The sequence below is a fragment of the Panthera uncia genome, chromosome E1, assembly GCF_023721935.1.
Source record: "Panthera uncia isolate 11264 chromosome E1, Puncia_PCG_1.0, whole genome shotgun sequence".
NCBI classification, from domain to species: Eukaryota; Metazoa; Chordata; class Mammalia; order Carnivora; family Felidae; genus Panthera; species Panthera uncia.
In genome coordinates, this window is record NC_064814.1 from 38304947 (window position 1) to 38377035 (window position 72089).

Below are 72089 nucleotides of genomic sequence, written 5' to 3' on the forward strand. Positions count from 1 at the left end.
AGAAGAAGGGCTCCTGGCTGCCTCAGTCAGTGGAGCATTTGACTCCTGATCTCAGGGTTGTGAGTTCGAGCCCCATATTGAGCATAGAGATTGCTTTTAAAAAAGTAGGGGCACCTGGGTAGCTCATCAGTTAAACATCTAACTCTTGATTTCAGCTCAGGTCATGATCTCACAGTTCATGGGTTTGAGCCTCACATCAGGCTCTGTGCTAACAGTGATGAGACTTCTTGGGATTCTCTCTCTCTCTCCCTCTCTCGGCCCCTCCACCACCTCAAAATAAATACATAAAGTAAATGGGCAGAAGACTTGGATAGACACTATACCAAAGAAACAACATGAATATTAATAAGCTCATGAAAAGGTACTGCATGCCATAGCCATTAGGGAAAGGCAAATTGAAACCACAATAAGATACCACTACATACCTGGTAAAATAATTCTAATCAAAAATACCAACAATAGTTGATCTCAGTGACTATGTAAAGAAACTGGAGCCCTCATTCATTGCTGGTGGAAATATAAAGTACAGCCACTTTAAAAAACAATTTGGCAAGGGCACCTGGGTGGCTCAGTCAGTTGAGAGTCTGACTTAGGCTCAGGTCATGATCTCACGGTTTGTGGGTTCGAGCCCCGTGTCTTCGTGCTATCAGCACAGAGCTTGGAGCCTGCTTTGGATTCTGTGTCTCCCTCTCTCTCTGCCCCTCCCTTGTTCGCACCGTGTCTCTCTCTGTCTTTCAAAAATGAATAAATGTCAAAAAAAATTAAAAAAAAACAATTTGGCAATTCTACAAAAGGTTAAAGATACAGTTACCATGTGATCCAGCAATTAGGTATCTACCCAAGAGAAATGAAAACATGAAGACTTGTATCCAAATGTTTAGAGTGGCCTTACTCATCATAGCTAAAATGTGGAAGCAATCCAGTTGTTTATTAACTGTTGAATGGGTCAACAAAATGTGATACACATGCAATAGAGTATTATCCAGCAATAAAACAGAGCAAACTGCTAAGACATGCTGTGTAAAAGAAGAACCTCAAAATCATGATGCTAAGTGAAAGAAGCCATATCCAAGACTGCATCTTATATGATTCTGTTTGTATGGGATTTCCAGAAAAGGCAGATTTATAGAGGCAGAGGTAGATCAGCATTTGCTTAGGGCCGGGAATGGGAATGTGGACTGGCAGTAAAAGGGCACAAAAGAAATCTAAAGCTGGTTCATGATGATGGTTGCACAACTCAAAAGTCATTGACTTGCACTTCTACAAGGCGTGAGTTTTATGGTATGTAAATTATACCTGGAAATATCTAATTAAAAATGAAAGGACTAAAACCCATTAGAATCCAATTGCCCTGCTTTGTATCTTCTTTCCCCAGTTGTGTATAGCCTCATTTCTTGTCTTCAAGAAATGTCTCCAACATTTCTTACCCTTGACTCCCATCCACATGCCCGTGTCTCAAGTTCGTTGTCTTCTTCACTGGAAGGAGCAGTAATGCTTCCTCCACTACTCCTAAGTAGATCCTGAGGCCACCCAGGATCTTGTAACCTCTTGAACCCTCTCATCACTCTGTAGCATTCCCTCCTGAAAATGTTTGAAAACATCCAAAGGACTTAAATTCTCCTGTGCTCCTCTGGCTCTTTATTCTAGACACTTATGGAGCTGAGGAAGAGGGAAGTAATTTATACTAGAGCACTTAAAGCAACTTTACATGGAACATTAGATTTTCTTAACATCCTCTTAAGCCATTTCAGGGAATATTCACAGGTCCTTCACCTTATCTTGTTTCAACTCCCTACCCTCTCTTCTTCTTTCTGTCCTTCTCTCCACTCCTTCTTCAATACCCCCAAATATATATATTCCTCTTTCTCATAAAGATCAGTTTATCTGCCTTCTGTGAGGTCTTATCATCTTTCATGCCAAGTGACTTATCATAGCATTGCCTCAAACCATGTTATCAGCCAGATTTCTAAATTGAAAGTTACAAAAAAAAAAAAAAGATTCCAGATGATTTAAATAGAGAAGACCTTTGTTGAAAGATATTGGGGTGCTCAAAGAATTGCCAGGAAGACTGTAGATTAGAATAATCCTCGGAAAATAAGCAGGAACACAGGTAGACTGTGCAATATAGCCCACACCCTAGAATGAGACCAGTGAAAAACACTGCTTCTGCCACCATGGAACCCAAAACACTGAAGTTCGCACAAATGAGTCAGCCACCCCGTCCGTAGAAACAGGATGCCACTGCACCCCTCACTACTGCTTCCAGAATTCGCTGCCATCATTGTTTCTTGGCCACAAAGTCTGGAGTGAATGTTTGTGATTGGCTGAACTCAAGTCACGTGCCTGCCTCCTAGCCACAGAGGAGACAGGGAAGATGAGTAATTGGCCTTTTCAGCTGTTACAGTGAAAGATAGTCTCTTCTTCTCACTAAAATTCATACCACAGAGAAGTCTCCAAACATAGGAAGGGAACTCAGATGCTCAAGAGCCCCAAAATAGCAAAAACAGCCTTTATGACTAATTTGAACAATTAGAAATGTGCTTAACAAAATGATTCAGAAATCCTGAACGCACTGATTTTCTTAGCAGAGTAGTTCTGTCCTACTGTGTGAAGACCCAAGCTAATGAAGGAGAAAAGTTGGGGGTTTGTCCTGAGTAGGAATGAAGGACATTCCCTAATTCTTTGCATTGTTATATACATCTTGGCCCTCCCAACCATGGGTCCCCTCTGTGTAAAGGCCTTGTTTTGTCACGAGCTGGCACAATTATTGAACAGCCTGTACCTCCCTCCACACTGTTAAGCAATTACGGTTCTGTAAACAAATGCATACCTTGTCCTGCCAGCTGCCATTTAAAGGAATCTTGAAGCCAAACCCATCTTTAAAGGGAAGAATCCTGATTGTGATGGAAATATACATTGTGATGGAAATATCACAATTACCATGAAATTTTGCATATTGGATGTTAAGGTAGAATTCACCTAACAATATTGAGCCACCATTATAAATATACATTTCTCATGACATTTTCTGGAACTGTCCCTGAGAGCTCCTGGTTAGAATAAAGTAAAAAATGTCAAATGCAAGGAGCCCTCTACTTAGAGCCAAGTTTTATTTTATTATTCAGATCATTCTTGGCTGCCTAATAAAAGCCCATAGTAAGTTTACTCTCGTGACTTCTACGTGTTCTCTGGATAATCTCTTTAAATGTCTAAAAGGCAGGGGAATATGAAGTTGGGGATCCATGTTAGAACCAGTACCCAGTGTCCTCCCAGGCAGAATTGGAATAAGGAGGTCTTAGGGACCAAAGGGGTCCAGTAGATATGTTACCTTTGTCCTACATACTTACGTAAATTAAGGGGCACCTGGGTGGTTCAGTGGGTTAAGCTTCCAACTTCCACTCAGGTCATGATCTTGCGGTTTGTGAGTTGGAGTCCCACCTCGGGCTCTGTGCTGACAGCTCAGAGCCTGGAGCCTGCTTCCGAATTTCATGTCTTTCTCTCCCTCTCTGTTCGTCCCCCACTGGCTCTCTGCCTCTCTCTCTCTCAAAAATAAAGAAACGTTTAAAAAATTTTAAAAAACTGATATGTAAATTAAAGCGCAAACCTTTTGGGGGAGCCTGGGTGGCTCAGTCAATTAAGCGTCCACTCTTGGTTTCAGCTCAGGTCATGATCTCACAGTTTCATGGGATCGAGCCCACATCAGGCTCTGCACGGATAGGGCAGAGCCTGCTCGGGGTACTCCGTCTCCCTCTCTCCCTGCACCTCCCCCCACTCCTGCTGTCTCTGTCTCTCTCAAAATAAATAAATACACTTTAAAACAAAACCAAAAAAAAAACCCATCCTTTTTATTTAAAATAAAACTAATACAAAAAAACACACAAAATAAATTTATAGCTTGAAGAAAATATTACAATATTGTGATAAGACCCTCATAACCATCACGCAGGTGAAGAAATAGCACTTCACCAGTGACCCCAGCAGTCCCTTCCACGTGTCTCTTTCCAGTCACCAACCTCTCCCCTGCACCCCAAAGGAATTATACTCTGACTTTTATAGTAAACCATCCTTTATGTTTTCCCTATAGTTTTATCCCCCAAGTGACCAGAGTGACCAGAGTCACTAGTGACCAGAGTCTAGTCTTGCCTGTTTAAGGCACTACAGGTTGCTCTCCAACCCTTCATGGTTCACACAATGTATCCTGTCTAGGGTTTGCCCACTGCTCACTCGTGAGACAGTTCAACCCGCTCCACTGTCCCCTGCATTTCCTGCAAAAGGGTAACTGGGTCCAGAGGCCCAACCACACTCAGGTTTGACCCCTTTGGCCAGACCACAAGTGGTACGTCAGGAGGCAACGGATGTCTTTTTTCCTTTCATGATGCTTCCAGCCACTGGTATTCAATGCTTAAAGTTCATCATTTGTTAGAGTTTACAATGACATTCTAATGTAATCACTTCTTTTCCATTTATTATTTCAAAGACTTCTATAAAGAGACACTTTCCCTATAAGAAAAGCAGAATAAATGCTTGATCCATTCTCTTTCTTTTTTTGTTAATGTTCATTCACTTATTTTTGAAAGAGAAGGGGATGGTAGAGGGCAGAGAGAGAATCCCAAGTAGGCTCCAAGCTGTTGGCACAGACCCCAACACAGGGCTCAAACCCTCAAACCATGAGATCTTGATTTGAGCTGAAACCAAGGGTTGGACACTTAATAGACTGAGCCACCCAGGAGCCCCCGTTCTCTTTCTTCACCCGATTTCAAGATAATGAACTGTTCCCTATTATCTTCCCAAGCTGACCAATTATATATATATATATATATAAACAGCTCCCACTGACAAAATATGAGTCTATCTGAACCTCAGTAAGCATATTGAAATGGATTAAAACCTATCACATATATTTAAATATTTGTGTTCATAATCATGCTTACACATTTATAAATAAAGTGTATATATTTGCATCTGTATCTCCTTTCTGCCAAACTGAGCCTCCTGGTTTCTTGAGGATGCAGGAGATAATAAGGTTAGAATGACTAATTGTGATTCAATGATTAATTGTGATTCATCATTTGCTTTACCTCATATTACCCACTCAACAGTCTCAGAAAAACAATACAAATGCTACTGTCCAAATATGATTACTGAAAACAATTAGAAAAAATATATGCATCGTCCCCCTCCTTGTCTCCTGAACTTGTGTAATTGTATTGTACCTGTATTTTCAAATCATATAGCCTTGCAGACTATGCCCTCTGCCTTTTGGCCCTCCTTCAAACCTACTTTTATACTAGCGTATCATATATATCAATGTCTCTTTGATTGTTTTGCTTATGTGAAGCTTATTATCTAGTAAATCCCTCGGGAAGAGCTCTTAGGAATAAAATTCCTTAGTTCTTACATGCAGATAATAGTTACCTGTGCCCTTTGTACACAAAAGCCAGTTTTTCTGGATATAAAACTCCTGAATTATATTTGCTTTCCTTAGGTACGGTAAAAAGGTCACTTCATTTTCTTCTAACATAAAGCATTATTGTCAGAAAGTCTGATAACCTGATTTTTCTTTCCCTTATAAGCCATTTCCTGGCTTTTGGCTAGATGCCTGAATAATTTTCTTCTGCCTTTTTTTATTTTCTTCTTCACGTGAAGCGATTTTACCAAGACATCTTGCTATCAATCATTTGGCCTCAGTTTTTCAGGTACACTGTGTGCGTGTGTTCTTTCAATGTGTAGGGTCAGATCTTTAATTATTGTTATTATTTTGGGAAAGTTTCCTTAAGTTATCATTTCTAGTATTTGCTCTATCCCCCTTGCTTTGGTTTTCTTTTTCCAGGACCACAGTTGCCACATACAAAATATTCCAGGCATCTTTTAGTATTTTCATTTTCTCTCAAATTCCTTTTATCTTCTCTTTTTTTCTGCCTTCTTTTGAGTCTTATGAATTTCTTCCTATTTACCTTCTGTTATCTATAAGGCATTATTTATTATATCTATTCACTCTCACGTTCCCTCTACTTTGGGTCTTCCTTTCTGAAACAACTTTGTTCTTCCAGTTCCTTTCTGTGATTTGTCAGGTAATCTCTGAGGTTATGATTATTATTATTCTCATTCATGTGGGTGATGATGTCATTTCCTTAATCTCTTTTAGCTCATTTTGAAGAAATAGTTTACAGTTTTGATTTATTTTGTAGGTACCTCTCTCTGGCACACTTTCGCCGTCTATAAAGATGTTATTCTCTTCCTTAGTCTCTTTGTTCTAATAATAATTCTGTGTGGGTTTCACCCTTGACATTTTTATGTTTGCTTTTTATGTAAATGCAATGTTCCTGAACCTTGTGAAGGAGGTCCTCGTTCAGGGTAGCCTTCTAACTCCACAAGGCTCCCTCTTTGGTTGTGTTTGTGTAGTATTTAAAAACATGGCAGCTCGCCTTCTGAGATGTCCTGGCTCTACGGCCCCACCCCATTTTTATATGGACTCTTTCTTTTTATACTATTATCCCTATTCCACTCAATTCTTATCCCATACCCAGCAGTTTCTCATCAGTATGAGCATTGGGGATCCCTGGCCAGTCAGTTTTGAACAGTCATAGAGTCTAGAATGCTCCATCCCTTCAGACCTTGTCACAGACCCCTTGCATTCACCCACTAGTCGACTGGGCAGACCTTCTAGTTTCTTTTCTTTCTTTAACTCATATTTAATGTTAGTTAACTCCTACTTATCATAGAATGTACTCTCCCAACATTTGTACAAAAAAATTTTTAATGTAAATGAAACACATTATCATAGTCCTTTAAAAGCATTTTTTAATGTTTATTTATTTTTAAGAGAGAAAGAGAGAGAGAGAGAGAGAGAGAGAAACAGACAGACAGAATCTGAAGCAGACACCAGACTCTGAGCTGTCAGCACAGAGATTGACACGGGGCTTGAAGTCACTGACCTTGAGATCATGACCTGAGCCGAAGTCGGATGCTCAACCAACTGAGCCACACAGGTGCCCCTATGTAGGCTAATTTTAAATGAAGTTCCTCTTGGTCTGTTTTACAGAATTGGTAATGTTTGGTAATTATCTTATTGATCTTGTCCAGGAATCTCGAAATCTTCCAGAGGAAAACCACTTAAGGCAGTTGGTAAAATGCATTCTGCTATGTCCTGGGCTAATTCGTTCTTTGCTTCCAGAGTCTCCATCAAGCACGTGACTTTGATCCGTCTTCGTGTTGCTCTGCGTTCTTTTTGTAAGCAAGTTTTCGTCGTCTTTCTTAAGCTTGCTATTTCTTTTTCCAGTGTAATTATCCTTTTTTTTTTTTTGCCTTCAAAAGATTTCTAAAAGCATAACTGCGTTCAAGTAGTACTTGCTGATTTCTAATGTTTGATCTTAAACAAGGAGGTCCTGTTGGAGCACAAGTGTTGTTTTCCTTCAAAAGACTCCTTGATTTGAGTTTCACAGACTTTCAGTGGCTACACCAATCAAAAACGGTTGGAACGGCATCCATTTTAAGTGGCCAAGTTTGTCCTGTTAAGTCTAAACAGGAGGCTTCAAAGTGCTTTGAACAAAGAAAGGTGTGTTTTCCTGGCACAAAATTGTTGCGCCTAAGTGGGAGAACCCAATTTTTCCTTCTTTTAGGATCCAGGGGAAACTTGTGGAGGCTGATGTTAAGGTGCCTGTCATGGGGAGTAGCACAGCCGGCTGCTATACAATTGGCTGGCTTTCCCTTCCCCTCTGTTCTGAGGCACTGGCTGCCCCACTTCCTTTTGGCAAAGGCTGGGCAAGCGAGACAGGGCAAGGGCCCACCGAGAGGAGTCGTGGGAGCCGGGTGGTAAGGACGTGAGTGTGTATTAGGGATGGTGGTGCCAACCTTCCCTGTCTCTTTATTAATATGGCAGACTTGAGCCAGCACAGCAGACAGTCCTGGAACTCCGGTGGGACACAAGTCACCTCCTCCCAGACCCTAAAAGGGAGTGGGATTACTGGACCTCTTTGGCAGCCATCCTTGCAGCAATTAAAAATGTGTCTCTCCCCCTTCCTCCCCATCACTATGAAACTCTTCTGCCTCCATAGAACTTTCCAGTGAGTCTCAGTTGGCCATTTGTGTATTGTTCTTTTCTCAGGTCCAGCAAACACCTGACCACTCCTTCTGCTTCCTGCTACATAGATGCTGAGACCTTGCAGGGCTTAGGGTTGTTAATGATTTGTCCCCACCTGCTCGTGTGTTAGGCTTCTTGGGGGTACCTCATCACCTGCTTTGCTGTCAACGTCTGTAGCTTTGGAGGGTTTGGTCTCTAGTGGCCCATCTTTCTGTGGGGGAATTGCTGAAATTCGAAAACCATGCTGCCTTCTTTTCTATGTACAGGTGTTTTTTGTTTGCTTTTATTTGAATTAACGGCCTACTATTTTCCATTAAAATCCATATTTGGGGTTTATCTTGAGAAATTCCTATGCCTAGTTACACTGCACCTGCTTTCCCATGTGGAATGGGGAACAGCGGAACTAAGTAGCAGCATCCCCCATTAGATGGGTGTGGGCTCTCCTGTTTGCTATGCCCCAGCACCCTTCATTGTTTCACTGACCAGGTGACCTATTTACACAATCTTCCTAGCTCTATATCCACAGAACATGCCTACACTCTGACTCCTGTTCTAGGGCCAATGACAGGAAGTAGGAAATACCCAGGACCCCCTTACCTTCTTACCCAGGGTTTTCCTTCCACGTGTGTTTCCTGGAATCCCCTCAGGCATTTGGGTTTCTCCCTTCCCAGGCCTCCCCTGTCCAGCTCCTGGTTCCAGGAAGAACACTTACAAATTCTAAGGCTGCCTATGGACACAGCTCCTAAGAGAAGGCATTGAGTTCCATCTGAGAGTCAGAAAGGTTGATCACATGGAAGCCAATTTCAACAAGATGTAGGCAGGAGACAGGAGGAATGCACAGGCCAGTAGCCAGGGGTTTGGTGTATCAGGCAACAGAGGACAAAGCAGATCAAAGTGCTGGTTCTGCAGGTGGGGCTGAAACAAACATTTGGCCGGGGCAGTGAAGGGGAGGGTCATCCATGGTTGATGAAAAGCAAGAGTAGGATCTGGGAATGTAGCAGGGTGGGGTGATGGGAAATGGTGAATTCTGCCTGCTGGATGCCTTCTATATACAGCCTGGTACTCAGCCTAAAGAAGTGCTGCTTGCCAGCTGCCTTTGGGCTGCCCCCCTAAGCTGTAGGTCCCAGGAAAGCATTTAGACCTGCAAGGAGATGCTTGCAATTCCCTGAAGAGCCTCAAGCTCCTACACCTGTACGTTGTACCTGCCATTCCTCTTGTACTGACTTCCTACCATCTTTACCCAGGCAATAAAACACCTAAGATCTGACCTTGTCCAGAGACTTCTTGGGCCAAGTGAAGTGCCTTCTCTGGGCTTCCACAGGTCCCTGAGAGTGGTACTCATCACATTCTATTATCTCTTCCCTTATTTGTTTCTGCCAAGCTAAGATCTCCTTAAAAAGAAGAAAAGGATCTTACTACATTCTGTATCTCCTACACCTACCATGCTCCAGGTGCTCAAAAAATCTATCAGTACTTCTGAGCATCTTAGGTATCACAGGGATGCAGCTGGTACCAGTGCCCATTCTTAGGAGAATTGCAGGAGAGTAGCCCAGTCACCCCTGGTGTGCAGTGTTGAGATAGCTGGGTGAGCTCACAGCATCTGACTGTCTCATCAGCATCTTTCATCTCCTAGGGCTCCCTTTACAATCATTTTAATTACTTTATTGCAAGTTTCATCAGGCAAGTAACACGAAGGAGAGCAAAGAGACCATCGGGCCCCCTGACTTATTATTCAGAGACGGGAACAATGTCCCGTTAACCATGGAAACTTGAAGATGCACAAAGGTTTTCAGAGTCAGCTGTCATCATTGCTCATAAAGTTTTCAAAGAGCATATTCAGGGGCATGAACAGGGTCTGGGCAGAAAACACAATGGCAGGTGGGAGGAATCAGGAGAGTTGTCCATCACTGGAACACTGAGCATCCTGTACACCTTCATCCTGAAGGTGTAGGACTGCAGAGAGGGTTTATGGGTCAAAGCTGTGGTCTGTAGAAGGTGGATTTATCTGCCTGGTGCTGGACTTCTCTTCTCCCTTCAGCTAAAGCCACTAATTTCCTTTCTATAGGCCTGTATCCTCAGGGAAATTTAGGTATCCTCTGGTCAGAAGCCGTGGACACTAAGGCAACCTGACTGTAAGCGCGCAATGACCCAGGGCTGTAATCCACAAACTGGGCTTTTTCCTTCCCCCAGGATAGAACCCTCAACATAAACTGAGTTCTAGCTCTGGAAATTGAGGCAATACCATGCTTAAGCTTTCTTGGTTGACCTACCCACTACACTCATCAGTGGTTCTCAATCTTGGTTGTACATTAGAGTCATCTGAGGGCTTTTAGACACACCAATGCCTGGAATTTACCCTAGATCAAAAGAATCAGAATCTCTGGGGATGGGGCTTGAGCATCAATATTTTTTAAAGCTCCCTAGGAACACCGATTGCCTAATGCTACACAGCAGATCACTTTATGACTTAAAGCAATAGATAGGCATCCTCTTATACTTTCTGTGTGTCAGGAATCTAGGAGTGGCTTAGTGGTTCTGGCTTAGGGTCCTTCATGAGGTTATAGTCAAGATATTAGATGGGGCTGGAGGGCCTGATTCCAAGATGGCTCTTCTACATGGCTATTGACTGGAGGCCTCAGTAACTTGCCACATGGATCTCTCTATAGGGTTGTTTGGTCATCCTTACCACAGGCAGCTGGCTTTCCCCAGAGCAAGGGATGTAAGAAGGTGGGAGCAAGACAGAAGCCACCATGTCTTTTGTCTTGGCCTGGCCTTGGAATTCACACTCCATTGTCTCCACATACCCTCTTGGGTTACATTGAACAGGATAGTCCTATTTGTTGTGGGAGGGTCTACCTAGGGACATGTATACCAGGAGGGTAAGGCTTTTGGGGGGTGGGGGGTTTGGAAGCTGGCTATCATAGCAGGTGTCTCTAAAGTACAGCCAAGGTTGAGAATCATTGCTTCTGGTCCCACTGGGGCTGAGGCCCTGCCTCTGTCTTTCTTAGCTCAAAGTAAACACAAGAGACTTATTAGTGTTTATTCTCTTCACACAACAGCCAGAGTGGTTTTGGTCTTTTTAACTATAATGAATATTTTTGTACATAATTCTTTGTTCTGCTAGTAGATTATTCCCATGGGGGTAAATGCTATAACATGAAAATACTTGTTCAAATCTCTTTTTTCCCCTGCAGGGAGGTCCAAGTATTTTGTGGTTTTGTTGGTTTTTTTCCATCTCTGATTGTTTATTTTATTTTTAGCATGTGAATCTAATCATCACACTCCTGTTCAGATTTGAGCAGTGACCTCCCAACAATCATGGGGTGAAGTCCACAATCTTTCTCATGGTTGAAGGGCTCCTGTGTGATCAGCCCGTCTCTTGCCCTCCACCCCCAGCCTCATGTCATTCTGCTTTGCCCCTTGCTCACTGCAATTGGGCCACACAGGTTTAACTTCAGCTCCTAAAACATATTACTATGTTCTGCTCCTCAGGGCCTTTGCACAAGCTCTTCCTCCAAGTCTGACTCGGATAACTTGTACTTACCCTTCAGGTATCAGTTCCTAGGCCAACCCAGTGGGTTCTCCCATGGGACCCACACTACCTTTGCCTCAGAGAATTTATTGTGATGCATTATAATGCACTTATTTGTGTGACTACTTGTTTATTTCCACTAAACTGGGAGTGCCATGGGGGCAGAGATCATTTACTTTTCTCTGCTCTCTGCTCCCCAGTACCTAACACTGCACTTCGCATACAGTAGGTGCTCCCAAGGTGCTTGCTGAATGAATGTTTGTAAGTATAAAATCAAGGCCCAGAAACATTTAGAGACATGCCCAAGGCCACCCGGGATACCTGCCTGGGCTTGATGGCAGATATGTTAAATTCAGAATCCCTGCTTCATATCTAGTGTCACTAGAATCCTCCACCCATGTCCCTTGAATCCCATCCCGTGGAGAATTATCTACACCACCTGCTCTAAAGCTGGAATCAAGGGCTCCCCGTCAATGGAAGAGCCAGGCTTCTGTGGCCATCAAGGGATGACTTCTCCACCCAAAAGTGACAGCTGTCTTTGGCTGGGCTCTTGTCTTGTGCTGGGGAGGGCTCTCATCAAGGTAACCCTGAGTCTCTCCGCCTCAGCTTTTCTCATTTTGAGCATCCATGCCTCTTGAAACAGCCCTAGGAGTTTCCATTTGGCCTTTGGGGATGCTGCCAGGCCTGTCCACATAGGTGAAGGGCACTGGCTACCATTATTTAATGATTCCCCCAAATCAATGAACTGTTTGTTCCTGTGACCTGTGTTCCTATCACTCTCAGAGAATGTCTGGCAGAAGAGAGGGACAGCTCAATAATAGCCTTGAGAAGACTTCACTGCCCCTCGGCCCTAGGCCAGCCTGTCTATGCTGGTGGCAGGTTGCAGGATAGTGGGGACAGATGAAGAAAAGTGAAGTCAGAGCCCTTATCCCTGACTAGCTCCCTCCAGCTCCCAAGTCCCTGTGCTAAACCCTCTTACCCCCAAAACCACCATTGTGGTGCCATACCTGACCCTGTCTCCTAGGGGCAGGCTAGGGCCTAAGTCCTCTACCCACCAGAATATGCCCATCCTGGGAGTCATTCCATACCATTTCTGCTGGTTGCAGAACCCAAATTCAGATCTCTGTGAATGCCCAGACAGAGGTTAATGGCAGACCTGTACATGACAGATCCACCAAAGAAACAGACAAATTTCCACTTGCATCTAATGGCACCTAAGCTCAGGCAAAAGTACCAACCACCCCCGTGGCATATACATGCGTATACACATGCACACATGTACTCACAGACTCAGGCTCACTCAGCCTGGGCTGCCTTAGCCCTGGCCACCTCTCCCTCACCCATGGCATTGCCAGATTAGTCCCAGGCACCTCACCAGGACACCATGAAGCTCAGGTTCCAATCCGGTGGTTCCCAGATGCACTGACCATGGGTCCATCTCTTCCTTGATAGGCTACTCATGATTCTTCCTCATCTCTTCTGTCTGATGAGCCTACCTGCCATTCATCTCTCAATGTCCAAATCCCACTCATCCTTCAAGGCACAAATTCAGCCTCCTCCATGAAGTCCCCCATTCCTGTAGCTGGAAGTCATACCTCCCTCTTCCGACTACCCATAGCATTTTAGCTCCACCTCCTCTATGACTCTTGAAACCAACTTTCTGCTTCCTAATCATGTTGTTTTTATGCACCTTTTAGCAACGCCTTTCCCTCAACTGTTTTATACATTTTAACTTGTTTCTACCTGCCTGCCTGTGCTCTCCAGAGACAATGTGTCATGATGGAAAGGTTGTTGGCTCTGGTGAGTGACAGAATGGAGTTGCTACCCTCCTTCCCCCTTCCCTCCCTTCCTTTCCTCCTTTTGTAAATATTTCTCCAGTTCTATCTGTGCCAGGTACCTTTGCAGCAGCACCACAGCAAGACAATACACAAAAGATATTGTCTGCAGCCTAATGGAGTTCTAGTCCCCAGCCCTTTCATTACTGGCTATGTGACCCGGGCAAGTTGTTTAATCTCAACAAGCCTCAGTTTCTTCATCTACAATATCAGTCTTTATAATAGTTATCTTCTGGGTGGAGTAATAATTAAATAGAGTAATATACATAAAATACCTAGCACTTAATGCATACTCCACAAGTATGTATATATTCCTCTTTGTTAGAGAGAACTCTCAAACGTCATAGAGATTCAAGAGTATGTGTTGAAAGAGAGGAAGGAGGGACCAAAAAAAGGGAGGGGAAGAGGGAAGTGATCACGAAAGTTCATCTGAGAACTGTCTCTGAATTGCCAGCACCCACCCTGCCCTCTACTTTCCCACCTGGATTGTAAAAGGGGATACTGATTGCAGCCTGGGAGAGACAGCTCTTCACAAGGACCCCGGTTTGCCCAGTCCTTTTCAGGTTATCCCTTATGCACATGCAGTCACGGAGCCAGGGCTAAGAGCCCTTCCATGGACTAATCACATATTAAAAATAAATAAATCCCTTCAGTGGTTTTCAGGGTGCCTAAAAGCTGTTGCCCCCCAGGGTCCCCACTGAACTTCTGCCTTCGTATTTATAACCCACTAGCTTCTCTCCTTCCTGGCTTCCCAGACAGTGGTGCAGACAAAAGGACCGTTTATAACAGCTTTTCTGACAGCTGGACATTATTTAATTAAAACTTCTGGCACCCACATAGTGTGCTGGAGGCTATTTAAAGTTCTCGGTGGCAGGAGGAGAAATGGGGAAACTTACAACCCTTGGGGGGCGGGGCTGAAGGGATCTCGGGTGGGCAAGAGCCAGAACAGACTCTCAGGTCCCTTACAGCACAGTGGCATCTCTCAGAGCCCTGACTTTGACATTGGAGTCTGTGGGAAAAGGCAGGCATGATATCAGCCCCCAAGGCATCTTGCTTGGGGTGGGGAGGGTGGATGTTTGGAGAACCAGCAGCACCAAACTGAGCGGAGTGTTAAGTTTTCTGGATCAGCTACTCCTATTTTTCAGAGCAAGAAACTGAGACATGGAGAGGAAAAAGGAACTTGTTCAAAGCCACATAGTAACTGGTGCAATTCTGGGGATATCATTTGAGTATCCCTGGGCCTCATTGCTGCCCTTAGGTATGAGTAACACCCGTCTTGCTTACTTTTCCACACAGCAGGCACATGGTCTTGAAGGGCTGAACTGCTGCACGTGTTATTCTAGGCGTAAGCAGAAATGCAACCGTGGATGCCAACGTTTGATCATCTGGTCAACCCCAGCAGAGGCAGTGGGTTTCCACTTAGCTGCTGTAGCTACAGTGTGCTGGACTGCAAATAGCTACAACTGGGATAAGGAGACAGATCTCCCCCATAATAGGGCAAGAGCTAAGAAAGTCTACCCTAAGGTGCTGTACCCTGGAGGAGGAGTATAAGGCCAAGTGTGGACACAAATTGTGATAACAGTGATCATGAGAATAGCCCCACTGATCGAAGGTTACCATCACCATCATTGCAATTACTATTAGCATATTTCCCCATCAACATTTCTATAAAATATATGATTTACAGGATTTTACAGATGAAAAAATGGAAGCTCAGAAAATTAGCTACATGATAAAGTTCCCCAACCACCAGTAAGACCAGGATTCAAACCCTGCTCTGTCTGATATAAGAGTGTATCATCTTTCTACCATATTGGTAGTTCTCAACAAGAGCCACACACTAGAAACTGACTCTTTACAACAGGCAAGGGCTTATGCCTTACTGTAGGTTAACGAAGCCTTGAGAATCTCTCAAATTCTAGACCTGGAATCAGTATTTTTGAAGGGAGTCGAAGGTGTAGCCACGGTTGAGAGCACCCTGTGAGACAGAAGCACCCTGAGAGCTCCTGCCAGTGTGATATCAGAAGTGTGACCCACTCCCACTGCCACATTCTTGGTTCTGCTAAAGTCCCAGACTACCATGGTGGGTCACTGCTTAGGGACCAAGGCTAAGCACCACTCTGATGACCTCTGTTGACCCCAGTCCTTACTGTGGCTCCCCTGGTCGCTCTGATGGAGTCACCATTCTGTTTGTAATATCAGTTCCTGCCCCTGTCCCAAGAGATCATCACCCAGACCTACCAACTCTGACCACTCTGCTAATCTCAACAGCCCCCAGCAGCAGGCTGATACTACCCACTAGGATAAGTTCCTCAGGAAGCACACTCCAGGTTGGAGGTGGGCATGCAAGAAGTTTAATGGGGCATGCTCTGGAGAGCAGCATCCACGGAAGGCGAAGGAAGGTGGGTGGAGTGAATCCCTCAGTGCTGAAAGAGGATCTGGGGACATGCCACAACATCCACTCTGGCTCTTAGCAGTGGCATGGGGTTTCATGGGAGCTGAGGAAGGATCTTCCCCTCCAGAGAGAATGACGTTATTGGAGCCCAGCATGGAGCTGCCTTGAACAAGGCTTTCATTAACCTTGCTCTACAGTATCTTTACAACCCTCTTGCCCACCCCTCTGGGAGCTTCACTTAATTTCCCCTTAGGGGCTAAAAACAATTGGAGGGACTGGGTAGATTAGCACTCCCATCTGGTTTTCAGCAAAAGTCTTTGCATCTGGTTGGCCCACTGGACTCTGTCTCCATTGGTGGCACTCTAGGGCGGGTTACAGGACGAGCTTTATTCCCCTTCTCTCTTCTTGGCTTTATCAGCATTTGGGAGTCAGTCACCAGCTCCAACAGTTGTCATTGTTTCAACCTCAGGAGCCAAGACAGGAGTTCCCTGCCCTCCTGAGCTCACAGTGAAGTAGGAGAGATAAACACAGAAACTTGAATGCAATGCATTAAAATGGCATTCACACAGAATGGATGCCAGACAGGGAAGGGAGTGATTGTCTCTCTCTGGAGGCAGGGCTGCCACGTAAAAAAGAATTAAGGAAGACACTGGAATGCTGGCACAAGATTTCAAAGAAGGAGTAGATGTCTGCCCAGCAAATGTGATGGGGAGAACATTCCAGGAGGGGTTCTGTGCAAAGGCTGAGGACCAAACTGCAGCACATTAGCTAGCAGTAGGTGCTCCTGGAGCACCGCCTGGGCAATTCAGGGGGGTAGACTGGGGGACTCAGGAGAGGAGACTGAAAAGATAAGCAAGGGAATAAAATGGATCTCCCTATACCCATGCAAAGGAATTTGGACCTCACCCTGAAAGTAATGAGTCCCCACTGAAGAGCTTTCAGGACGGGCTGTCCTGTCGTTTTAAAGTATGACATGATCAAGAGGAACCTCCGTCTTGTTTTTCCCTAATATATCTTCTCCTCCCCTGGACCTGCCATAAACTCAAAAACAAACCTCACTTTTGCCTCCTATTGCTTCTGATTTCTGTCTGTCCAGAATGGGTGTAAGTAACTAAACCCAGCAGGCTCTACCAGCTCTTCCCCCCACTTCTTACATTATGGTTGTTGGGACTTCTTCGCTGAGTGACTGATTCACAGGCTCAGAGACTGGCACACTGGAAGGCTCCTGGGAAACCATCTCCTAACCCCCACTTCCTGGCCCCTCTTAAAGGAGGAAGCCTCTGACCCCTGCAGAGGGGAAATAACTTGCCCACATGCACATAGATCCTAAGGCCATGGATGGGACTTGCCCACTTTTTCTTTTCCGTACACCAGGTCAGCATATTACGTTCCTGTCCCAGGAAGAAAATTCAGTCCCGAACAAAACTGTTCCATTGGGGATTTTGTCTTCCAAGCCTTCCCCCCAAAATCTCTTCTGGCTCTGACCCTTCTTCCCAGCAATAGTCTTTGCATATAACCCCCAGCACACAGACCCCTCCTGTTGACCAAAACACATGCCAGAACACTACCCACCTCTGATCTCTAGGAGAAATTTCTCTGCCTTTCGTTATACACTCTTGTTCCCTCAAAACAGCACAGTTCCACGCTCCATCTATTGTATTAGTGATTCCCAAGGAGAAGTAGAAATTTCACTAAACTAAAAGGTAGAAGATAATGTCCCAACTCTGCTACCTCCCCTGACATTGTGCAAACACCTTCATTTTCCCATGTGTGGCTAAGGTTCATTTAAAATTTTTCTCCAGCAATGCCTGCAAACTTATTTAAAAGGGCGGGAAGTGCCCGGGTGGCTCAGTCAGTTAAGGGTCCGACTCTTGATTTTGGCTCAGGTCATAATCGCACCATTTGTGGGTTTGAGCCCCATGTGGGACACTGACAGGATGGAGTCTGCTTGGGATTCCCTCTCTCTCCCTCTCTCTCTCTCTGCCCCTCCACCCCCCTCTCTCAAAATAAATGAATAAACTTAAAAAAAAATTCCTCAGGGGCTCAGGTGGCTCAGTCAGTTAAGCCTCCAACTCTTGATTTTGGCTCAAATCATAATCTCTCCGTTTGTGGGATCAAGCCCCGAGTGGGACTCTGGAGGCTGCTTGGGATTCCCGCTCTCCCTCTCTCTCTGCCCCTCCCCCACTTGTGCACACATGTACACATGCTGTCTCTCTTTCTCTCTCAAAATAAACTTTAAAAAATGTATACATAGATAGATAAATAAATAAATAAATAAAATAATTTCTTCGATGTCCTTTTTAGCTCTGATATACTTTTTGTGAGACAGAGAGAGATCGAGTATGGGTGGGGGAGGGGCAGAGAGAGAGAGAGAGAGAGAATCCAAAGCAGGCCCCGGACTCTGAGCTGTCAGTACAGAGCCCCACACGGGGCTCACACCCACGGACCATGAGATCATGACCCCAGCCGAAGTCAGACGCTTAACAGGCTGAGCCACCCAGGTGGCCCTGATACTGTGGGATCCTAACGTCTCCAGTGACTTGTTGGCTCGAGCTCTGTCAAACTTAAAAAGAATGGATTATGTGTGTCTCTTCCTAACTTCCATATTGTATGGGTAGCTTGAAGGCAGCCATGGTGGGAAGAGTTACACCACGGAAATTGGCGAATGCTACAAATCCAGTCATTTTGGTGGGGAGGGGTAGGAGCTGGTTTATTGGTATTCCCACTAAATCTATTCTCTTATACCTCAATCAAAAGCAAGTGTCTGCATTCTCACAAAGACTCCTGAAAACAAATAATACCATAACCCCAAAGAAAGGATGTCTGATGGTAAAGCAAACAGACAAGCAGGCACAACATGGTCGTCCATTTCCTGTTCTGTATCTTTTGCTCCTGCTGCTCTCTCGGCCGTGTCCCGTTCGTCCATCTTCAGGTCTCAAAATTTTACTACCAATACCTTACACACCAGCTCTACACAATCTTCTCCAGCTCCCTGGAGAAGATTAAATTTTCCCTCTGACTTGTACCATAAGTACGTCAACACATTTTGCTTCCCACCTGGACAGTACGTTCTCCGAAAGCATCGTTTCCACTTCCTCCCTGAATTGGGCTAGCGCAGTGTGCTGCAAACAATGTGTGTTCAATAAATATCTGGGGCAATGAGAGGCTCAGCATTTGGCAGATGTGCAGAAGGCATATGCTTCCTTTTTATTATACACTCTTTTTGTTGAGAATAGAGTACAAGCTTATGATAATGAATTTAAATGAATGCAAAATTGTATACAAAGAAAACCAAGCCTCCTTCCTTCTCCATTCTTTATTCCCTCACCACAATTCCCAACCCAAAGTAAAGCAGTATTACCATTCTTTTTTTTTTTTACAATTCTTTTTTTTTAATGTTTGTTTTTGAGAGAGTGAGAGAGAGAAAGAGCATGAGTGGGAGAGGGGAAGAAAGAGAGAGGGAGACACAGAATCTGAAGCAGCCTCCAGGCTGTGAGCTGTCAGCACAGAGCCCGACCCAGGGCTCGAACTCACAAACCATGAGATCGTGATCTGAGCCAAAGTCAGATGCTTAACCGACTGAGCCACCCAGGTGCCCCTCAGTATTACCATTCTTATATATACCCTTCCAGAAATAGTTTAAACATATACAAGCATATATGTCTGTGAATAGACCTTTGTAGTTTGCACAAATGGAAGCACACTGTTCTGTAAGGTTTCTTTCTTAATATGTCCCAAAGATAGTTTCATATCACCACAATTAGATCAGCTTCATTCTTTTTCAAGGTTCTGTGATAGTCTTTCATAAAGACAGATTATGTTGTGTAACTAGTCCCCCATTGATGGATAGGTAAGTTCCTTCTTTTCTTGCATATTGCCAAGAATTAATGTCCATGTTCATGTATCTTTACCTACCTGTACCAGTATATCTGTAGGAAAAAAACCTAAAAATGGAATTTATGGATCAAAGAGTAGACATGTCTTTAATTTTGATAGATGTTGCTACATTTTCTTCCAATAAAGAATGTAGAGACTTGGATGCCATTATTTCTCTAGTGGTCTTTATCTGCTTTTTCATTCTTACTCATTGCTCACTTCCACCTTTTCTGGCATTAGAAACTGCTGTCATTATTTTAACGATCGTTCCACCAAGCACCCGAAGGAGACCGAGCCAACCACCTTTTGTGGTGCCATAGCATGAGGTTGGACAAATCATTCGTCCCTCAGATGAACAAAACCCCAGCCTCAGTGGGCGTACTTCTTGACATTACTTCTTTTGAGCACACCCAGTTCAATCTCTCTGAGCTGCTTTTCATCTTTACCCATAGACCAAGAGCCAAGATAGGGAGGAGACCCAGTACACATTTATCACCCATCTTTGCCCTTCCCCTGCAGGGCAAGGAGGAGAGAGACCGACAGATACAGCAATGCTACCCCATCCCCCTCTGGCAGGCAAGGCATAAGTGCCTCATGGCCATCTTTTTTACATTTTTATTTTCTAAGGTAGATATTCAGTTTAGGTCTGGATGTCACAGACCTTTCTGTATAAGAAAACCAAAGATTAACCTGAAGTTTGGTACTATCCATATGGTGTGAAGCCAGAGGCTTGGGAATTCCTGAGTTGTACCCTCCTGAGAGTCCCTCAACTAGGGAGTTACTGCAAAACAAGAATAACAAGATAAGCAAGGAAGCTGAGCAAGTCTGTAATTCCCTTGGCATAGGAGGGAATCCCTTGACATAGGATTTCTCTTGTTAGTCAAATGGTCCCCACAATACACACACACACACACACACACACACAGACATGCCAGTAACTTCTGATTCTAAGAGGGTGGAGTAGGCCTGACAAAGTAGGCCTGACCTGGTTGTAAGCACAGAAGAGGCAGAACAAAGTATGGTTGAGTCTATCCTGAGTAGTCCAGCCCTGCCTGGCCTCCTTACTTCCTGGGGACCAGGCTGCAAAGGGGAGATGACACTTGCATTTATGGTATGAACTTTTCACCCACAGTGGCCTTACCCACAAGTCAAACAGGGCCCAATGAGCATCCTGAATCCTGAACTGCCAACCCTCTCTTCTTGGGGGTGAGTTAGGAAGGAAATGAGCAGAGGGGTGGAAATGTTGGAATAACCAGCCATGCGCGGGCTCCCTCCTCAAATGCCAGCATGGTAAAGGGATTTGAAAGTGTGTCCTTTGAGGTACCTGTCCTCAGTCTCACTAGACTTATTTCTCTGTGTATCCCCAGCACCCAGCATGAAAGAGCCCTCTGAGGAGACAGCCTGGAGGAAAGAAGTCTCAAAGAGAATGTGGTTACTTTCTTTCTGCTGAAGGCTGTTAAAAAAATTCAACCAGTAAATCTGAAGATCTAATTGACTTTGTTAAGTGATTCATGAATCAGATAGCATCCTACCTAGGAAGCAAAGGAGCGCTTCAGAGCTTCACAAAATGGAAGGTTTTTATAAGAAGGGGGATGGGCAAGGAGCTATTAACAAAAGAAAAGAAAAGGTTGTTTAGGGCAAGGTCACCTTCCCTTACTGGGAAAGGCAGTGGGGGTCTTACCTTGCTGATTACCTCATCTTCCTTTGGGTGGGGGGAAATGGAGAAAGCCCGTGTCTGATTACCTCATTCATACTGATGAGAAAATTCAGATTGGCTGGCTGAAAACTCCCCTCCTAGAGTAGTTACAACTGCAGTTAAGTCTTGGTTTGCTGTCCTGGGGGCAAGTGACTCCACCTTGACCTGTGGTTTTCTTTTTACCAGAGCCATTAAGGAGAGGGAGTGGATGTGGTCTGTGTGCTTCCTAAACTAATCTTGATCCAGTGGGTAGAACTTGCAGAGAGAGACAGATGTCAATTCAGCATTTAAAAAAAAAAAATGCTTTCAACAGACAGATTATTCCAAACAGGGCATCATCTGCTTTGAGAAGTCGTGATTTCGCCATAGCCGTTAAGCATTCCAATATAAGGAGAAATGTTCTAGCGGGGATTCAAGGATTAGAGGTTTGGACTGGGTTTAGGATTTCACAACTCCTGGGAATTCAAGATTCCATGAAGTGTCCCTCCTGCCTAAGAAAATGGTGCTTTATTTCCCTCAAACACCCTGTTCCTTTGGCTCCCTGCTCTAGCCCAAGTGTGTTGTAGGACTATCTGAGGCAGCCACAGGAAATGCATACCTCCATAGAGAGCTATCTCCATCCAATGAATACCCAGTCTCCAGAGGACTGGAATCTTCTTGTTTTCCATTCGTTCCTCCCTTTGGCAAAGCGAGGACCCGGGTTGAGCCATTAAGCTGCCTCCCCGGGTTGAGCCATTAAGCTGCCTCCTCGTTTCGGAGCTCGTTTGCTGTCTAGCACAGGCAGGGAGGCCGCTGTGGCATATTGGTTAGCTCCCAAATAAATATTTTATCTCTGGCCTCAGCAGCAGTGGAGAAATGGGCCTTTCAGAGATGAGCGGGCGATGGGGCTTCCTATTGGCCACACCATCTATTTAGAAGAGAAGGGGGACCTGTCATTCACTCGGGTCATCAATCTTGAAGCCCGAAACCACTCCAAACCCAGGTCCCCTAGAGTCAGAATTTGACAAATGGCAAAATAAACTCAGCATGTGCAGATGAATGAGGGGGGCCCCCAGCTATTAAAAAGCCATCGCCATCTTCCTGCAACTGCACAGCTGCGCCGTCTTCAGCTGCCTGTGTGGGCAGGGCACCCAAGGGGGGCGCACAGACGGGCACCTGCAGTAATGAGCAGCTCGTCCCAGGCACCGAAGGCTGGCTGGCTTCCCAGCCCCCATCACCCCTGTGGGAGGCTGTCCTCCAGGAGTCACGAGACCCTCAAAATTAAAACAGAATAATCACACAGCAAAGATGAAGGCCCCTGGGAGAAGACAGAGATTGGTGATGCCAAGATCTAGTTATTCACTGGCAAGGACCCCGGAGTGCAAATGGAAAACAGAGTAAGTGAGAATGTCGACTGGTATGACGAATGGTCCAAGCTTGGTCCATTTGTGCAGTGAGGGGAGGACAATGAAGAAATTAATGAATTGTGCGTCTGTTAAGACTTCCAAGTCCTGCCTTGATTTTGGCCTCAGAAAATGGGTTTGTTGAGTCACCTCCAGAGCAATGACATCTCAAAACGCATGCGTGAGTCAGAGCAGGAGGCTGTGTTCTGCGGACTCTCAGCTGCTAGCAGCAAGTGCAAAGCAGAAGGCGTCGTGTCCAGGGACAAACGGTGTTGCTCCCTGCCATACGCACTAAGTAGAGGCGGACTCACGTCACTATGGAAATGATTTTCCTTATGGAATTGATATGCCCCGACTCGAGAGACCCCCCAAAAACAAACCACCAGAGTCCAGAGTCAAAGCCAAGTGGCAAGGGTCGTTTATTGCAGGTTCGAACCCGGTCCTCCACGCACTCATTGCCGGTGACGCTAAGAGGCCCTAAGTAAGGATCTTACAGCTTCTTTTATAGACAGGCACAAACAAGTTAGGGATTTTTTTTAGAGGTTACAGAGCTGTTGTTGGTTGACATTTAAAATTTTTTTTTAATTTTTTTTTTAACGTTTATTTATTTTTGAGACAGAGAGAGACAGCATGAATGGGGGAGGGCAGAGAGAGAGGGAGACACAGAATCGGAAGCAGGCTCCAGGCTCTGAGCCATCAGCCCAGAGCCCGACGTGGGGCTCGAACTCACGGACCCTGAGATCATGACCTGAGTTGAAGTCGGAGGCTCAACCGACTGAGCCACCCAGGCGCCCCAGTTGACATTTAAATTTGAACACTCAGCAGAACTTGATTGGTTCCCGCCTTTATTTCAAACCACTCAGCAGAACTTGATTGGTTCCCGCCTTTATGTCAGACTACAACCAGGCACGCCCTGGCTGGTTTCGGGAAGGGGGGGGGGAGGTCTTTTCTTTGCAGTTGTGAGTACACCTGGTAATTTTTCTCTTAGTCTCTCAGAATGCACCTCACCCCACAGGACCCACACAAGTTCCTTCAAATATTCTGGGAAGGAGAACAGGCTTCTCTTCTATCCTGGGCTTTCAGAAGTCCCAAAATGAGGCGCAGCGTTAGTGTCTTGGGGACAAAATGTGATCAGACTCTTTTCTCTTTCACCCACGTCCCTCTCTCTGCTCTATTATTCCTTACCTAAGTATCTCTCTCTGCCTCTCCCTCTTTCGGTCTCTTTTTTCTCAATCCCTGTCTCTGTATTTCCCTCCAGGATGTCATATGTAGCTGCTATCGTTTCCACCACACTGGCTCCTGCAGGCATGAGGTCGGTGGGCAGTGAGGGGGACTTGGGCCCCCTTGAACTGAAGGACTTCTCTACCATCTGTCTCTGTCTCTGTCTCCCTCTCCCAGACGAATCCAAGGGCACTCAAATGAAAGTCCTGAAAGTCTGTCTTACTTCCTAATCCAAGCCCGCTCTGTTTTCGCTGAGTGCCAGAGAGGGTAAATGACTTGCCCAAAGTCAGAGAGTAAATCAGTGCAGGTAAGGGGAAGGTTGGGATTCTACTGGACCCCAAGTCCCCTGAGGGCGGTGTAAGGGGGAAAGGAGGGGGTGTAGTGGAGAGGGACCAGAGGACAGAAAGGAAGACTTTGAAATCTGTTTGATCTCAGGACATATCTGGGACATTCAAGACAGTGGGGACTATTGTGATAGTCATGGAACCAAATTAAAATGTAAAAGAGAAACGTGTTTGGCATCCTCAGTGTAAATGGACCTTGACAAGTCCTGGGAAGTCCCTGCCTTCAGATCCACCATGGCCTCAGAGGGGGAGACGTGAGGCCCAGAGCTAACAGAGGAAGGGAAGAGCTCCCCATGGCAGATTCTCCCTCCCCAGGGAGAGACCTCCCAGTGCAGGGCGCCTACACTGCAACCTCTGAGGTGGGAGCAGGTAGGAACCATCATAGTGGACATCCTCCACACCTCCTCCCCTCCCCATGGGCACTGCTAGCAGGCCAGCCTAGAAACATCCCCTTCTCCCTCCTCCCCATCCAAACTGGCCCCACGTCCTCTCTGCTCTACCCACCAGATTCTCCCACAGCTGCTGCCTCCAGTCTCCTGGCTGCCACTGATGGCTTAAACCTCTCCAGTTCCCTCCTCCCCTCAGGCGCAGCTCCCAACAAGCTCCCGTCCTTGCATCTTCCTGCCTCCAATGTATTAGTTCCACAAGCACGCGGAGTCTCAGGCAGGGGGTTGGAGAACCCAGCAGGGATGGGACTGGGTTAGGTGAGAAATGGCGGGTGAGCAGGGAGCTTGGACCGGAGTGGCAGCTGTAGAGGGGGAGATAAGTGGGCAGCTGGGAGAGATGCTTAAGAGGTATAATCGATGTATTCATGCCGCAATGAGGACCAAATTGGGGGCATCTACAAAAGCTTGTTGATTGATCTGTGGTTACTCATTGGTGCTAATGGTTTTAATCAAGGGAAGAGATCTCAATAAAAACAAATGATTACTCTTTATAATAGAAGTGTCAATGGGCACTTAATAAATGAATTTGGTAATTCCTCTTCCTGCTGAGACATTCAGTCTTGGGTGAGAATATTTAGGACCTTAACCCTGACTGCTTTTTGGGCTGTGCCCCACTTTGCTTGACCTTGGGAACCTTGGAAATGCACCCCCAGGGACACAGCAGAGTGCTCCCCAATCACCTGCTTCCTGTGTCCCCATTTCTGGAGAATCTGCCTATCGACCCTTGTCTCGCAGAAGCCAAGAGCCTTTCAGGCATAGGAACAGAAGCATTTCACCAGGAATGAGAAAGAATAAATAGCAGCCTGCCCGTAGCACCTTGCCTGATATTGAAGGCAGGACACTGGCCTCACCTCCACCGGCCCTTAGCTGACTCTCAGCACCCTTTCACACCCTGGTCCCTCTCAGAGCCCCAGTCTTTGACCTGCTACTGACCACAGAGAGCCCATTCTTCTCATCCAAATTCATGGTCCCTTTCATCTCTCTATGGACCTATCACAGGGCACCAACTTCTCTCTCCTCTCACTCCCAGAAGCAGCAAAGATGATCCAGGAAACCTTGCCCTAAGCCTGTACTAACCTAACCCATCCCCAAAGATATGGCCCATATCCAGCCCAGAGACCACAGGAAAAACAGAACTGTCGCCCCCTGTAACAGATATTTCATGGCTCTGACCTCTCCAAGACCAAGATTTTAATTCTGCCTCTGCCTCTGCCTCCCTGTCTGACCTTGGGGAAAATGGTCTGACCTCTCTGGGCCTGCAGTTCTGCAAAGGAAGATCAACGTTGAGTTCAAGGACTGTCGTGGTAGGGAAATGCCTAGCAAGGTGCCTGGCCCATAGGAGCTGGGAGAGATACTTTGCTCTGTTCAGTGAATTTTCCTCTCTCCCTTTCTCTCTGCAGTACCACAAACTGTGGGAAGGCAGATAAGGAACATCACCCATAACAGCCAGGTTATCAACGGCATTCCAAGAACCACAGAGGCTGTGGGGCCCCCACTGTCAGACATGTGGGCTAGGCAGCTGCACATTGAACCCTCCAGCCCCTGCCCCTTTGTTTTCAGCCCCGTAGATAGCAGTTTTCAGCAAGGAGAGCTGAAAAGTGGCCCAACCAAGGTTTGAGCTGAACAAATCAAAAGCACCAAGCAAGAGGAGCCCGTGCCTAATGCAGCTTAGAGTTACAAATGGTAACAATCTTACAATCCAAACTTGAAACAATAGGGTGGAAAATTGCTATCCTAATGAAGATTCTGAGGAGAATTGCAAGAGAATGGTGTGCACTAGCCCAGGCCAGGTTGGCCGTGCCAGAAAAGCAGCCTCGGTTCACTGCAGCATTGACTGAACTGTGGTCATCCATGCATCATTTATTCATTATTTCATTCTATCATTTGCTCACATATTGTTTCACCTATTCAAATTGCTATCCATGCTTCCATTTCTTACGCATTCATTGACTTATCCTCTGTTCATTTATTTGCTCTTTTGTTCTTTCATTTATTCACTCACACATCGGTTCAACAATATCTTATGAACATCTTTGTGCCAGACACAAGTGCCTGTAAGTATCCGCTCATATCCACTTCGATCCTAGACATCACTGCCTGGATACAAAGGAAACTTTTGCCCTTGCAGAGTTTTGGAAACCACCGTCAGCCCAAGAAGAGCTGGGAAGGGAAATGTGCTATGCTGGATGCCCTTCCCCTGCTCCTCAAAGATGATACAGTATTATAGGCACAGAGCCAGGGAAGGACATCAGAAAGCAACCCAATCAGGGAAGGGCCTTGACAAAGCCCAGGGTCTAAAAAAAGGGAATGAGTAAATGCAGGAATGAGCAGACATTAAGCCCCGTGATGAAGACAGGCACTGTGAACACAGCCTGATCTGATGGGCAGGGGCTAGGAGACTGAAGAAGGTAAGGCACAGGGAGGGGCTGGCGCTCACTCAGGGATCTTGAGTCCCGGGTGAGGGTATCCCTCGAAACCAGTAGTTCTCAAACCCTGACCTGCAGAAGAATGTGTTACTGAGCTAACCTGGCTTATTAATTTTTTCTCAACCCAGGGGAGAAAATAAGCTAATAGATACGTTGTTCTCCATTAATATTTTCCTCCTCTCACATATGGTTCCAAACTGTTAGTGCCTCTTATTTATCTAGACCAGGGTCTACTCGGAGAGGATATCCAATCAAGCACAAAATTATGTATCTGTTATTTCGAGTTGCCTGGTCCAGAACTCCGTGGCTTCTGGATGCATGCTGTGGCCCCTCATCACATTTGCCTACAAAAGCATTGTAATTCTGATGGAGAGAGGAGATGAAAAGCAGCTGGTTATTGTTAAGCCTGTGTTGTCAGGCATTTAATTCACACGAATAATTACTTAAATAGAGTTTTCTACTCTACCATTTTTTCATGTATAACTTGAACTGGGAAGTTGATGTCTAACACACATTTTAAGATGAGCAAACTGAGAATCATATAGCAAGTACCAGAGCCGTATTCAAACCTTGATCTGGCTTCTTTTCTTTACACTACACCAGAATATCTTGCCCTCCCGCCACCCATCACCTACAGCCACAACCCAGAGATGGACCCAGAGCTGCCTGTTGCCTGGTGTTCCCTCCACTGTATCACATTGCCATGACATTTGTTGGGGAATGAAAATTAGTCAAAACAGAAAATGAAAGCTACAAATGAAACAAAAGTTAGTTACTGAATTAAGCTGTTTTCTCTTTTTTAACATAATTCACTCAAATCAATTTATGTGCATAGGCCCAGCAGGTGCCCTCTGAGTATTCAACTCTGTCCAGTATCTGAACAAAAAAAGGAAGCTCATCAGAAGCGATTTATTGGGGCTGCCATTGCACGTGTCACCATTCTTACAAAGGATGGGAGTCACAGTCATGAACAGGAAGGATTTGAAAGTGACATCATCATGCTGACATCTGATGACATTAAGGACCTTCTGACAGCTGAGCTGCCAACTAACTCCCTCCTTGCCTTAGCCTGGCATTTGATCCAATACCTAAATTGACCTGGCTGTGGACTGTATGGTTGCTATCAGGCCAAGTCAGTCCCAGCTTGGCTCCCAGAATTCCTTGGACTTTTCAGATCTGGTGTTATTGTATTAAATCCATTAGGAGTAAATCATTTATCCAACCTAATGTTCTTCATCTGCAAAGACCTGCAGTTCTAATTGTGTCTGTAATCAGACTGTTTCATTACTAACTTTATTGAATTAATTTTTTAATTAATGTGCCTAGGACCCAAGAGGACTTTTCCTTATTTCCTTATCACTTGAAAAAAAAATAAAGTTGAGAATTTTAGGATAATTTGGTATATACATGCCAAGAACAACACATCATGGGCATATCACTAGGCTGGGGATGAGAAAAAAATAAAATGCTTGGAAGGAGTCTTAAATGATCCATGGCTATTAACCCAGTAGATCAAGGATATTAATAATAACAACTATTGTCATTATTTGAGGACCTAATGGCTTCAGCACAGCTCTGAGAGATTTAGCATAAAATAACAGTTATTAGGACAGTCACTGGGTTCAAATCCCAGCTCAGCCACTTCTTGCTGAGTGACTTAGGACACTGAGTTACTAAACTTTCTCTAAGCCAGTTTCCTCACAAGATTCACAGTCCAGGCCCAACACGTATCAAGTGCTCAGTGAATGTCAGCTATTATTATTATTATTATTTATTTCTCTCCCATCTTCTCAAGTTTTGTACACATTGTATGAGTGAGGAAACTAAAACTCAGAGAAATTAACTAACTAGATTACATGGCTAGGAAACAGCAGAGCCAGGAAGTCAGTTTGTCCAGATTTTGAACCCAGATCCGTCACTTTCTCTTGTCCCTTTTCTATCTGAGAGTGATTAAAGGCCAAAATATTAGTCTGCTATCACCTTAAACATGTCTGTTCATCATCTCATGCAAATACGGTTTCACGAGCAGCCCTTTGACCTCCCAGAATGCTCTAAGCTTCCATTACACTTGTAAACTCTTTAGGGGTAGGAACATACCTTCCACATCTTTACAGATTCCAAAATCTTCCCCATAGCAGGATTCAGAAAGTAATTTAACAAATGCTTGCATAGTCCTTACTCTGTGTTAGTCACTGTTCTAAGTGCTACACAAATATTTATCCTTGTAATCTTCATAGCCACTCTCCGAGGGGGCTACTGGTATTATTTCCACTTAGGGATGAGGAAACTAAAGCGCAGAAAGGTTAAGAACTTGAAAAAGGACACAATAAGAGATAAAGTCAAGATTCAAAGTCTACACTGTGTTATGGTCTATGTTTGATAGAACAAAAGAAACAACAGTCAGAACCAGACCTTGCGGAAAATTCAATCGTATATAGGTAAGACTTGGCCCAGACATGATTATTTATAATTTATGCCTCGTCTCCATTGCAAAAGGAATGTTAACAGACTGGCTTTAAAGAACCGAAAGTACACACCAGACATAGCACCCTAAAGGCCCTGTCTCACCGAGTCTCACCACACACCGAGTGGGCCAAGGCAAAAGCTAGTTTTACTTCTGGAATACCCTTCCACCTGGAAGATTCACAGTCGCCCATCAAGCTTTACCTACCTGTATCAATTGTACCCACAAGATTTTAATTTATGGAGGTGACGGAGTAATGATGTGGAGAGGCTGATGACACCGAAAGACAATTTTTTATTATATTTCCTGAGAGAAGGGAACACCAGTCTGGTCAGGAGACAGAGGGGGTGAGGACAAAGCATGGCCTAGTGCCTTTATTGCATTTTCTTTTTTTTTTTTTTTAACGTTTATTTATTTTTGAGACAGAGAGAGACAGAGCATGAATGGGGGAGGGGCAGAGAGAGAGGGAGACACAGAATCAGAAGTAGGCTCCAGGCTCCCAGCTGTCAGCACAGAGCCCGATGCAGGGCTCGAACTCACGGAGTGCGAGATCGTGACCTGAGCCGAAGTCGACCGCTCAACCGACTGAGCCACCCAGGCGCCCCCCTTTATTGCATTTTCTATGGGAAAGGCAAGTCAGAACAGTAGGAGTAGCTGAGGACTGACTAGTTTGTGTAATGCTGGTAGGTCTGGACTCCAGGGGTGGTCTCTGATTGTCTAGACCTGGCTCTAGGATGATATAGGGCAGAAGATTATTGATTGCCTCCTGGAATATAATAGCCAGAGAGAGGAAGGGGTTCAGAGTTTGGGTTCTGGATTGGTTAGTTTACATATGAAAGGTGGAGCCCTAAGAATTGGCTGGCCCTGGGAGAGAGAGTCACTCCCCACTCAGTGAAGTCACAAATGCCAGAGCATCAAGAATACAGAAAACAAGGAAATATAATTAATACACTATCCTGGAAAGTTGTCCCCTATTTCTCTATTCCTACTGTTTCCTCCTTTCTCTACTGCCATAGTATATGGAGCAGACCCCTCTTACGGAATTCTATTTGCACTTATTCCCATGACTCCTTCTGTATTTTATCCATCATTTCAACCCCAGTGCCTAGAATGGTCCATGCTGTGTGCTTGGAGAGACCTTTGATGATTGAATAAATGTGAGAGAAGGACCAAAAGTGGACCAGAGAGCAGAGAAAAAGTTAAATCAGAGATGACACTGTATATTTCACTCTGCTCTAACTGGCGTGGAGTGTCCTGGCAGTCTAGACAAGAAGGAGGAGAAGAAAGTGGAGGAATAGAGGAAGAAGGAGAAGGAAAAGGAGTAGGGGGAGGGGGATGAGAAGGAGAAGGAGAAGGAGAAGGAGAAGGAGAAGGAGAAAGAGAAGGAGAAGGAGGAGAAGGAGAAGGAGAAGGAGAAGGAGAAGGAGAAGGAAAAAGAAAAGGAGAAGCAGCCACAATGGGCTCAGTGCTCCCACTGCTTATCAAATAAGTCATTCACCTTTTTGTCAGGTACTAAATTCTATGGGGTACTTGCTAAATTAGGTCTCATGGGAAGAACGTTGAGTAGTTTATACAATGGCCAGCAGTACCTGTATAGTCTTCATGTGGTCATTTTATTCATTGAACTTGGATAAAATAGAAAGAATAGTGTTGTAACAACTGAAAAAAGCATTTCATGGGTATCTAGGCTACTGAAGTACAAGCATCCTGCTTTCTGGGAATCTAACAGGACATCCATAGCCCAGAGGATTGTATGGCTAGCACAATACATATGTTGTCTTTCTTAAATGTCACCCAATTCAATATGTATTTTACAGAAGCCGAAGAGCTGTCAGATCAAGACTGAGCTCTGAGACAAGGGTCTGGAGTGTGATTAATTGGAACTTGAGCCATCTGCTTCAGACGTTGCCCATGGGTCCTGGGGGTAGACGGCCATCAAAAGCCTAAACACAAACCAATGTGGAGACCCAGGATGTATGGTTGACCTCTGCTCTTGTCCTGAAAGTATTGTCTGAGCCCTCACTCTGGGTCACCTTTCTTTCTTTCTTTCTTTCTTTCTTTTTCTTTCTTTCTACTTTTTAAAAAATACCTTTATTAAGGTATTATTGACATGCCACAAAATGTATTCATTTTAAATGTACAATTGAACAAATGTTAGTAAATTTACAGAATTTAGTAATTTAGTAAATTTGCAACTACCACCGCAATCAAGTTCAAGAACATTTCTATCACCCCAGAAAGAAACCTCATGCCCATTTACAGTCACTCTTAGTTCCCATCTCTGGTTATACGCAAACACTAAGCACCCTCATCTTTTCCTTTTATCATTTAAACCCTTCCCCACCCAAACGTGACAACCTCAGGCTCTTGAGGTCTTCTAAGCAAGAGCATCTCTTTGCTTTTTACGGAAGTCAGTGTAAAAGAATGAAACTTGTTTTCACTTAGCAGGGAGACTTGGCAAAATTGTAGCTTTGCACGAAGCTAGAAATACCAATAGCCAAAAATAATAAGCAACTCTCCGTAAGTTCTGGTTATCCAGAGAAAGCCGTCTTTCTGACTGCCCAGCCACCGTCCCATTTTGGCGTTCACATAAGTCGCTTCCTCTCTTTGAGGCTTGGCTTCTTCACCCTGTTGATTGCCAAGGTTCACTCAAGCTCTAGGTTTACAAGAGCCTTTAATGGAAGTGAAAAGGGGACAGCAAATGATGATGGTTGTTTTCTCCCTCAACACTAACTCTTTCTTTTCAAAGGTCAGCAAATCCCACACCTGCCTGAGAGATCATTTTCACCTACTCAGGTGCTTGTAGCCAGTTCCACCAGATGAGGCTTTTCACAGAAGGATAAAATACCTTTAAACATATTTTAGTTCCTTTCCTTGTTTAAAATACAGTGGGCTTTTTTTCTGTGCAAGAGAGATAGGCAGCCTTAGTTTAACTAAAGCAGCATGTGGCAGCCACACATAAGTAGATTCCTGTTGAATGCAAAGATAAGATCAACCCAACCAGACAACTGATGGGGGGAGAAATGTGAGAGTGTGACCTTCTTAAATGGAAATGGAAATGTGGTCCCTTCTGATTGGAACAAAGAGTTCTAGAGAGTGGGAAACCATGTGCCTGCCTTCTTTCTCTTCCAAATCTTCACCTTCTATATAGTGCATCTATTAATATGATGAGACAACTGTATTCTGTTAATACTAAGAATAGTAACCAGATAACTTTCTCATAGGCTCTACCTCAGTCTGCTCATGAATGCTGGGTAAGCCCTGCGTAGTCATTGACAATGGGCTCTACAGTCAGGGCCCATGCTGGACTTTCTGAGCCTGTTAACCTACAGCAGGTAGAAGTGGCAGAACCAGGGGAAGATCTAAATCTTGGTAGAAGTGAAAACACTTGGCCATAGAAAGTCATGGTCAAAAAGTATCTAAGGGTAAGGCAAGACCATAAAATGGAAGAAAGAATTGAGGCTAAAAATAAGTCTATGCATGAAGCCCACCATGCAGTGTGGTTGCCCAGAATTAACCCCCCAAACCCCAGCCTTCCATCAGCTTTCCCAGTGAACTTGGGGCTTATAAGAAGGTTGGTCCAGAAGGAGTCACACATGGACCCCAAGAGGGAGGATTGCAAAGATCCCCAAAAACATTCCTGGACAACAGCTTTCTTGCTCTGTGAAATAGAGGGCTCTGGAGGAAATTAGAGTCAGGTAAGAGAATCAATTCTCTCAGAATCTTTTGGGTCAGGCATCATTTGAAGATATCTGAAGCTCCCAGAAAGGTCACTCTAAGCAAAGAGACCTCCCATAACTTAATTTCCTTTTGTTACTTTGTGAGCTTTATTTTCTCCCACTCTCACCTCCCCTCTATCTCTTTCCCAGGCCTGCCAAGTCCTGTTTATTAAAAGTGTTGTGTCCAATTTACCCAGCTTTTAATTAAGCTGTCAAGTTGAAATGGGATTGTCTCCTGGGAAGCGAACAAAAATTTTATGGTCATTTAATTTTTGCTTAAGATTAAAAATCCTACTTCTGGCATGCTTAAAATTATTAATGAGATCCAGGAATTCTTGCCCATTTGTGTCCATTACAAGACATAAATCATTAAGCTCAATTAGGGGCAAGGGAAACGTGTGAAGTTACAGCTGGAGGTTGTGTTTAGTCACGTCTATTCAAAGCAGCCAAGTGATGAAGATATGACCATCAGGGGGGCAGGTGGGGAACAGAAGGACAGAAGGGGGAGATAGCAGATGGCCAAGTTAGGGATAAAGGAATGGACACAAAGGGAGGAATGGAAAGAGAGAACATTAGAATAGCCAAGGGGTCAAGGAATGAAGTTCCTATAGAAGATCAGGGTGAACAGAAGGAGGGAAAGGAATAGGGAGGTGAATTACAGGAGGTAAGGGACATATTTGTAGTTCTCACCAATAGTTGTGATTCTCCTCTTCTTCCAAACACAAGGGAAGATTATACATCCCTGGCCCCATGAAATTAGGCATGATTATGTGACTTCCTTTGGCCATTCAACTGAGAGCAGAAGTGATATGTGCGAGCATATCATAAGTGAAAGCACTTAAAAGCACTAATTCCCCTTGTTTCCTTCTCTGCTAGAGTGTTGAGACTGTGATGTCATTCACCTAATTTACTCTCTGTCAGTCTGGACTCCTGAGTGACTAGGACAGTCAGAACCCTCCAGTGACTTACTTTAAGTATACAATATGGCTGAGAAATAAACCTGTATTGTTTTAGGCCACTAAGATAACAGAAGTGTTTGTTCCTTCATCATAATTCAACTATTGAGACTGACACAGGTGGGTTGAAAGCAGAGATGCTGACCTGTAATAGGGAGAGGCTGTGGGCAGGCCAGGTAGAACCAGAAAGCATTAAGAGTGAGGACATGTGAGAGACAAAATCTGAGCAAAATCTGAATTCTCAGTCCCGGGACAATGTTTTGCATACAATGGATATGTAGAATGGAATCAAATGGACATGAATCAAAGTTCTTTCTATATTTCTAATCATATGCTGTTTGCATGGTAGATGATAGATCTTTCTCAGCTCTCAGTATAAAGTTTCCAGTCTCTCCCCAAAGAGAGACTTCTGGATAACAAATCTCCCCATTATCAGGCCCACCTTTGGAGGAAGTAGGGTTGGAGAGATCCACAATGCTCACAACCTCATCTTCTCCAGCCAATATTCACCTTCTGTGCTTCTACCTTATATCCCTCCCCTCGAGACCTCTCCTATGTTCCTCTAAGCTTACTTCCTCTTGCTTGGTCTTCCCAAGACCAAAATTGGTCCCAAGATTGTCCACATACTTGAAACTTTAGGTCCTGACAGACCCCTGGGGCAGTGTTATTTCCTTGCAATGAAACTTCAACCAGACCGTATAGATAGAGCAAGGAACATAATGATTGGCACACGTTGACAACTGTTAGCTCCCACCTTCCCTCTGGAAGATGCTTCTCAGGAACTTTCCAGATATCCTAATCTAGCAATCCCTTGTCAAGATGGCTTTGCAGCTCAAGGAGAAAAGAGAGAGAAGTTGATGGGAAGGTTCAGCTTCAACCCAGACCAGGCTCCTTATGATCAACAGAGAAATTAATAATGTATGGTCCAGAATGGACTTCTGACCCAGACACAAGTAGACAGATCTCTAAATAGCTCAGGTCTGCATATTTTGTCCCATGCTCACACAAAATTTTGGGGAGGTAAACTAGTGAGGTAGATAGGGTCCCAGGCTTATCTGAAAAAGGCTCATTTTTCTATTTCCCAAAGACACAAGTTATCAAGTGTAGGATGGGGCAGAGTGATGACCACACTGAACAGAGGTCACTTTTTGGCACTGCCTACTACTATCATGGACACACACACACACACACACAAACACACACACACAAACACACACACAAACACACACACACACACACACACACACACCCCTCAGGAAAGCCCAATCATGGGCTTTCTACCCATGCCTGTCTCTCTAATAGAAATTCCTGAAAGCTGGGGAAGGGACACATATCATGGGATGTAGCAAAAATGTAATCACACTGAAGACAGAAGCTGCTTCTCAGTCACCTTGGGGCTCCAGCACTGTCCCTGCACATGATGGCCAGCATGAACTGGAGAAACAGGTCAGACCATGATCTAGATGGGAATTTTAAAATCTAACTCCACCTAAGGATGGAGAGTGGGTTTTCTGGGTCAGAAGAGAGTGTAGACAAAAGGGGTGGAGTGGGATTGGGGTTGTAATCACTCAGGAGTGCAAGGTCAAGCCTTTCACCTTATGGCCTCCCTCCTCACACTCCAGTGTGTCTCTGCTTGACCTCAAGTGTGGGGGTCTCAGATGCATGATTTCCTGAAGACTGTGCAAACAGGCTGCCAGAGATGCTTGAAGAGGACAGATTCCTAGTAGTGCCAGATTAGACAGAGTGGGTTTTATTATACAGATCCCAACACCAGTAGATAGAGACGGGGCTCATGAAGGACAAGACCTTGGGCCCAGAAAGCCATCAGGAACTATGGTGCCCATGACCCCACCTTATCTTCCCTGGACCCACCTGATCTCTCATCTCTGCCCATCTCTGTGTATCTGTTTTCTACTTTCTCCCTCAAGCCTTGCAATCACTGCTTCCCTGGGTAAACAGTGGAAGGTGGCCACCATAAAATGGCACTATCACTCTTTGAACCTGCATCACCGGCAAGTGACGCATCTGCAGTGAAATGTTCAAGTCTTTGATTCCCAAATCCCCAGGGGAGAGGAATGTAGAGCCCTAAATTCTGGCACATAGGAGGAGATCAGTAAATGGTGACATAATATGGATGACATTAAGACTTGAGCTTCAGTCTTTGTTCTGCCTCTGATGGCTGTGCAGTCCTGGACAAGTCACTTCATTACTGAAATCTCTGAAAATGGTGGCAATAGTGTTGGCCTCTGCTACCTCTCAAGGATGTTGTGAGCATCCGAGTTAAAAGGATACAAAAGTGTTCGATAAACTCTGAAGTTCCATGGATGTGAAGGAGTTTATGCCCTCTTTATTATGATCATCACCATTGTCATCATCACCACCATCACTTATCACCACCACCACCACGACCACCACTACCATCATCACCACTATCATAAACATCACCACCACCATCATCACTATGACTACCACCACCACCAATAAGGCCAATGCCATCTTGGTTTCCACAGGCTTCCAGAAGTCATGAGCCTGAAACTTTGTTTGTAAGCTAGGCTCCCTCTTTTCACTCAGAGTGGCTTCCAAATCTTGGATTGCATTAACCTGCACTATTTCTAATTTATTCAATTATACACTCAACAAATATTCATTGAGAACCTGCTATATTCCATGCTCTGTTCCAGATGTTGGAGATGTATCAGTGAATAAAATAGACAACTATTCCTAATCTCATGGATTTTACATTCTACTGTGGGAGGGGGAGAGAAATAATGAATAAGAGGCATGATATATAAGTAAATTACATGATATGTTAGAAGGTGGTCAAGCCATGGAAAAACAAAAACATAAAGTAATATCAGGTGCCCAAGGAGAGAGAGCAGACAGAGGTGTCTCCCTGTGCCTTCTCTACAGCCTATACTGCCCCCCACCATTGTGGAAAACTTCCTAGCCTAAGATTTCTTTTTTCACTGTGATCTTCATTGAGAAGGTCATTATTTAGCAAATATAAATCACTGTGACCAAAAAAAAAATCCGATTAAAAAGAGATCTAAAAATAAGGTACAATGAATTAGTAAATTATTCACAATAAAGCTGGGATCTCAATCAATATGAAGAGTACAATGAAAAAGTTATAGAGCCAGATAAATGCCCTAATGGGGCTCCTCTAGCAAGACCTTGAGCTGTGCCTCGAGCTTTCTCACTCACCAACCAGATACCAACAGGGCAATGGGAGGATCATTGCCTTTTTACCTCAGGGGCCCAAAGGCCTTCCCCTGGCTTTGGCCTATCCCAGACCCCAGGGCCATCTCCAGTCAAAACAGAAAGTAAGTCCAATGTGTTCTTGTAGCCCCATATCCCTTACCTCACTTTCCTCTGGTTGTCTTTCCTCTAGTTTCTTTGCCCTCCCTCCAACCTTGCTTTTTCTTATCTTTAGTCTGTCTCCTATTTCCACTTACACTTACACTCCACTAACATTTATTGAGCACCTACTATGTACCAGCCCCCATTTTAGCCACAGGGAATACACAGCTGACAGAAGGAGTTCACATCCTAAGATGGACAAGTAAATAGACCCTCACAAATAGCCAAGATTAGTGCTTTGACAGGGACCATGCAAAATGTGAGGTGAGAAATATGAGAGGAGAAGCTATATCCCAGAGAAATTTGGTAACAGATGCAGTCCCTGACCCAGCCCTCTCTGGAAGTGGGTGCATCCTCTAAACAGCCCTGTGTTTGTATCTGTCATCATCTTTTCCACTCTACATTGTAATTGTGTATTTTCTCATCCGCCCCCCAGACAGTGAGCAGTCTAGGCAGGACCTGCGCTGCCTTAATAGTCCTTGTAGCCCAAGCCCATAGCACAGAGTGATGACTCAGAATGTTATAAGTTCCTGTGCTCAATGACATTTGTGCTGAGCTTTGAAAGATGAGTCAGAGTTCAACAGGTGGGGGAGGGAAGAAAGAATACATTCATTCATACTAAGCTCCAGGATTTACAGTGCCTTCGTCCCCACTCCCAGCTATGGGGATGAGAGCCACAAATTAACAGAAGGAAGAAACCACTAATGGTGGACTGGAGCAGGCAGTGGGGGAGGGTAGGTGAATTTCCCAATAATGGCCCCCTCATTGAAGTTGCCACTGATATATTTTCAGTATGTGTGAAAGATTGCTAGAAAGATGGTCTAATTGTGTCCCCATGATGAGAAATGCTACCAGTCCTCCATCTTACCCTCGATATGTGATCCAGGGCCAGCCCTACACCCACAAATGTCTGTAAATTATTTGGGGAAGTTTCTGTCGGTGAAACAATGAGGTAAAGCACAGAAAGTGTGAGCTTAGTAGTCACAAAGACCTGGATCCAATCCCAACACCACCACTTCCCAGCTATGGGTCCCTGGGAAAGTCACTTAGTCTTTTTGAGCCTCAGTTTCCCACATCTATAAAACAACGAAAATAATCATAATACCTAGTTCATGGACTTTTATAAAGCTTGAATGAGACAGCATGCATATATGTGCCTAGTACATTTCAGGTGCTCAAGAAATGTGAAATGTCACCCCTGGTTCCTGTTGTATCACTTTGAATTTCAGAGCCATAACTGTTAAAATATTTTATTTTCTATTCAGCAGAAATGAGAGGGGTTTTGGGGTGCAGCAATGAAAGCTTTGACTCAGTATCCTGAGTTCTTCTAACCCTGTGGGTCAGTTACTTGCTGTACAGCCTTGGGCAAGGCATTTCCCCACTCTGGGGATTCTATCTTCATTTGTAAAATGAGAGATGCCACTTACATTCCTTCCCATTTCAAGTTCTAACTTTCTCTAGTTGTGAAGGGATCCACATAGGTAGGGAAATTACATAATATGTTAGAATTCCAGTTGAATTCTACTGTTCTCCTCCAGTTGAGGACAAAGTGAAAACAAAAGCTTGAAAGTAATTCAAAAGTCCTACAGATTGCATTCCCAACCTCTCTGCCCTTTGTTATGAACACTTACCATGAGCCAGGCCTCACATGGTCATTTGCTTATTTAACCATCATCACAACCTAATGTTCCCATTTTCTAACTTCTGAAACTGCACTTTGAGGTGAAGATTGGTCAAGATTTCACAGCTACTAAGTGTTAAAATCTGGGTTTTTTCTCCATATTACCAGACCCCTGATGGGAAATTCCTACACATTATTACCTTCACTCACATCGACACTCATCTAGCCTGTCCAGCTCCAGACCCTACTTCCCCTGGTATTCCTCTTCATAAGTTAATATCAGAGGTAGAACTCCCAACATATGCCCAAAGAGGCAGCTAACAGATTGGGACAATTAGAGTGAATGACAACAGAGTGGAGGTCTAGCTAGGCATTTGTGCATAATAGACCTTCAATATATCTTTACTTAATGAATAAGTGAGTGAATGGGAGATGGATGGATGGATGGATGGACGGATGGATAGATAGATGAGAAGATAGGTGGGTGGATGGATGGGAGTACTATGAAAGTAAGAATTTAGACTTTTATCCTTTTGTATATCTGCTTCAAAAAAAAAAAAAAACATAACTCACCTATACAAGCATGAAAGGAAAACTTAAGATATTGCTCTAAGCCTCTAGCATGTTTCCAGGCAGGACTGGCTCTAAGGTGAGGCAAGGGAGGTGCCTAAGATACAAAATATAAGGAGACACTCTCCTCCATAAATTTTGCCTCCCTAGATACATTCCTTGCCTCACCCTAGTCCCGGTCCTATCTTCAAGATTATTTCCCTTCAGGTCTATTCTACTCCCTAACTTCTCCCCTCCTGTCCTGGTTTGCATTATTCTGACCTTCACCTCTGTCTCTCTAGCATAGTGTTTGTCAGCCCTGGCTGCACCATAGAATCATCTGAGAGGCTTTTAAAAAAAATACACTTTTGGGAGCCCAGGCAAACTAACTGAAGCAGAAACTCCAGTGGTAGGGACCAGGTATCCAGGCATCAGCATTTGTTGAAAGCCACCAGCTCCACCCTGCAGCCAGAGCTGAGAGCCACTGCTCTAACCTCCTGATGGGCGACCCAATTTGGGGCTGTTTTTTGCATCATTGTTCTCACCTGTGCTACTCTCTGTAACAGATGCTATGGAGCAGGTTTCCCTCTGCTCCTACCGAGCTCTTCCAAGGACGATTAGTGAAACATCTCTTCCATTTTTACTCACAGTCCTTCACTCTGGGATGAAGACAAGTCCACAGAGACCAGACTCAAGAGTAATAATATAAAACATAATACCATTTATTAAAGGTTTACAGTCTGCCAGAGGCTTGCTAAACTCTTAACAGGTATTTTACTTATCACATTAACCCTATGAAATAGGTTCCATTTTGGAAATGAGGAAAGACAGACACAGAAAGGTAAAGGAACTTACCCAAGATTACACAGCGAAGAAATGGGAAAGTTGGAATTCAAATGCAAGAGCAAGATCCCCAGACCCTTCACTGCTGTGTGCTTTGTCTATGTCACCAAGGTATTATCTCAGTCAAGCCTGATCACATGGAGTCTTAGAGACCATGGGTGTATTCTTTGTCTTGGTACAGAGTGGCAAGTTGAGCCTACTTTATGGACATTCCAGGTGGGCCTGGCTACCTCTGAATCCTAAACTGGCCTGCTTAGGTCACCCGTTGGAACCCTTTTTCAGCACATACATTCTCTCATTTTATTCTCTCCACAATCCCAAGACACAGGTATTGCGATCTCCCATTTTTTTAGTTTAACTTACCCAAGGCCACAAACTAGTCAGTAGTTGAAATTCTGAGTCATATCTCTCAGATAGGAAAGTTCAAGCTTTTCCCTCTACAGCAAATTAGAAAAGTTGCTATGGGTCAACGGTCAGAGAAGGCTCTTGGAGGAGGTGAGAATTAAGCTGGGATGTGCAGACACAGTAGAGTTCGAATATGTGGAGGGAAGAAGGGAGGGCTTTCTAAGCAAGAGGAACAACGAGCAATGGCATGGAAGTGGGACTCAGTGGAACACTAAAGATGTGGTGAATAGCATGTTTTGGCTTGCACAGGTAATTTATATAATGCTGCAGTGGGATTGGAGCATGCACTGAGGCATATTGGGAAGGTTATTGAAAGCCAGGTGAAGGAGCTTGGGCTTTATTATGTAGGCATCAGGGAGTCACTGAGTAGGCAAGCAATGGGTACAAAGCAGTGTTAATAGAGTAGAAATCATCAGGATGAACTGGACAGGGGAGCAAGGAGTGAACCAGGAGTTGAGTTTAGAGGTGATCACAATAGGCCACATAAGAGATCAGGAGACACGAACTTGGGATGGTGGCTGGGAAAATGGAAAATGAGGAAGCGATATGAGAAATCTAACAAAGAGAATTCTTCAGGGTTCATCTACTGATTAGCTGTGGGGAATAAAGTAATGAGATACATTGAAGATAACTCATTAACCATCGAGTGTCTGCTGCAGGAACAAGAGCTGCAAAGGTAGCATTCACAGTCCCTGCTCCTATAAATTTTCTCATGCAGAAGGAGATACCCATAGGTTAAAAAAAAGTCATTATAGCTCAGGTGATAGTTACTATTGTAGAGGCATCCAAAGGCACAACTTTAGATTGGGGTGCCTTGGCTCCTGTATCAAAGATGCAGCCAATGAGGACAACTTCAAGCTCGCTGTGGCTCAGCCCTGTGGCATCAAGGAAGAAGTGATGACCTCAGCAGTGGGCTGACTTGGAGGAGATGGATTGATCATAGTGATGATTAGGGGAAGGGCCTTCCAAGAAGAGAGAACAGCACGTACAAAGGCATAGAGGTGTTCTGTGGTGTGACATGTTTTAAACTCTTAGATTTTGATGCTGAATAAATTGGAAAAGAGCAGAACAGAAATGGGGAAGTCCAGAGGGAACAGTTTTAAGGAAAAGATCATGAGCATAGTAGTTTAAACCTCAGATTTTGGAATCAAAAGGACATAGATCTCTTTATAGTCATGGAATATCAGATTAGTCACTCTCCCTCTCTGCGCCTAGTTTTCTCATCTCTGAAATGTGAACTGTATTACTTACAGCACAGTGTTCTTGAGAGAATTAATAAGAAATATAAATAGAGCACCTAGCATAAGAACTGGCACATATATTAGCTCACTAAATTATAGTTGTGGTTGTTCTTATCATCATTGAATTTAAATGGCAATCACATGTCAATGAGAATGCTCATCGGGCAGTTAGATATGGGGGAACTAGTCAACTCAAGGTCAAAGCATTAAAGACGCGGCGAATAGCATGCTTTAGCTTGCACAGGTAATTTATATAATGCTGCAGATAGATTGGAGGGAATATGATCCTCCAAGCCCCAAGAACCATTTCATTAAAGAGCCTGGATGGCAGGAAAAGGGCAGAGACAAAGAACTGAGTATCTGGGATATTGTAAATGTTTTGCTTGGTTCCGAGGGAGGACTAAGAGCTGGCCGCTGAAAGAGAAGGTGGGACCAAATCTCTGTAGTTTCATGCATACCAAAGGAGGTGACAATTCAGGTAGGTCACGATCAAATACGTAACCAAGAAGTTTCTAGATAAAATTTGGGAGAATAATTTCTATGCAATGACTAGTCCTGATAAAGTTGTAGGAGATCAGAATCAGAGTAGGCAGAAGAGAGTAGATGGAGGAAACCAATCTGAGAAAAGCAGGTGACCTGAGTTCTAGGACCCACTCTGCAAATGATAGCATTCTTTTGGGAAGATCAGACACTCCTTCTATTCCTTTTTCCTCATCTATAAAATGAAGATGGTGGACAATATTACCTCTAAATTCCTTTCCACCTCTCAGATTCTAAGCAGCAGATCAGGATGTGGGTCACTATGGAAAGAAATTGGGAAAATGTGCTAGAGATGTTGCTGTAGAGAGATGTGTAGAGACATCTCAGATGTCTCAGCAACATCTCTAGAACATTTCCTCCTTCCTTCTCTACCTGGCCACTGCTACTTTTTTGGAGGAAGTAACATGTGGTAGGCAACCTCTAAGTTGGTCCCAAATGATCTCTGCCTCCTGTAATCATGCCCCTGTGTAATCTCTTTCTCTTGAGTGTGATGGACTAGCCTCTGAGTTACTTGCTTCTAATGAATAAAAATATGGTAAAAGTTATAGATGTCACTTCAGAGATTACAAAGAGACTCAAAGGGTCTGTGAGTTACAAATAGACTATGGCTTTCACTTTGCATGGTCTTACATGCTTTCTCACTCACTCTGAGGAAAGCCAGCTACCATGTGCCCTGTGCAGATGTCTTTGTGGCAAATAACTGAGGGAGGCCCCTTGTCAATACTGAGTGAGGAATTTAACAGTCATGAGAAACTGAGTCCTGCTAACAACCACAGAAGTCCCCCTCAACTTAGCTTTCAGATGAGACCACAGCCCTGTCTGATAATTTGCAGTTTTCCAGAGACCTTGAGGCAGAAACACCCAACTAAGCTGGTCTTAGTTTCCTGGATTCCACAGAAACCATGAGATAATAAATATTTGAGTTCTCAAGCCACTAAATTTTAGGGGTGATTTGTACACCACAATACATAATTACAAACTATGTGACTACAAACAGAACAACTGAGCGATGTTTTTAAAGAAAAGGAGGCATTAGCTAGAGAAAGAAAAGAGACATATGAAGAGAGCATTTGAGGAAGAAGCAATGGCATGAATGAATCTCAGGCTTGGGTCATGATTCTCAAACTCCCACACAAGGCCCAACACAGAGTTGTTTCTTCATATTCATTTGATGAAGTTTATTGTGGTTAACTCACATCGTCACTTGCCCACAATCCTTCAAAAATGTTACTGTGTTCAACTGTCATTTCCCCAAACTCATCATATAATTCCTGTTTATAAATAGTTTGCCATGTCTTGTAGGGTTTTCAGAATGTATGTCAGTAGGGGCACCTAGGTGGCTCAGTCAGTTAAGTGTCCAACTTTGGCTCAGGTCATGATCTCACAGTTTGCAGGTTTGAGCCCTGCGTTGGGCTCTGTGCTGACAGCCCAGAGCCTGGAGACTGTTTTGGATTCTGTGTCTCCCTCTCTCTCTGCCTCTACCCACTTGTTCTCTCTCTCTCTCTCTCTCAAAAATAAATAAAATGTAAAAAAAAAAAAAAAAAGAATGTATGTCAGGGCTACTGATTTGCATGCATGAAGACGTATGAGAATCTTTTTGTCAGAGGCTATTATGATATGTACTTTCTAAACTTCTTCTTTGATATTGTTCTACAGACAGATATAACTAATGGGCTAGGTGTCTTAGTCCTTGAAGAGCTCTCATTAATTTCTTACCTAGCTTCATTTATAAAAACTAGCCTCATGTTGCCTTTGTACTGCTGACATATTTGTTGAAACTCTGCCCAGAAATTTTTCACATATGATGGGATTTCCACTTGAGCCTAGAATGTACTAGCAGAACTAGGGTGATCTCCCTCTAGTATATATTAGTAAATCTCACCATATCCATTGTCTTCTTTGTCTGATGTTTACCTGCAGACTCTTCCATCTCCTTTGCAGTTGAGTTGGGACCCAGGTAACTAGTTCTAGACCATGAGCTGTAAACAGGAGAGATTTGTTGTCCCATCTGTTTGAGGGTAGATAAGAGTGGGAGTGGATTCTTCTCGACCTCTATTCCTCTGCTGCAATGCCCATTGAGTAGATGAGTTGAGATGGGTGTATTGTAAGATGGAAGCAGCCGAGATTGCTGAGTGACCACATGGAGAACAAACCACCCTCACCTGGACTTTGAATTGGTAAGAAATAAACATTTTCCATGTTAAGTCATTGAAATTTGAGTTTATCTATTACCGCAACAGAGCCTTGCTTATACTGAGGGACCGCTGAGCTCACTGAGGTAGCCCTTTCCATGTGGTGAACTAGCCAAAAGCCATAAATGGCAGCTCTAGCTAAAAATTCCTGGAAATGTGGTCTAAGCCATCACTGTTGAATGAGTGATCATTGCTGATGAAGGTCTACATCTTTAATAAAGGTGAAAATACCATCAGATGAATAATAATACATGGCTATTGGGGGCAGGGTAGTAAATAGTTATCTTCAGGAATGGCTGGAACTAGTCACCCCAATACCAAGAAGACTCTCTGTCCACCTTCATTCTCTGCTTCTCTCTGGTATGGGCATCATTCATCCAGACTGACATTTCTGAAAAACTAAAACATGCTGCTGGAAGCCTGGCGCCCATTCTCTGTGTTAATGAGTGGCTGAGAATAGCAGATATTTATTCTTTTACAGTCCTGGAGGCCAGAAGTGTCACTAAGCTGAAATCAAGATGTTGGCAGGGCCATGCTCCTCCAAGAGGCTCTAGGGGAGAATCTGTTTCTTGATTCTTCTGGCTTCTGGTGGCTACCATCATTCCTTGGTTCATGGTCCCATTCCTCCAATCTCTGCCTCAGTGATTGCATTGTCTTCTCTTCTTCTGTCTGTAGTCAAACTTTCATCTGCCTTCCTCTTACAAAGATGCTTGAGACTGTATTTAGGGCCCACCTGGGTAGTCCAGGATACTATCTCCCTCAAGATCCTTAAATTAATCACATCTGCAGAGTCTTTGCCTTATAAAGTAATACATACACTTTCTGATACATTTGGGATGGAGCATCATTCTACCTACTATACCTGGCTAGGAGGAAAAGGTCTGTCTACTGCCAGAACAATGAGGAAGAGGTTGTACAATGATAAAAATGATAGGGTTCTATGAAAGGAGCTGTGATACACTCCAGTTAGTGTTTGACTGCTTAGCATAGTGCCTGTTACATGCTAGCCACTTGGAGGTCTTTATGGACATGCCAAGGTGAAGGCCCTAATGGGAGTAGCCCAATGTGTTGGGCAGCCACCATGATCCAGAAGGGCCTGACTTGGGAAGGTTTCCAGACAGCTGAAGGCTGCTACTGAACTGTGTGGGAGCGCCTGGGCCTAGCCTTCCAGACTCCTGAAGCATACTGCCAGCAGGGGGTATTCCGTTCACTGGCCTACATGTGGCCCCTGAACATCTGGGCCATGCAGCTGGCCCTGCAGCAGCAGCAGCATAAAAAGGCCTCCAGGCCAATAGCCTAACAGGGCACAGGACTAAGCACAGGGTCTAAACTTGGACCAAAGGAAGCCATGGCAAACCCAGGGTGAGCTCTCTGAAATGTCGGAGAGAGACTCTAACAGCCCAGCCTCCAGCCTGGCCTTTCCTCTTCACCCCTCACCCCACCAATCTCCTGCAGCCCTGAGTCACCAAGACAATCATGCCCCTACCCAATCTGCCAGTTAAGAGGGGGTGAGGGTGACCCAGGAATCAGAATCACTTATTTATTTCATCCTTCACCCAATCCCCTCACTGCATGAAATGATTGAGGAAGTCAGTTGACTCCCCCAGGCCCACTCATGGGGTGGCAGACATACATGGGTACAAATAAAAGACCCAGAAAGCCAAAAAAAAAAACTGAACTGAAATAAGGGTTGTGTCAGGAAATCTAACACACACACACACACACACACACACACACAACTAAATGAGACCAGAGAGATGAGAAGGGCCTGCTCTTGTGAGGGACCCATGGACCACGTTAAGGATGGTGATGGGATGGCTTAAAGGGCATAAAGCAGGGAGAACATAATCAGAGAGCACTCTTTCTCCTGGTTGGAGCATAGTCTGGTGATGGGTGTAAGTTAGATGCCAAGGTGAGGGATGGCTGTATCTTGGACGAAGCGGGTGGCAGAGTTGATGGAGAGAAGTGCATGGATCTAAACTCTGCTGACTAGGCAAAATGAGCAAAACTTAGGGATTGGTTAGCTCACCGCTAAGATGGAAAGATGTCAAGGCCTTCCAGGTTGTCAACTGAATATGCAGCAGTGTTAGTGGCGTCATTGACCAGAATATAATACATGCAAAGTACAAGGTGTGACAAGAGCGGGGGTGGGGGTGGGGGCAGGGGAAGGCGGTGAATCCAGCATTAGACATTTGAAGTAGAAAGCGAGTGTGAGGCAGCCACATGGAGAAGAAAAGTGAGTATTTGGAGACCCAGGTAGATCTCAAGAAGTGGGGGTGGAGATAGAAGTTTCTGTCATCAGCTTAGAGATGGCTGTCGAAGATTCATGGTTATGGCAGAAAGCACTTCAGGGAAAACAGAGGGGAAAAATAATTCATTTTAGCTGAGCAAACACCTTCCTTGTTCCAGGTCCAGCTTGATACCAGGAATACAGAGATGAATAAGACACAGCGCCTTGGGTCTGTTAGATAATTAAATATAACGTGATAGATGTAGGAACAGGCACCCACCAAGGGAGAGGTAGTGTGATCATCTCTGCCAGTCAGTTAGAGGCAGGTGGGATCCATGACCAACAGGTCAGTGGCCTGTTACCACTGTGGGAGCCCTTCTCTCACCACGCAGTGTCTTCCTTTATGAAGCCCTTGTCATCCCTCCTCACAGTCATCAACAGGCCATGAGATGGGGATTTTTCTGCCCTTCCCACCCAGCCTTTGCCAACACAGACTCTATTTTTTTTGCATCCTGTGGATCTTTCCCTGCAATAGAAATCCCCTTCCCAGCTCCCCCAGCAATGCTCCTCACCAAAACTTTGCAGAGTTGCAAAACTTGTGACTCCAGCAGGCCTCGTTAGAAAAGTGAAACTAATGAACCCGCTGTATTATGCAGCTGTCTCCATTAGTAATGAAATCCTTTTATTACAAGGGATTAGTTTAAAACATGTTATTAAACAGATCAAAATGAGCAATAGCAATGAAAGTCGTTAGAATGCAAGGCATATGAGAGAACAGCTTTCCCTCTGAAATAAGAGAAATCTGGCAGTTACGATTGGAACGATTTTGTTCGGGGGGGTGATGAGAGGGACGTGCACGAGGAATCATGGGATGCAGGGACCACAGCTACAGCTTAGAGCAGTGGGGTGAGGCAGGGATGCTGGAAAGAGCAGCCCCTGGTTCAACCCAAAGGCAAGGGCACAGGGGTTAGGGAGAGAGGGATGCACAGGCCACCAAAAACCCAGCAGAAGACAAGTTGTTCCATTTTGTATTCATAGTACAGTAACAGTGGCTACTATATGTTGAGTGCTTACTGTGGGTTATCATTTTGCTAAGTTCTGCATATACATATGTATATACATATATATGTATACCTATATATATATATATATACACATATACATATGTGTATATATGTATATGTGTGTGTGTGTGTGTGTGTATTTATTTATTTTGAGAGAGAAAAAAGAAACACTTGAGCAGGGGAGGGGCAGAGAGAGAAAGGGAGAGAGAGAATCCCAAGCAGGCTCCACACTACCAGCACAGAGCCCAGTGCAGGGCTTGAACTCACAAACGATGAGATCATGACCTGAGCCAAAGTCAGATGCTTAACCGACTGAGCCACCCAGGCACCCCTTGCACATCTTATTTAAATCCTTACAACAACATATGCAAAGGGTAATGTTATCACCCCCATTTCACAGACAAGAAAACTGACCCTCAAGAGGTTCACATCTTGCCTATCTCGCATAACTAGTAAAGTCTAGGAGTGGGATTTGGGATTGAATCCTTATCTGTGTAATTTCAGAGGATGCACTCCTAACCATTCTGCTATGAAGAAAGAGCTTAATGTAACACACGTATGGCCCTGTCCTCCAGGGGTTTACCAACAACATTGGGAGTATGAGTGAAATGTATAGATTTACAATGCAAACAACTCAGTTAGTTATCAAGAGTATGGGTCTGAGCTCAGGCTCAATATTCCAAGGATTCAGCTTTAGTTGGGCATGCCTCAGGACTGAGTCTATGTGCATGAGAAAATAAGAAGCCTTACAGTAAGGAGCTTACCCTGAGCACAGAGAGAACATGACCTTAATTCAAGGTCAATGATCTGCCCTTGGCACGACGGATGCAACATGGCATGCCTCTCTGTTAAGGCCACTTGCCCACTGTCCTCCCCCAATTCTCCAGAATGAGACAGCTTGGGGAAACTCAGATTATTAAAGTAACATGAAAACAAATGTAATTTGGAATTTTAGCCTCTCGAGTGTTGATGGCACTGGAAGTTGACACATCCCTCCAACACTGAAATCCCTCCCTTAAATTCCTGACAAATAGTGCAAGTAAAGGAGAGCCCCAGCATCACAGGGCAGCTCATTCCCCTGGTGAGTAGCACTGACTTATTAGAACATTTTTTCTTACACAGAGCAGAAATATGCCTGGCTGACACTTTTACCAATTAACATTAATTCTGTCCATTAGCCTTACAAAATGACTTTTCAATGTGACAAAATTGGACACTTGCAAAGGGTGGTCATGTTCCTTCTTCAGCCTCAATCCTACAGGGTAACATTCTCCCAGTTTCTCGGACTTCAGTGCCCTCAGTATCAGATCACTTCTCTGGGGTACATGGACCACTTTGTCAATGCCTCACTTAAAGTATGGGGGCCAGAAGTTGAGCATCAGCATCCACATGCTATCAGATCCGACGCTAGTCCAGTGGGATCACCTCCTTCCTTTTGGAACCTCTACTTTTAAAAATACACACTCGGCTTCCACTCCTAATGGCCACACCACTCTCTGGCTTGTGTCTAACTCACTCCTAAGTAAACAAGCCTTTGTCCCCACATGCTTCTGCTAAGTCACTCCACCCTCCTCCAATCCCTGTGCACTTGGTTTCTGGCCCAATATTAATCTCTGCTAAATGAGTTGACCCTTTGTTCCAGCTTATTGTGATCATTTTGGATCCTGATTCTGTCATCTGACATAATCACCATCTCTGCCACTGTCTTGTCATCTGCAAATTTGATGAGCAAAAGCTCATTGTATTTCTCTGAGTCATTGACAGAAACAGGGGATTTGTCAGGCCAAGAATGGGGCCTAGGGTGGGGCCCTGATGCTGTCTAAAACTGACTGTCTCCCAATGTCTAGACATTGAGACATGGAAAAATTGATCCACTGTGTCAAACTCACAAAAGGGCAGACTATGAGTCAAAAGGTCAGTGTGCTATTGATATTGGGATGACTTTTTGCCATGAAGCCTGCAGTTGCCAGTCATTCCGAGACAACGTCTTGTACATCCATTCCCTTATATCAGCAACCTGGAAAGTATGCTGTGCTCTTAGGAGGTAGGGGCTGAACATGCTGTTTTTAAATGAAAAAGAAGTAAATACACTTATATTTCCATGAACACAAGTTAGCATGCATGGTTTCCCATTCTTATATGGACATCCTGGATGCAAACACAATTCCCACATGGCCAAACCCTCAAGCTCTCTAATGAAAGAAAAAAATATGCAATCGAGTCATTGTAATCTATGTGATAAATGCTCTCCTGGAGGGCTGGACAAATTGCTGTGGGACCCTGCCAGGGGAATCCGAGACTCAGAGAATTTACAGAACGTGCGAAATGCCATTCAACTAGTATATGGAGAAGGTAGGATTTGAGCCCAGGCCTGTCTTTGCCATGACCTATGCTTTCATATCCTTCGTGGTCACGGAAATAGCTACCAGATTTTGAACACCTACTATGTGCCAGGCCCTGGGCTCGCTCTTCCCACTTCCTCAGAATGAACTTCCCAGGTGGTGTTATCATCACTAACCTTACCTTACCACTGAGGAGCAGGGGAGGGACCGAGGGTTTTGGTGCCTCACTCTGGGGCATGTACCAGTAGTGGCTGAGTTGAGTTGGGGCTATCTGACTCCAGAGCCAGAGCTTTCCCCCATCTGCCTGGATAAGAGGACACAAGAGCAGAGAGTCTGATGAGGGAGGCTTGTGGCCACGTGGGACCTGCAGAGGGCAAAAGCAGCCATGGTTTGTCCTGCAACTGCCTTGGACAGCATAATCACTGGCTTCTGGGCTGTCCCCTTGATCTGTCATCCAGGGTTCAAACCGTCCCCAAACAGCCCCTGTATTGCAGGAGGCCTGAATATGGCCTGCACTGAAGAAGGGTGAAGGGGTCCAGCTGTGGGATTCAGAGGCAGTAGCTGCTGATACATGCAGGGTCCCACCCACCATGCCACAGCCCAGGGAGACTGTGACCCAACCTGCCCCAAGCAAGTCAGTTTGCCCTCCGTTTCATAAAAAAGAATTCCTAACATGGCATTTCCAGAAAAAAATACATGTCAAGTTTTGGCTTCAGAGCTAATAAATCCTCTCTGAACAACCCTCATGCCCGCTAGAGATGAATAACAATTCTTTGTTCTTAATGGACAAAGAAGGTACAGTCACCCACTAAGTGTTGATACAAGCCGCCTGCTGGGAAAAGCCAGGGGTCTCCCTCTCCAAGGCCCCAATCCCTGCCATCTAGAACGGTGAGCAGTGATTCCAGCTCTTCTGTAAAATACAAACCTGCCTCCATTGGCCTATCTTCACTGATTTTCCTCACTGGAGAAATTCTTGGTGAGTGTGCACTCTGGGTGCTCAGCAGTAAAAGCAAACACAAAAGGCATGATTTGGGGCATGTTAACCACCCTGGTGGCACACCATCTATTTGCCAGGGAGGGCTGGACCTTGCAGAGACCACAGAGATGCCCAGGGCTGGCAATATGCAGAACTGCAGCTATTAAGAGGCACTCATAAAGAACCCCTTTACGCATTCTTCTATGCTGACCCATAGTCAGGCCTCCTGCAGTGCAAGGACTTTGCAGGGGGCGGGGGGAGGCAAGTGTTCGTCCCCTTGCTGCGGGATCAAGGGGACAGCCTCACAGCCTGTGACTATGCTCTCCAAGCCTGCAGAAGAACCAGCCTTTGAAACACTGATGATTACCTTCCGGTGTAGGACGCCCGCCACTCCCAGAATTTGAAACTAAGAGCTTGGCTGAGACCCTGGAGGCAAGAATATGAGTTCTGCATATAGAAGCATCTGGACACAGATAGGTCTCTGTTATGGCCAGCTGTGCGATGGTGGGCATGCCACTTAACCTCCCTGAGCCTGTTATTTTTCTCCTGTAGAAGATGAAGGTGCTGGGGCACCTGGGTGGCTCAATTGGTTAAGCATCCGACCTCGGCTCGGGTCGTGATCTCATGGTTGGTGAGTTCAGGCCCCGTGTTGGGCTCCGGGCTGACAGCTTGGAGCCTGGGTCCTGCTTCAGATTCTGTGTATCCCTCTTTCTCTGTGCCCCTCCCCCACTAACACTCTTCACACTCTGTGTGTCTCTCTCTCAAAAATAAATGAACGTTAAAAAAAAAAAAAAGAAGAAGAAGGCACTTTCTACCTCAGAGATGGAATTTACATAGCAGGCACCTGGAGTGCCTAGCATAGAGTAGGTACCTAATCAGTGTTTATAGCATTATCACCATCATCATGTTTGTGATGAAAATCAGCGTGACCAATTCTTAATGGAGTCTTATTATGGACCTACTCTGTGCAAGACATTCAATGCCTACTATGTGCAGAGTGCCAAAGCCACGTATTGATGATGATGGGAAAGATGTTTGTGGAGTCGGTTGAACTTGGTCTGTTGTCTTCAAGCCCCATCTTCAGCTTATGAGCCACGTGGTCCCTTTCCCTAGTCGCTTTCCCACTGCCAATGCCCTCTAGTAGCCGTAGCAAAGGTCATAGTAGCTGTAACTGATTGGCATGCTACAGCTGATCATCTAAAAGCTGTTTGATGTAGATTACCTTGATGGTCCTCACAATATTCCTGGGAAGAAAAATCAAGCAAGTCTGATTGCCTACATTTCATAAGAGGCCTTAAAGGAACAACACAAGGTGCAAGATGGAGACAAAGGAGCAAGGGTGTGAGGTTTAGAATATGTAACGGGAGCCTCCAGATGGTGTCTGAGCATCCACAGGAATTATCACCTCCTGATCTGTTTCCAGGTACCAGAGTCCTGTGGAATCTGGGTATTTGGGAGACGAGTTGTGGATATGGTGTTGGAACCAGTTTCCTGACTGCTGACAAAGGAGAAACATTTACTGTGTGTGCCCCAGGCACTGTATTCAGTGCTTTACTTGCTGGACTTACCTAACCCTTACAGCCACTGAGGTGTCATAAATTATCATCAGCCCCATTTTGCAGATGAGAAAACTGAGACTTGAGAAAGGTGTGCAACTTGATTGATCTCTGACCCAGCAAGTGAGTGGCAGAGCAAGGATGTGAAGGCAGGTCTGCTCACTCTGAAGTGTGGCTGGTATGAGGTCCCACCCCACTGCCTCCTGAAACAACCACTACCACTATGGAAGACAGCCTGGTTATGGGTCCTTTGCTCTGGGTCCAGTCACCGGCTGAGTGTTTTACATACATTATCTCATCTAATGCTCTTAATAACCATCAAATGCTAGTATCCATAGAGATTTTTTTTTATGGTTACAGAGTACCGTTTCCCAGTTATTGGTTAACTGTTAGTTATTAGTTGATTATCATACCAACCCTGGAAATGATAGGAAAATGAGACCCAGAGAGGTTAGGTAATTGCCCAAAATCATATGCAAGGATTTGTGCCTCCAAATCCTGCATTAATTCTACCATGTCAGACTGCCCCTCCAGCTTCCTCCTTTGTTCTTCCCTCCCAGATCCAAAGAAGGTCAATGCCATTCCTCAAGTGGGCAAATTAAGGCTCAAGAAGCAAAGTTGTTGCACCAACCCAGGAAGTGGAAACATCCACTAATAAGAAGAATTCCCAGGACCCAGCATTTTTCCAAAACTAGTCTTCCCGCCAGTTCATTTCCTATCATTGGTAATTTAAAATCATCCCCTGCCAACAGCCTGCTCCATAATTCCATTTGCAATGCGTTTTGTCAGTTTAGCTGCCCTTCCTTTTGAGGGGGCTCTATCCACATGCTTGAGAGACTAGACAGTGATGAGGAAAAGAACATGAACCACCTAGAATGGAGCCAGAAGGGAGGAGGGTAAGGTGGAAGGAAGGAAGTCCCAGTCACTTTCCTGGACCCGCAGACAAACCCGTCATTCATGGCAGGACTGTGCAGCTGCCAGCCCTCAAAGCCAGCTGAGGCAGCTTCTGGGGTTCAGAGGCCAGATGCTCTCTGTCCAGGAATTCACTAAATAACATAGAAAGGGGCTTCCCTTAACTTTACTACCTAAGCCTTCCTTTCAAACAAAGCTAGTGATCACCACATGTAGCCAACAGGGAGGAAAAATGGGAGAAATATGCACAGCACATCTTTATGCCATGCTCATGATAAGATTGCAACAATCTCTGGTGAAGCCGTTATGACTGAAAAGTTAGAAAGGGAGGAGGAAACTGAGGCCATGGGATTAGACATGCCCAAAGATCACATAGATACATGTGGGCTTAAATCCCAGATCTACTGGCTCCAAAGCCTCTGTTCCATGCTCAGTAGGAAAAAGTGCCATCCAACCCTACCTCGTGCCCACTGTGGGGCATCAGCATCCCCTGCAGAGTAGGAGTAATAGGAGTCCTGCTATGCAAGGCTCTACCCATTTGGCTGCTGCACTGGTATTGCTCAGGGACCCTATGGATCTCCAATGGGTCCTAATCTTGTATTTTGAGTAAATGACATGGAATGATCCCTGGGTTCTTTCATATTCTTGCAATGAGGGGGCCAGTGACTTGCCCAGAGTGACAGCCTCTGGATTGTCTGAATCATAGGCATTCCAAGACTGAAAACAAGTCCCAGGAGGTGAGGGTCAGAAGAGTCAGAGGTTGAAAGGACATAAGCAGTCTTCATGGAGAAAGGATTTTTTAGACTAAACCTAGAAGAATAGCATAATGCTTTTAGATTGCAGATTGTCTGTGGAAGGACTAGGGATCTGGAAGAGAAAAGAAAATTGACAAATTACAGAAGATGAGAATCAGAGAGATTTGAGAAATCCCGAGTATTCCTGTTTGCCTGGAAGATAAGGTAGGGAGAAGGGACAGTGCAGGGTGAATGTGGTGGGGTCAAAGCCACTGTGAAATTGGACATTAGCGGTTGGCATGAGAGGTTAGTGAAAGTTAGTATGTAAGAGAAATTCACAAGAGGTCATCACAACCATTTTATACAGCCTGTAGTTTGTAAAAGTATCCTCTAGCTAGACTGACCCAAATAGGGAAAAACTTTCCACCCTTTGGAACATATCAGATCCAGATTTGAATGCTTAGCTTCCCTTTTCAAAGGTTGTAGGACCCTGGATAAATGACTTGGCCTATCTACTCTCTGATATCTTCATCAATAAAATGGAGATCCTCAAACCTCTCTTCTGAGGTGATGGTGAGGATTGAAAATAATTAGGCAAAACACATTGGAGAGTGCTAGGGCTATCATCAGTGACCAATAATTGCTACCTAGGATTACAATGATGATAAATTATTCAGGTAAGTCACCTGAAGAATTCTGTTTATAGAGGCAGTGTACTGTAATGATCCAGACCATGGACCCTGGAGCTGTGTAAACTTCAGCAATAACTTCACTTCTCTTGTTTCAATGTCCTTGCTTTTAAAGTGAGGGCAGTAATAGTACCTGCTTCAAGAGCTACTGTGAATATTAAATGGGCTAATATGTGTAGAACAACACAACAGTACTCAGCACAGAATAAGTTCTCAATAGATATAAGCTATTCCCACATGCTCATTGAAGAGCAGCTTGAAATGGACAGTTTTGGACTGACTCATGCAATTTGATGGGGGAAAAATGTGATTCAAACGAGCACACCCTCATTAACTCATCCCTCACCTAGCTCTGTTTTCCTTTATTTCATATTTTGTCGTATCTTATTTTCTTTATACTGCCTGTATCATACTGACATTATATTTTATATATATTTACTAATCTATTTTCTGAATCCCCCACTAAAATGTAGGTCTGGGAGGACAGAGACTTTAGAAGTTTGCCCCATTCCTATATTAATAGTGTTTACAATTGTGACTGGCACATACAAGGCACTCAGAAAATATTTTGTTTAGGGGGCACCGGGGTGGCTCAGTCAGTTAAGTGTCCAACTTCAGCTCAGATCATGATCTCACGTTTCTTGAGTTCAAGCCCTGCGTCAGGCTGTGTGCTGACAGCTCAGAGCCTGACGCCTTCTTTGGAGTCTGTGTCTCCCCCTCTGTCTCTGCCCCTCCTCCACTCACGCTGTCTCTCTCTTTCTCAAAAATAAATAAACATTAAAAAACTTATTTTAAATATTTTGTTTAGAATTCAATTACGATGTGTTTAGGTATGGTTTCTATTATGTTTATTTTGCTTGGAACTAGCTGAACTCGCTGATTCTGTAAATGTGTATCTTTACCAAATTTAAGAATATTTTGATCATGAATTCTTCAAATAGTTTTTTTTTTTTTCTGTCCTGTTTTCTGTTACTTCTTTCTGGGATTTCAATTACATCTATGTTAGAACTTTTGACATTGTCCTGAAGGTCACTGAAACTCTATTCCTTTTTTCTTCTTTATTTTTTCCTCTCTGTTCTTTAGATTAGATAATTTCTATTAATCTCTTAATTTCATGATTCTTATATAGTTTCTAATTTGTTATTACAATCATACAGCAAAAGACTTATTTGTGTTATTTTTTTTAGTTCTAGATTTTCCATTCGGTTCTCCTTTGGGTCTCTACTGAGATGTGTTATTCTTTTACCTTTTTTGTTCACTAGAAGTGTATTTTCCTTTATGTCCTTGAGCAAATTATGATAGCGTCTTTAAAATTAATGTCTGCTAATTTCAACATCTGGGTCATCTCAAGCCCAGTTTTTTTTTTCTGTTTCTTCAAATATCTGGTAATTTTGAACTATATCTTAGACATTGTGGTTGATATATTGGGGAGATTCTAAATTCTGTTATGATCCTTTAAGTAGTATTACTTTTTTCTTTCAGAAAGCATTTAATTGAGATGAACTCAGACTTCAAACTTTGTCTCTCCTGTGATGGGTAGCAGCTGAAATCTCGATTCAGTTTTGTTTTGTTTTGTTTTTTCCCTTAGCTGGGTTGCTTGAATCTGCTCTGCATATGTGTAGTTCAGGGGTCACTCAGAAAAAGAATTGGGGAAAATATATACACCAAGTTTAAGGCTTCCTCTCTATGGATCTCTTCTTCCTGGTATCTTCCTCCTTCCATTTTCTAGATGCTCTGCTCATCCCAAATGTTGTCTTCTGATTTTTCAAGCTGGTAAAACTAAGGATTTTCTATGAGTTTCAGTTACCTGATGTAGCACTGCAAACTGAGTTCTACTATTAAGTACAAAATAAAATGCGAAATTCAGCTAGTTTCATTCCTTTTTTTTTTCCAAATTTGGACTTCTCTTCAAGTTCTCCCTGCTTTCAGTTGCTCTCTAGTACCTTCAAGTTTTTTTTAAAATATTTTATCCAGAGTCATTAGATGTTGTTGGTGGGAAAATCAGTCCAACAAGAGCTACTCCTCCATTATCAGATGCAGAACTTACATAAATGTTTTTGGCTAAAAAAAATTTTTTTTTACATGCACTGAAACTGCATAGAATCAGATTTGAGAACTCAATCACCACTATTTCATGACAATAACTCTTTGACCTCTATATTTTTAAACACAACAGCTAAGATTTAGGTCTCAACATTGACCATCAAAAGCATATGACATAGTTGATTGCTTATATCAAATGCTTTTGAAACATCTTCTTTGCTTGGCTTTTGAAACATTATTCTCTCTTGTCTCTCCTTTTACTCACTGTCTACTCCTTCTCAGTCTTATATGTTAATTTTCTTCATCTCTCCAACCTCTAAGCACTGGAATATCCTAAGGTGCACACATATTTTCTTAATCTCTAGAATATCCCATCCAATCTCATGGCTTTACATACCACCCATATACTTACATTTCCCAAATTAATATCTTCAACCCAGACATCACCATGTCCTAGACTCACAAATCTGACTGCCTATTCAATATCTCCATTTAGATATCTAGTAGACATGTTAAACTCAGTATGTCCATAGTCAAGATCTTATCCCCAACTCCAAAACTACTTATCTTTCATTATTTTCCATCTCAGTAAATTGCTACCTAACACTTTCAATTACTCGGACCAAAACTTTGGACCCATCCCTCATTGCTCTCCTTTTTCATAACTTGCATTCAGTCCATTAGCATCTCACTACCCCTAGGATTCCTGCCACTGTTATTACTTCAGAGCTTATTTCAGGGCCTCCTAACTGGTCTCCTCATTTCTTTCCTTGCACTTCTTTAGTCCACTTTTTAGACAGAAACCAAATAGAATGATCTTTTATTTTTCTTTTTTTTAATGTTTATTTATTTTTGAGAGAGAGAGAGAGTAGGGGAAAGGCAGAGAGAGGGAGGCACAGAATCTGAAGCTGGAATAGAGCCGTCAGCATAGATCCTGACTCGGAGCTTGAATTCATGGACCACAAGATCATAACCTGAGCTGAAGTTGGATACTCAACTGACTGAGCCACCCAGGTGCCCCTAAAATAGAATTATCTTTTAAAATACAAGACATTCTGTGGAACTTAGCTGTGACAATCTTTTAATGGTTCCCCATCTCATTCATGGTGAAAATTGAACTCTTTTCACAAAGGCCTGAAAAGTCCCACATGGTCTGCCGGTTACCTCATTGACCTCATCTCCTACTACTCTCCATCTCCCTCTGTCTACTCTGGGTACACAGGCCAACTTGTTTCTCTTTGAACATATTGGCACAATCCTGCCTCAGGGCCTTTTCATGTGCAGCTTCCTCTACTGGAAGACTCCTCCCTCAGAGTCACATGGTTCACTCCCTTGTTTCCCTCAGGTCCCCATTCAAATGTTACCTTATCAGTGGGGCCTTACCTGACCAACATTGTTAAAACAGTAAACATCCCCACCACAGCACTCTGGCCCTTTAACCTGCCTTGTTTTTCAATATAACATTTATTATCATCTGACATACTATGTATATATTTCTTTCTTTCTTCATTATTTGTTTTCCTCAGTGGAGCATAAACTCCACAAGGACTATTTTGTTCACCGTTTTGTATCTACAATCTCAATAGTGTCTAGAACATGATAGGCTCTCAAAAGTATCTGTTAAATAAATGAATGAATAAATAAGTAATTATGGTTTTCTCTCAGAATTGCCTAAGGAGTATTTTAAAAACACAGATTTCTGGGGCGCCTGGGTGGCTCAGTTGGTTAAGCATCCGACTTCAGCTCAGGTCACGATCTCGCGACCTTGCAGTCCGTGAGTTCGAGCCCCGGGTTGGGCTCTGGGCTGATGGCTCAGAGCCTGGAGCCTGCTTCCAATTCTGTGTCTCCCTCTCTCTCTGCTCCTCCCCCGTTAATGCTCTGTCTCTCTCTCTGTCTCAAAAATAAATAAACGTTAAAAAAATTTTTTTTAAATACAGATTTCTTAGAATATAGATTCTTAGGCCCATCTTAGAGATGTAATTGAGGGCATAATCTATGAGAGTCCCAACCTCTCTGGACTTCATTTTCTTCATTTATAAAATAGAGATAAATCCTCATACCATTCAGGGCTATGGTTCAAACTAAGATGATCTCTGTCTAAAAGTGCTTAGTGCCCTGTTCAGGACATAGAAGGTGCTTAAGTATTGGAAGACCCTTCCTCTATCAGTAAAAGATTGACTCAGGGTCCCATGGGGTCCAAATGGGATGTTGGGACTAGACCTCTGTTCCCTGGACTCCTGGCTTGTGACTCCACCCACAGATCCATATAATCACACACTCACACCTTCTGCCTTTCTGTGTCTGCCACTATGCTGAGGGAGAGCCCATTCAACAGCCACATTCCTTTTTTCCTAGTATCTGAAATATTATTCCTCTGCCTTTCTGGACAAATATACCCCAAATCCTCTGGACCCCATTACAAATCAGTGGTTTAGCATCTAGGGGCATATTGTTCTTTTCCCCAAGTGCCCTTTTTGGCAAGGACCAGATTTGCTCACAGTCAGTGCTCCTTAGCTCTGCCACTGAAGGTTCAGAACCACTCGCCCTTGCTCACTGATCCTGACCCCCACTCTCACCCTACCCCTGCCCAAGGTCACCAGTGTCCCAAGAGCACTGCTGATGGAGATGGCCCCCAGACCCCTACCTGAGTAAGATGTGAGCTTCCAAGAAAAGTGCAGAGAGAGAAGAGGGGGATGTCTCCTGCAGTGGGAAACAGAGTCAGAAGCCCCATCATGCTTCTGCCCTAACACCAGCTGCCCAGTGCTCTCCACACCCATATGACTTGTTATGGCCACCCATAGCTGCCTGATCCCACCACACACTCAGCCCTGCTATGGTTCTCTGAAAAATGGATACTCCAGCCAGAAAGTATGTGAGCTGGCTCAGCCACTATACTACCCCATCTTGTTTGGCTCCAGCATCAAGAGGTGGAGAGGGTCAGCCTGAGGAGAGGAGCAGATTTCTTCCCATGAGTGTTCTTTCTGGCCCTATTTCTCCTGGGCTCAAGCTATTACCTGGGTCCTCCACTCTCCCAGTGGTATGACCACCTCCCCACTCACCTCCACCAGGGAGAATGCAGAGATCTCCTCACAAGTCCCCAACATCTGCTCTCATGCCCCACTCAAATAAACACACACAATTACTTTAGCTTTCTCTTTTCAATTTCCAATTCATTTCAGAGGCTGTGGAACCAATCTTCTCAGAGCCTTAAAGCACAATCTCTGAGGATTAGAGTCCCTCCAGACCTCATTCCCATGAAGAGGAAACACATGCTGCTTTGAAATTTGCTTTTCTCTACCATTTATGTTCACCCTCTTCCCATCAAAAACAAATCCCAAAGTGTATTTATAGTTTGCAAGTGCTTTTCATACACATCTTGTCATTTGATTCCCTCCCTTTGCCCTGATGAACGTAAGATGATCCCATTTTACAGGTGAAGAAACGGGAGTACGGGGAAAGTAAGCAACACAACTAGGTCACAGGGATAAGTAAGTGGCAAAGTCAAGATATGGAAACCAAGTCTTGGGGGAAGGGAAGGGAAGGTTTTAATAAGATTGACACTGAAAAAAAAAGCCAGCTAGCTTTTTGTTGTGTTTTTTTAGTTGTTTCCTGTGCAATTTATGGTGTGGTAACTTCCCATGAACCCCTTGTATTTAACAATGCTTGCTTCCTGCTCATATGTGTACATGAACACACGTACACACACACACACACACACACACACACACAGCCAGGAACTCACCCAAGTGGCAATAAATAATAGAAGGCTCTCTTAGTCAGAAGGCTTTTCTTCTCTACCATGTTTTACTCAAGAGAGGATCCCAGTAGGGATTCTTCAAATCAGCTACTTCCTGGAGACAGATTTCCCAACAATAATCAATGATCTGCTTTGTACTTTCTGAGTTTAATTTCACATGGGAGACATGGAATCCCTCGTACACACCCCTCCAACCTGCTTTCAGAGATGGGCCAGGGTCTTTGAGTAACATTGCTCTGCCATGGTTTGGATTACTAAGGAGCCAGAACTACCTCCTTCTAACCTCCACCCAGCAGGAGAGCTATCCTTGATGAAAGCCTTGCACCTGTATTTCCATTTCTCCTTACATTGATGCTCCGTGGTCAGAATCCACATGTTCTAGGCTAATTCGTTGGAAAGCAGAGTGTGGCATGCATGCTTAGCTGTCTATTTTGCCAATGTGGCTAGGCTGCCTGTTTAGGGATGCTGTACTTGGGACAGAAAAGGCAATTATGGAGCATTTTGGGTTGGAGAGTATGCTGAAATTTTGCTCACTCCAGTCCAGGAAGGTTGTTCAGGCTTGCATTGTGGGCTCCCTTTTTTTGCCCCCTCAGCTACAGGCACTGAGCTTCACATCAGTTATCCCCAGGGTGGATGTCCTGGGGGATGCTGTCTCACCTCACCTATGCCATCAGAGGGCCTGGAAATAGTCCTCCTCTTCTCATCAACCTCACTGAGGGCTTCATTTCTGGTTCTATGTTCCCCCAGGACCTTGATATTAGGAATTGAGACCTCCTTGGGAGATAGCACTACAGAAATCTGATTAATTTAGTTGGAATGTGGTTCATGGGGTTGAGAATAAGGGAATTTGGGGACAACCAGGTACTTTCTCATGATGCAAGCACCACCATGTGCCTTACACTAAGAATATACTCCCAAGATGGGTCTTACAAGAGGCATACAATCAACAAAAACAATAGCAGTAATCATGGTCTAATAGAAAGAACATTGTCTTCAGCACCAGGTACATCTGAGCTGGAATGTCAGCTCCACCTCTTACTAGCTGGGTGACTTTGGGTGAGTTGTGTGGCCCCTCTGTCTTCTGTTTCCTCAGCTGTAACACAGGGTAATGAGTCCTACTTTGCAGGATTATTATGAGGAATAAGAGATATAACACCAGTAGAGTGCCCAACACACAGCATGGTATGTGTTAAGTGTTCAGCTAAAGCATCTTCCTGTGTATTACGTCATTTGATCCTCAGAACAGCGCTGGGAAGAGACAAACAGGCTGGAGTTACTCCCATTTACAGAAAGAAAAGGAAGGCTCAAGGAAGTAAAGTGACTTGTCTGCAGTCACATGGAGCAAGCAACAGAAGACAAGGACTTGACATTGTCTAATTCCTACCTCTGGATTCTTTCCAATTAGGTGACTCAAGCTCATCCATCTCCTTTCCAAAGCATCTAGCTCATTCTCAGAGTGGATTCAGATACCAGAGACATCGTCTGCTATAAACTCCTCTTGGCTCTTCATGTGTCAGGCCCATCACTCTTGGAAAAGGCGGGTCTGTGACAGGCTTTTGCTTGACTCCCCTGGAAACCTTCTCAGCAATGGGCATTTGCTTGGGACACTTGATATTTTGGTTCCTGGGGTCTCTTTGCATTTGCTCCCAGGGTTTTACTCACGATGGTCTTCACTGAAAAACAGAGGGACCTTTTTGTCTGTACCTCCAGTCTCCTTTCTCTATCCTAAAGAGCAGGAAGGTTGTGAGGTTGTGTCTGGATAGTTTCAGTTTTGGTGAGTATTGCCTGAGAAGGTGAGGTTCACAAGTATTATGGACTAAATGTTTGTGTCTCCCAAAATTCATATGTTGAAGCCCTAACATGATAGTATTTGGAGGTGGGGACTTTAGGAAGTATTGAATTTAGGAAGTCATGAATGTGGAGCTTGTAAAATGGGATTAGAATTCTTATTAAGAAGAGGGAGAGACCAGAGCTTGCTTGCTCTCTGTCATGTTAAGACATAGAAAGGAGGCAGCTGACTGCAAGCCATAAAAAGAGATCTCACCAGGAACTGAATCAGTTGACACTTCGATCTTGGACTTGCCAACCTCCAGAATTTAAGCCACCCAGTCTATGGTATTCTGTTATAGCGGCCTGAGCTAAGATAACCAAAGAGGACATTGCCTTCCATACTGTCCAGTGCCTGGTATCCAGGCCCCTCTCCAGGGCCTCCTGTGAGAAGTCTGTGACATGGTGGAAAATCCTGAGCTAAGATGGTGGAAAGAGAGAGCAGAGGAGGAAAGCCAGCAAAAGCAGAAGCTTCATCACCAGTGGGGAATATAAAGCTGGTGGCCAGAAAAAGCCACATCCAAAGAGACAAGATGAAGTCTTAAATGGAGGAGGAATCAAGAGGTGAAAAGTGTCAATGGTCAACAGCAGGATGGAAAGTAGACAGTGACGGAAGTTAACAAACAGCTTAGCACCAAAGCTATGAAAATTCTCTCCGTATTTGCTCAGATTATCTAATACTGTATAACAAATTGCCCCAAAACCTAACAGGCATAAAACAGCCATTTATTGTGCTTATGGATTTGTAGGGGTGGGGGGAAGTCAGGGATTCAATAGTACACAGCAGGAAAGGTTTTTCTCTGATTTTGATGTCTGGGCCATCAGTTGGAAGCTTCCAGAACTGGAAGCTAGAATCACCTGAAGGTTCATTCACTGGTGGTTGATGCTGGGAAGACTCAAGTAGCTGGCAGTTTGGGCTCTGTGAACATCTCTTTCTGTCTCTATGTCACCTCTCTCTGTTGTCTCTCCAACATGGCAGAGGGTAACCAGACTTCTCACATGTCTGTTTGGGCCCCCACCATGCTTGTTGACACGAGGTGAAAACTGTATCACTTTTTATGACCTAGGCTCAGAAGTCATGCAGTGTCCTACCACCATGTCCTTCTCATCAAGGCAGTTACAAAGATCCACCATGCTCAAGTAGAGGGAAGATAGATCTCACTTCTTAATGGGTGAATATCAATGTCACACAGTAGGAAGAACATGTGAAATGGGACACATGTATGTGAAACTATCTTGGAGAATACAATCAGCCTCCATGTCTAAAGTCTCTCTATAGTACCTTCTCATGTTACAGTGGTCACTGTGTGTGTGACCACAAAAGTACAGATCCTAGACCTCCACTTGAAAAGACGGGGCTAAAGATGGGAATACCCAAGGCTTCAACAAAAGGGTGCTTGGCATTTTCCTTTGGAGAAGAATGAAGCAGATTCAGGGGAACCAGCTATAATGGACAGGAGTTCTGGGCTCTCCATCTCAGCTGTATTACTGTTTTGCTTTGTGAGGTTTGTTAGCTATGGTAACAGTCTTGTCTTTGTCAATTTCCTGTACGTTTTGGTAAAGATCTTTCTGAAAACTGAGCCTATGTCTATGATGCTGAGAAAAACCAAAGGGTGGCTCTGATTTTTCTCACAGCTGAGTTAGAGGCAAGGAGGAGTGGGTCCCCCAAATGACAAGCATGAAGGAGAGCAAGTATCAGTGTGAACCCCCAACAGGGAGGCCAACTAAGGGCAGCAAAGGTGCATTGTCCCTCCCATCCCACCTCTCTCTGGAGAGCATGTCTCAGCTCAGCCTGAGAACATTTTTTATTTAGCTTCAATAGGATTCTTTTACAGATAGAGGCAGAAGAAGGATCAAAGTGGGAGCACCTCCAGGGAGAGGTGAAATGCCAGAGGGATAAGTGCCACTAGTCACTTGAACGACTGTCTTCCTCATGAGAATATTCCTCAAGGGGGTTCATAGAGTTTATCCTCTGTATATTTTACAGTTTCACCCTCTGTATCTTCTCTGCCCTGCCCTACCCACCCACCCACCTCCCTGTTCAACCAAATTCCTGAAGAATACATTTCCTCATGGTGTTCCCTGAAGGAAACACCAGCATGAAGGAACACACAGACTTACTAAGAAACAACAAAAGGTCTTCCTCCACACTCCATTACCATGCAAAATGCCAATTCAGAAGGGCCTGGCAGAGACCCTATGGCTAGCTGAGTTCTAGTATTTCCCAAAGCACCCACCAAACAGGACATGCATGATGTTTGCTAACTTATGTAAGCATAGGGGATGCTTAGTCCATAAAACACTGAAAGTGAACATATTTGCCACCTACAGCATTTCCCACCCAACAAAGAGTATGCTAATTGCTACTCTAATTTGCTAATTGCAAACATTTCTCATTATCCATTGATGGACTGTATGAAGTTCTTAAGGACTTAAAACCCAACCATTTTTGTCCTGTGCTAACAGAAATACTATAGTTGGACCTTGAAAATTATATTCCATTTTTTATTTGTCATCCATTTATTCACTAAAAAAAAATTCATTGATTATTGTGCTGTGCTTGGCCCTGAAGACAAGCAGTGAAGAATCCCTACCCTTGAGTGTTCTTAGTGAGAAAGCAATGAAATAAAGAAATGTTTTAGTGGATGTGATAAGAGAATACTGGGAGCTATGGGAGCATGTAATAAGATCCTTAATCTAGATTTGAGGAAGGAAAAATCAAAGAGGGCTTCCTAAAGGAAGTGAAGCTTAAACTGAGTTTTGAGCCATGAGTAAAAATTGTCCAGGAGAATATGAGAGAAGGGAGGGAGCACATGTGCTGGTACCAAGGCATGAGACAGTATGGTACTTGGAAGAAACTGAGAGGAGCTCAGAGTATGCAGAGAGAAAATCAGACTTAACTGCTGTACTGAAGAGTTTGGTCTTTCTCCAAAATTATGCACTCATAAAACTAGCTTAAAACTTGGGATTTAGGGGCACCTCCATGGCCCAGTCAGCTCAGCAGCTGACTCTTGATTTCGGCTCAAGACATGATCTCACAATTCATGGGACTGAGCCCCTCATCAGGCTCTGCACTGATAGTGCAGATTCTCTGTCTGCCCTCTCTCTCTCTCTCTTTCTCTCTCTCTTTCTCTGCTCCTCCCCCACTTGCTCATGCTCTCGCTCTCTCTCAAAATTAAATAAATAAACAAACATTTTTAAAAGGGATTTAATTCAGATAAAGTCAATGAGTTGATAGTCATTAAGTAATCTCCAAGAGTAAAGATGATGAATAGGGTTTAGCTGTTAGCTTTTATGTCCTCTATTCCATCCTAGGAGGGTCAGTGAATAGGAAGCAGGCAACATCTCCTCTAGATCAGCCTTGCCCACCTAGTCCCTGATCCTGACTTCTAGGACCCACCCACCTGCTCTAACCCCCCTTAGCTCACCAACTTGAACTTGACCAGTGGCCTCCTCCTGCTCCTTCCTACTCATCTGGACAGTTTGTGTTGAGCCCCTCTGGATGAGTCCTACTATATCACTGCCCTTGTTCCCAAGATGCAGCTATAATTAAACTTTAAAAAAAATTTAATGTTTGTTTATTTTTGAAGGAGAAAGAGACAGAGCATGAGCGGGGGAGAAGCAGAGATGGAGGGAGACACAGAATCCAAAGCAGGCTCCAGGCTCTGAGCTGTCAGCACAAAGCCCAACATGGGGCTTGAACTCACAAACTGTGAGATCATGGCCTGAGTTGGCAACAGATGCTTAACCAACTGAGCCATCCAGGCACCCCTGTAATTAAACTTTAAATAGAATTTTCTTCCTTCCTATCCTAACCTCAGTTACTATACTTGCTATCTGTTGACTGCTGATTGGATATCTTGGAATTATGGGCAATTAAAGATAAAAGGCTCTTTAGGGACCATCATGCCCAAACCTCTCATTATAGCTAATGCCAGGGAGGAGAATTGACTTCCCCAAGAATAAAGACTTGTTTGAGGGTCTTCTGACTCAGGCCAGTGAGCATCTCATGGATTGCCTCTTAGTAAAAAGAATTGACAAGCTGGTAAACAGAGTGGGTAATAGGCACTTACAACTTGAGCTTGGGAATTTTCATTTAGACAACTTCCTAGCACTCCATCATGGACTGAATCTTGTAAAGTGGGGTTTATTCATTCAAATCACAAGGGCTACCCAAGTACCTGTTCTGTGTCAGGCTCTACAGGAGACACTAGGGGGCCACAGGAAAGCAAGATCCATTTCCCACCAGAGAAGCCTGTGTCCTCGTGAAGAGACAGACAACAAATGATAATTATCCAGTGTGAAAAGTGTCATGGCACCCAAACACTGTTATGGAGAGATCTTCATGGCTAAGCCCCTCATTGGCTCCTGAAAACTGCCATTACTTCTGAGTAGACACCAGGAAAAATTAATGGGATCACAGGATTTGGTTTGGGAGTCTCACTGTGACCTATCTTCAAGTCATTAAAAGGTTAAACATCATTTCTATAAATAGAGCAGAGAATCATAGATCATTAAGTCCAATATACTCAGAGAGGTGAAGTGACTTGGCCAAGTCACCATGTTATGGTTCCTGCCTCTAACTCACCCTTCTGACCTGCTTCAGAGAAGCAGCATGGTGTTACAGAAAGAGCAGTGGACTGTGAGTTCCCATTCTGGCCCTTTGACATAGTTACATACTGAAGCTTTGTGTCCCTCCAAATCCATGGATTGAAGCCCTAGTCCCCTGGGTGATGGTAGTTGGAGATAGGACATTCAGAAGGTAATTAGGTTGGGATGAGGTCATGAGGGTGATGTTTCTCATGATGAATCAGTGCCCCTTTAAGAAGAGACACCAGAGAGTTCACCTCCTCTCCATGAGCACTCCTTGAGGAAAGGCCATGTGAGCACACACAAAAGAAGGAGCCATCTGCAAGCAGGCAGAAAGCCTTCTCCAGGAATCAAATCAGCCAGGACCTTGACCCTAGACTTTCCAGATTCCAGGACTAGGAAATATAAATATCAGTTATTGAAGCTACCCAGTCTGCAGATTTTGTTACAGTGCCTAAGTAGACTAAGACATCATTATCCACAGTATGTTTCTAAACAAATCACTGTCTTTCTCTGGGCCTCAGTTTCCCTGCATGTCAAAGGATAGTATTGGACCAAAAAAGGTCTCTGTGACTCCTTTCCAGCTCTGAGGTGTGATGTGACAATTACCCAGTGAAGAAAGAGGCTGAAAACCAAAGCAGTTCCCTAGACTGTCTCTGGCTACTAGCTCAGAGAGGCTGGTGGTGGGAGGTGCCCAGATCGCAGGTGGCCGCCCTAGGGAAGGGTGAGAGGAGGTGGGGGTAGCATTAACATTCCCCCAATGCATGCCTGGGAGCTTGGAGGGCCCAGATGGGAAGCAAATAAGCAAACCCTCTGACGTGCTCTGAGCAATAGATCACCTTCCATAGCGCCCACACTGCTCTCCTGTTGCCGTGGCAACTTTTCTCTGGATTCTTCTAATTTCCCAACACTCAGCTCCAGGAGCAGGGCACAACTGACCTACAAGTGGAGACCACACAGACCCAGGGCAGGGAGGCTGGACCAACATGGGCTTCACAGCTCGGAAGGTGGGGCTGGAATTTTGACCCAGGTGTGCCAAACTGCTGTCATCCTTCCTTACAGCAAAGCTCAGAAAGGGCTGGGAGCAGAGAGAGCACTTTTTACATTATAAGTCACCCGGGATTTACGAAACTACAGTTTTTCTCTTAGCATTCATTTGTAGCAGCGATGGTCACTGTTTTCTGCTCTGCAGTGAACTTGCCGCGCGACCTTGGGCAGGCCACTTAATCTTTCGAGGTTGTGCTTTTCCTAAACCGTAAAATGAGCTAATAATTCAATTCAGAAGCCTGGATGCAAGCGCTTTCTTACTCTCCCTGACCCCCACCTGAGGCTCTGTGGGTGAGCAGGTGAGACATCTGAAGGATCTCCCCTTGGCAAATGATAGTCTTTTGAAAAGTAAAGGTTTACCCGTGATCGTGATCATATCTTCCCCCCTCATCACTATTGATACACTTAAGAACTGATTTTCTGAGCATTTCTTTTTTTATATAAGGAAAAATGCTCTAGGGACTAATATATTAGGTAACTCCCATTTTCAATCAAGAGGAAATAGAAGCAAAGCATGTTTGAAATTATTATCAAAGTCATTAGCAGAATAGGATTTTTCTTATCAGACTTCAATTTACACACAAATAGAGTATTAGGAAGATGCCTGTTTGTGTAAGATGGGCAATTGCAGAACTGGTATGTCACCCCTCTCAGGATGTATCAAGCCACTTCCTCCCTCCTTCTGCCCCTCTCTGACTTTATTCAACAGATGCTCAAACAGTACCAACTCTGGGACCTGTTATTCAAAGGCATTTAAGGAGTGCCTGCTCTGTCAGATGCAGGGTAGGTAACAAGCAAGGCCCCTGTTCTGAGGGAGTACAAGATCTATAAAGACAGACACAGGAGCAAGGCTCTCCCACCCATCACCTTCTTGGTCTTCCTATGAGCCTGTGAGGAAAGTGTTATCATTGCCATTTCAGAAGAACTGACACACTGAGATAAAGTGTTTTCTTATCTGCAAGGTCTCTGCTTGACCCAGGTTGGACCCCTGGTTCTCTGCCCTCACCAGGCTGTATTCACCAACATCACCCCAAGCTTGCCCTGAGGACCTGTCCTCCCTGGTTTCCTCCCAGCAGCACTGAGACACCTTTCCAGCCCCTGCCCTATCTTCCTTCCTCTCCACATCTGATGACATTATAGTCACCACCCATTGTTTGCTCATCTGTAACCCTCACACCACTACTTAACCATGGATCCTTGGGCCATGACAGTACTTGAGAATGCTGTTTGGGGAGTTTGAGAATCCCTGCAATTTCATTCAAAACTTTGATTGAAAGGGAACATGTGCATTTTGAGGGGAGAGAGGCTAGATCATTCATCAGAATCTTCAAGGGTCCAGAGCCCATACAAGAGAGAATTACTTGAGAATTACTACATTTGACCCCCTAAGTTCCTATTTGCTCTTGCTTCCTCCACAGAGCCTGGCTCTCAGCCAGTTATAGGAAGAAAGGGTGAAATAAGGGATGAGACGCCACCACCCCCACCTAGTTGTCCTGTGTGTGCTATAACACATAGCGGACCTTTAGGCAACCCCCAAATCCTGCTCTTAATGAAATTTGTCTGGAAGAGGAAGAGAGAAATGAAGAAGTAATTGGAAGGACCATAAAGCGAAGTAAAGGTCAAGGAGAAGAGACGAGTCAAGTAGATAGAGATGCCAGCCACACAGCTGAAGGGGCAGGAGTCAAAAGGGGAGGGACATAATTGCTTTACCAAGGTTACAACTCAATCAGTTCATCGGCAAATACCTTCAACCACCCTCTATGGTCCAGAAAGTATTCCAGATTCCTTACTCTATGAGTCACAGATTGCAGAGGCACTGGGGTGATGGGCTTGAAGACTGGATATTGGCTTCTGGACTAGATTCTGTTCCTAGTCATCAGTATAACCTTGGATGGTCTTTGAACCTCAGTTATCTCACATGTAGAATGGGAACATTATCCTGGCCAGGCCTCCACAGTTGTTGCCCTGAGGCTCAGATCTCATACTGGGTGTTATTACAGGTAGGGTATTTACCACCAACAGAGGTCATACTGACAGATTCCAACATTTAAAAACCAGATTTCCAGAAGTTCATTGTTGTGAACATCTCCCATCTCTGAGTGCCAACAGAGCTAACCTGAAGTTACACATGCAGAAAGCTATTTGCTTATTACTGTCCCAATCACACCCCACCTCTTACCTTCAGGGCCACTTTTGTACAAGCCTCTGCTCTCACCTTGCCTTAGCCAATTCTCAGTGGGTTTAGCCTTCCCACCCAAGACCTTTGGATTGTCCTTTATACCTTTATATTTCTCTCTCTCCACCATCCCCTACCACTTCCCATTCGCCCTCTCAACCCCAGTCCTGTAATGTTGTAGGTCATATCAGTGTGGATCCAGCATGTTATCACTCCTCCTTACATATTCCATTTGTCCCCCATTCCAGGCTAAGCCTCCCCTTATCTAAACGTTCCTCTCAGCCTTTCCTGGATTTCTGAAGTGGCCAGTAAGCATGAAAGCACGTGTCCTTGTGCAAGCGGAAACTCAGGTAGGAGATCTGAAAACACTCTGAAACCTGTAAGGTGGTCTGCAAACCCAAGGCATCATTCCGGTTCTTTTGCTGGGCTTGGGGCAGTGCAGAGACTAAGAGAGGTATCTGGAGTGGGAGCTCCCTGATGTAGGCTGAGCTGGTTGAAAGCAAGGGAATTCCTCTCTCCTCCCATTCTCAGGAGACAAGTTCTCCTTAGGGCTCTGTCTGGCCACAGGTGATAAATATATTTATGCTCAAGAGAAACAAGCAGCCATAGATCTTCTATATGGGAGGCAGTTTCCTTTTATTTCAGCCACACGAAATGGGGCCCAACCAATGAGCCGGTGCAAGAAAGAGATCAACACGGAATTGTAAAATGGCTGAGGCTAATAGCTCCGTTTAATAAAACCTGAAAAATAAAAGCCCGAAGAGTAGGTTTCTTCCTTGTGCTTTGAAAAGAAAACTTGCATATTAGACTACTGGAGAAAACATACAAGAAAAGAACTTAGGGTCTTTCTTTGGGGTGGGGAGGGGAGTGGGCTATAGGAGAAGCAACAGGTGTGCTGAAAAAAGCTGGAGCCATTCATGGAGACAGTTATGTATGTTGTCATTCATTCAGACATTTACTGAACATCTGCTGTGGGCAAGGTAAGCACTGGCTTGCCCAAACAAGACAGGTCCAATCTCCGCA

The 72089-nt window shown here is 44.4% G+C and overlaps 1 pseudogene; it reads right to left on the minus strand.

Annotated features, from left to right (window-relative positions):
- Positions 1 to 7036: 7036 nt before the first annotated feature.
- Positions 7037 to 36868, minus strand: LOC125926139 (THAP domain-containing protein 2-like; annotated as a pseudogene).
- Between the last annotated feature and the right edge of the window lie 35221 nt (positions 36869 to 72089).